Source organism: Halichoerus grypus, chromosome 4 (assembly GCF_964656455.1).
Source record: "Halichoerus grypus chromosome 4, mHalGry1.hap1.1, whole genome shotgun sequence".
Classification (NCBI taxonomy): Eukaryota; Metazoa; Chordata; class Mammalia; order Carnivora; family Phocidae; genus Halichoerus; species Halichoerus grypus.
Window position 1 is genome coordinate 94,358,254 of NC_135715.1, and position 72,089 is coordinate 94,430,342.

Consider the following 72,089-nt stretch of genomic DNA (forward strand, 5'->3'; position numbering starts at 1 on the left):
AAATCAAGAGCTGGTGACCCCAGGCTCTGCTGCTTCTGAACTGTACTTCCTTGAGATGGCTTTTGGATTTAGAAATAATATTCACCCTACTTCCGGCCACAGGGCTAGAGGGAGGTTGGTCCTTGATTGGGAGGCAGGGAAAAGATGGGATTAAGAGGTTACAGAAGCACTGGGGAGGGATGAGGGTCCAGGATGTGGGGCAGGCCTGCCCTGGAGAAGAGCAAAGTCCTGCGGTCTCCTGATGATGTGTAAAGCTGAGGGAGCATGGTCAGGGACAGAGCTGAGCCCAGAAAACTGACGGGGCGCATGGGAGAGGAGAATGCAGGTACCACCAGGCTGCCAGAGGCCCAGGGAGGAGGTGATGCTCTCCTGTCTGCCCCAGGGCCTCCGGTGGGCAGGAAGTGCCCCAGGGAGCAGGCCAAGGAGGGCTTGGGAAGCATCTGTCAGAAGCCTATTGAGTGCTCCTCCACCAGCCAGCTTGGCTTATGCAGTCCTGTCCTAGCTGGGCTGGGCCACTCAGTCACCAGCACGGAGTATCTGCTGTGTGCGAGGCCTGTGGGCTACGCACAGGGTGGGCAGAGAAAAGAACCCACATGATCTGAGCACTTGGCATGTACCAGGCCCGGTGCTGAGTGCTTTACGTGGATTATGTTATTTAATGCCCAACACAACCTGGTAAGGTAACTGTTACCTCATTCTACAGAGCATAAAGCTAATAAGGGCAGAGTGGGAGTTCAAATGCATGTCTTTCTTTCTCCTACTCCACAGAGAGGCTGGAGTCCCAGGGTCTGATGGAGCTGACAGTAGACCAAGGAGGCAGGTCCTGGGTACTCCTGTTAGGAAATCCCTCCAGGGCTGTATCTGCCACCCTTGAGTCAGCCAGTTCGGGTTCCCAGCACAGGGACTTAGAGAAACTTAAACCTGGCTGTGTGGGAGATGTTGACAGTTTTCACCAGGGCCACAGCGAAACTGCTTTGGGTGGGGGTGGGGAGAGGGATGGGGGGTCCCCCTGAGATAAAGGGAAAGGCCCAAGGTTAGTTATCAGGGGGCCTGGTGCTGTCATTAACTCTGTGGGGTGGAAGGGGGAGGGACTAGAGAGTTCTGGTCCAAGTCTTGGGTGGGAGTCCCTAGCCATGGAACTAGGGGGTGGGGATGGGGGGCAGCCTTGCCCCCATAGCCTCTGTAAAATGACAGTTGAACCAGGTCAGCTGGAAGGGCCCACCTGGCTCTGGCCGCCATGGTCCTGGGATTCTTTCTGAGGTCCTGGCCCGTGTGGTCACAGGGCAGAGCCAGGAGCTCCTCAATGGCAGAGGTCATGCCTGTCCTGTTCACCACTGCTTCCTCGGGGCTTGGCATCTCGCGGGAGGGAGTGAATGAATGAGTGCACCCTACAGGCTGGAGCTTCCAGGATCTGAACAGGAAGTGGGACGGTTGAGAGAAACTGGGGGTCACACGTGGGACCTTTGTGCCACTGTGTGGAGGACCAAGGCCAATGCCGACACTTGGCAGGAACAGAAAGGGAGGAGGAATGGTTTTACCTCTAAGTCTTAATCCTGTAAATCCAGGCAGAGAGGTTTTAATTACTTAGCTTTGAGTGGTTTTATTTTTCAATTAAAGTCATCAAATAAACATTCAGAAATTAGTGCCCTTGTTAGAAATTAGCAGCACAAGTGGACGCTCCTCAAGATGCTGAACTAGAGCTATCCAGGGAGGGAAGAACTTCACCCAGCCCATCACCTCCACCCATGGGCTCAGGTGGGATGAGACCTGGGGGCTTCTGGGGTAGGTGTGCCCTAAAACATTTGCCTCTTCTCATCTGCTTCCCCAGGAATAGTCACTCCAGGCTCAGATGGGGATGCATCAGCTCAAACCATGGCCGGGGACCAGGAATCATGGAGCCTGTGCCAGCCTGTGTATACAGCAGGTCATCGGCTGTCATTGGTGTTTGGAGTGCAAAGGGAGGCACACCCCAGGACCTGCGGAAAGGGCTGTGGTCTGGGTGCCGACCCAGGCAAGAGTGCTTGGGTGAGGGACTCTGGCTTGTCTCATGTTGCCCTGCCTGGGGACTAAGCTGGGAGGGAGGGTGGTGGGCAGAAGGCAACCGGCAGTGCCAGTCTGGGCCACCATGGGTGATCTTTGGCCATGAAGCAACCACTTCTGGGCAAATCCCAGCTGGAGAACTAATAGCTCCATCTGGCCCCATCAAGAAGAATTTGGGAGGCCACTGGCTGCCTCTGGAGAAAGATGCTGGTCCTCCCAGAGACTGAGGTGTCAGAAAAGTCCCCAGGATTCTTTCATCAGTGCTATGGACTGAATTGTGACCCCTCGAAATCCATAAGTTGAAGCCCTAATCCCTAGTGACTATTTTGGAGTAGGGCCTATATGAAGGCATTTAAGATTAAATGAGGCCGTGAGGGTGGGGACCTGATCCTATAGGATTAGTGTCCTTATAAGAAGAGACACAAAAGAGCTTGCTCTCCTGCTCTTTACCAGGTGAGCACTCAGCAAGGAGGCAGGCTTCTGCAAGCCAAGAAAGAGGGCCTCATCAGAAACAAGATCAGCTGGCACCTTCCTCTGGGACCTCCAGCCTCCGACACTGTGAGAGATGAATTTCTGTTGTTTAAGCCACCGTGTCTGTGGTATCCTGTTCTGGCAATCTGAGATGACTAATACAATCAGTGACATGTCTTATGGTGCTATGAGCTTCCAACAGCTCTGGGAGGAGGCTGAGGGGTAACAGGAGATGGTCATGACATAGCTAGGAAGTGGTGGTCGGGGCCAGAGCCAGGCAGGTCTAGCAGCTCCTAAAGGCCAGCATCTTTAAAGACCACGCTGCTGCTGAAGATGCTGATGATGGCAATGATGGTGGCAGAATTCTCATGGAATATCACAGAACAAAAGAAATGGAGCTGCTGACTTCCAATTAAGGAGGTAGCCAAAGGTCAAAACCAAAACAGGCTCAAAAGGCTCAGAAGCATTTGTTGATGGTTACATCTCAGAGGTTCTAAGGGGGACAGTCCACCCTTTCCAGCCAGGACTCACTTGGGGATCCACCTTATTTCTTTATACTCTCTCCTGGGCCTGATTCCAGGGTTTAGAATCAATGCTTGTGATTGGATCTGGAGGGAGAGGACCAGACCCAAAGTGGAGACCCAGGATACTATTCATTCTGGACTCTGCTTCAGCTGGGAATCAGAGGTGGCCTGGGACCTTCTATCCAACCAATCCACAAACACCCACACCAAGTGGGCTCAAAATGTTTTCCCAGGCTGGCTGCCTTCCTGTGCACAGAGGGGCCACAGGGATTCATTTCCAGTATCCCACAGACACCTAGTTGGGACCACAGGGTTCCATCCCTGTCCCAAAGATGGGCATCTCACCTGACTGAGGGAGGGGCTGTGAGGAGGTCAAAGTGAATAGAAACATGTCCAAATGGTTCTGGGTTTCATGCCAGCATATAAATAGCATAGCACCAGGATAATTCTTTTTTTTTTTAAGGAGATTATCTGAAAAAGTGTACATTAATTCAACATGTCAGCTTTTCTAGGAGCCATTTTCGAGATCAGAAGCCTTGGCTGGGCACCCGCTCCACACCACAAAAGTGATTAAGCAAAATGTCAAGAAATGAGATGATGTTATTAGGCAAGTGGGGACTCCCAACTTGGGCTAATGTGGGGAGATCTGGGTGAGGGAAAGGGGGCCCCTGATCACTCTGAGGCAGTCTAGCAGGGTGCAAGGATTCTCCAAGCAGTCTGGAGGCCTGGCTCCAGTGCTGGGTCAGCAACTCTCTTGCTGTGTGGTTTGGACTAAACAATTGCCCTCTTTGAGCCCAAAGAGGGGACGTCTCTTAGGTGGATGGAGGTGGATGTCCCTTAGGTGGCTTCGTGGTCTGTGTTTCTCTGGATAACTAATATTTAATGTGATTATGCTGTATGGCGCTTTGCAGTGTGCTTTTTCTTAAATTATATTTTTTGAAGTATGTATCTCTACTTTCCACACATGCTCATGACCAATTACTTGCTGGTCTTTGGGGAGAATTTGGGACTTTGTTCTTGTTCCTTTAATTATCGCATTGACAGCTGTGTTCCATCCACTGAGGGAGGGGGCAGCCCTGGTCTTCTAGGCTGTGTGCTGACCAGCTACTAGTTAAGGGTCACAGAATAATCTTTGTAAAGAGAATGGGCTCTGGCCTCCCACAGAGCTGGTTGGAATCCAGGTCCCTGTTCTTGATGGCTGTGAGACCAGGATGCTAGTATCCTGTGCGGGCAGGACACTAAACCCTACTGAGCCCCGATTTCTTCATGTACAAAACAGAATTAACAGTTGGGGCGCCTGGGTGGCTCAGTCGGGTAAGTGTCTGCCTTCGGCTCAGGTCATGATCTCAGGATCCTGGGATCGAGCCCCGCAGCGGGTTCCCTGCTCACTGGGGAGTCTGCTTCTCCCTCTCCCTTGCCTCTGTGTGTTCTCTCCCTCTCTCAAATAAATAAATCTTAAAAAAAAAAAAAAACCAGAATACCAGTTACCTTGTGGGATCGTTAGAGGGGTACACGAAGTGGTACGAGAGATGCACCTGTCTCAGGAGGGACTCTCAGTAAATGGTAACCAGGCGACTGGAGTGCACCTGCCATTCTTGGGCTTCTCTGTCTTCTATTAATGGGATTCCTTCCCTCATCGTGTCCTCCCAAATAGTCTCAGGTCCTTGCAGGCAGGAACTGTGCGTGACCCCCTGTAGCCTCCTACAGACCTAGTGCACAGCTTTCGGGTAGCGTTGATTGGCTCTTTGTCTGTGAAATGGCACAAAAGGACCCTCTTGGGAAACCGGCCTACCCCGGGGGCCATTATTCCCATCATTACCCATCCACGGGGCCCCTTCTCAGCAGCCACTTTTGTACTGACAAATACAATAGATCTTGAGTTCTAAGACATCCATTTTTAAAACATTAAACAATTGATGAGTGCCGACTTGTGCTTTTCCTTCCTTGTTCATTTGTTTATTGGAAGTAATACCTGGCCAATATCAAAAAACTCAAATACAGATGTACATAGAATAAAAGATGACAGACCTTCTTTACTCTTGGCCATTCCTAGCCCCAAGAGGTAACCGCAGTCAATAAATACGGCTTTAATTTTTCCTGACCTTTTCTCTTTATATTACAAATGATCTACACACCATATGCAAACTTACACCACATAGAAGTTTTCTAAAAACATAAATGGGTCATTTCCTCAGACTTACTTTGTTTTTTACCTAATGAAATCTTCCTCATGTCAGACATAGTGCTCTTTTTAAAATTAACTATATTTTTAAAAGTTATCATACAGTAACATTGACTTTTGGGTGGACAGTCTGCAAATTTTAGCACACGTATCCATGTGCGTAACCATCACAATCAGGATACAGAACAGCTCCATCACCCCCTAAAATTCCCTTGCACTTTCCATTCCTCATTATGCTCTACCCCCATCCCAAACCTCTGCGGCCACTGATCTGTTTCTCCATCGGCAGGCTCTTGTTTCATAAATGGACTCCTACTGCTTGTCATCTTTTGATACTTGTTTCTTTCACGTCTCGTTACGCCTCTGAGATCCATCCAAGTTGTTGTATCAGTTTTAGCTTTGAGTAGGATCTCACTGTATGGATCGATCACATTTTATTTATCCATTCATCAGTTGATGGGTTGACGGACACGGGTTGTTTCCAGTCGTTGGTGATTACGAACAATCGTGTACAGATCTTGGTATGGACACATGTTTTCATTTCCCTGGAATACATTTCCAGGGGTGAGATTATTGCTGAAGCTCATGGTAAATGTATGCCTAACTTCAGAAGAAACTGCTGAACTATTTTCCGGAGTGGCTGTAGCATTCCCTCCAGCAGTGTGTGAGAGTTCCTGTTGTTCCATCTCCTCCATCTCCTCGCCAGCACTTGGTACTGTTGGTATTTTTATCTTGCTCGTTCTGGTAGTTGTGTAGTGCTCTCCCACACACAACAGCTTTAATCTGAGTTCCCTGAATGGATAAGATGTACATTTTTAAATAAAACATTGGGGGGTGGCACCTTGGTAGCTCAGTCGGTTAAGCATCTGCCTTCTGCTCATGTCATGATCCCAGGGTCCTGGGATCGAGCCCCACACTGGGCTCCCTGCTCGGCAGGGAGCCTGCTTTTCTCTCTCCTCCCCGCTTCTACTCTCTCACTGTCTCTCCTTCTCTCTCTCTCAAATAAATAAATAAAATCTTTAAAAAAAGATAAACGAAACATTGGGATGTCTCTGTCATTGGGCTATGTAGTTGAATCAATGTGAACTTTGTTGTTAACTGAAGCTGAGCCTAGCACTCTGTGAGAGTAAGGAACCTAGGTGTTATTGACCTGCTCCAGCCCTTGGCTGGTCCCCCCTCCCAACAGTAGGTATTCCACATAGGATCATCATCGCTGTGAATTATGGGTAGAGTGTTTGGTGCATAGCAAATGCTCAGGAAATGGTAACAAAACTGCATTGAATGGAAGTAGCTGGAGTTCCTCCCGAAGTCGGAGTCCCGGGGTTACTGTGGGTCTTTGGAGGTAGGCGCCCTGGCTGATGCTTCCCAGAGAGCCTTGCACTTGGCTCTTCTTAACCAGCGGGCTCAGGTGCGGACAGGAGATGAGGCACTTAGGATAGCTGGAGTCAAGGACCCTTGGCTGCAGAGATTCTGGTATCTCTCCTTGCACACCTGGATGCCTTTGCCAGGGCTCAGGTGTTGGAATAGGAGACAGCCAGGACTTTCTCATCACAATGGATTGTGTCCTCGGGGGCCAGCTGAGCCGTTCACGCGTCCCCGCAGCCTGAGACCTCTGAGCAGCAGGTCGCCTTGCTTTGGAGCAGCGTGGCTGAAGGAGTGGCCTCTTAAATATTGTATCACCCCTCCCTGGCTCCACTCCTGCTGATTTGACTAAGGGCTCCAAGCCTTAAGTTTGTTTAATAACCTCCTGACACTAAACAAACAACCTTGCAGAAGGAGTAATTTGCGAGGCAGAAAGAAAACAAATAAGTTGCAAGGACACGGTACCGCGGCGGCCAGGCTGATTACATTCTGGGGGGCCGCCTGAGTCCGACAGCCACCGAGAGCATGGAGATCTTGGCTCCTCTCCACTCTGGGAAGTCTTCAGGAACACGGGCAGGGGAAGCTTTGCATTAGGCCCTATGGAGATGGCGTGTCATTAGAATTCTGGAGGCATATTAAATGCCATCTAGTTGCTAACACGATGCATCATTTTCTGCTAAATAATTGATCACGGTGCAGAGATTGTGTTTGTGGAGTTTAAAAAAGTGATTAGAGCAGGGAACATTTCTGGGCAGCAAGTGGCATCTGTAACCTGGAGCCTGCTCTGGGCACCTTCCTGGGGGGCCATCGGGCATTGGGGATTCTTGCCACAGCGGAGCTGGGGTGCAGCTCGGGAACGCTGACGCAGCAGGCTGAGGAGGGGTGGTGGCGGGCAGTGGGGGCGGCGTGGTGTAAGACGGCCGAGGATGGGGGTGGGAGCAGAGCCCTTGTAGTGGCCCAAGGGTCTGTGCCAACCTTCAACCCTGGTGGAGACATGAGAAAAAGGAGAAAGCCTGCCCAGGGAGGCTGCGTCCTTTCCAGAGCCCCACGCCCGACTGGTGTCTCCCAGGGCAGCGAAGGCAGGTTCTGGTCCCGAGAAAAGCTTGTCTCAGGACCCCCCTGTTTTTTCCTTTTTCTGCCCTACTCTCCCCCAAAGGTAATCTCTTTCTCCTTCCCCTTCTCCTGGGAAAGAATTTGGGACTCTCCTCTCTCATCCCTGAGTAAGGGCGTGCTGTTGGGTTTAGGATGTGTATGAAAACACTTTGGTTTTGGTAGATGGGAGGGCATTGCGGAAGATGTTTTGGGGAGAAGGATTTTAGGAGTGAGCTGTAGGTGCACTTTGGAGGGGGAGATGGGGCTTCAGCAGGTCATTAAACTAGCTGGAAAGTGGAAAGATCGGGTACGTGGTACAGCACAATAGTATTTTTCAAATGAATGACGCAGCCCTGAATATAGAGTCTGAGTTCACACATTACTGACTGTCTGTGGGCCCTGAGCAGATCTCTGAGCCTCAGTTTCCCTACTTGAAAAGCACATGCCTGTGTGGATGTGTGTGGGTGGTGGTCATTTTTAAGGGCCCTCTCACCCTGATTCTGTGCTTCTAAATCAGCTACTTTTTTCCCTGGCTGCACATTAGAATCTCCTGCGGACCTTTAAAAATACAAATGCTGGAGCCCAGCCTCCCCGGGGGTAGGTTGAGGGCACTGGGGAAGGGGAGACACCATTTCCCTGCCTCACACCCTGCAAGGTCTTAGAATGGTTCATTCTCTCTCCTAATGGCACAGAGCATGTGCAGAAGGCTTTAAGATGGTCCCACCAGTCACGTGTTTGTCCCTGGCCCTGTTTCCTCCTCCCTAAGGGACCCCTCCTCCCCCAAGCTGCCCAAGCCTGCCCCAGCCCTGGGGCCCCAAATACCCACTGTGCTGAGTTCTCAGCACACCCGTCCAGGGAAGGCCCCCTCTGCAATAGCTGGGGAGCTCCCCGGAGGCCCAGCCCAGTTCTCCCCGCTTCGGGGCATAACAAAGTGTTAGATGCTCTCAGGAGTTCATTCAGATGCACATCTCACTGTACTGGCCTCAGCCCAGGGAAGTTTCCTTCCCTGCTTCTAACCACTGTCTCCTCATGTGAAAACAGAGTAGGCCAGGCCCCTACAGACTGATTGTAGTGGCTTTTGCAGCTCTGAGGGGTAGACAGAGAGACCACTCCTAGTTCTATTTTATAGATGGGATAACTGAGGCTCAGAGATGACCCGATTTCATCAAGGGCATTCAGCCAGTAGGTGGGGGAGCCATGGCCCCCGAATCCCAGTCCAAGACAGTCTGCAACTGTAGAACGAAGCATGTAGTTCAAAATCATGGGGACCATCCCAATCCCCCATCTGAGGAGAAAATTAGTTTCTCCTAGAAGACAAGCACCTACTTTGAAATGAGCCTTCTCATTCTCTCTCTTGACACAATTTGATTCATTCCCTGCCACCGTCTGGATGTTTCTGGGCTTTGTCTGGGCCTTTGGCCTGTCAGCTGCCTCGTACCCCTGAGGGGCGATGACCTGAGCCCCACCTCCCATCCTGCTTTGCCCTGTCATACGTTGCCCTTGTCAGGGGGGCCGAGCCACCCACAGAGTGTCTGAGGGAGATTGGTTTTCAGCTAAAGGTCACAGCAAATTGCCTAGGGAATCCCTGGGGAGGTTCCTGTGGCTGCTCGTGCCCATCCTGGCCACGAGGGGGCGAGCGAGGCCCTGCGTCCTGGGCCACAGGGTCAGGACTGGGGGTGAGGGTTGGGGAGGGGGCAGGGTCAGAGTCCATGCCCAGGACTCCCAGGCACGGAGGGTGCCTATGACACCTTCCAGCTGCCACCCCAATTTGCTCCCATAGGGTGGGGTGTTGGATAAGCATCCAAGGTCGGGCCTGCCAAGCACAGCAGGGTGACTGGGAAAGTTCTTCTCTGAAGTGTATCAGTTTGACATGCAGAATCTTGGACTAGTCGAAGGGATGTGGGGACTCCCCTCATTTCCACCCTGCTGCCCACAGGAGCCAAAGTGCTTTAACCAGGTCTTCCCTATGTCTCGTACATTCTAGTCTCTTCCTCAAAGGCAAGGGGCTTCAACTCAGCACACCAACTTCTGTGAGCAGCAGAATCCCTGGGGACTTGCTGAAGCACAGATTCATGGGTGCCAGCCCCAGAGTTTTGGTACAGGATCTCTGGGGACCACACTTTAAGGACCGTGGGTCCAGTCTCTTCCCACCTCAGTTCCTAGCCTTGCTGGAGGGATTTCTTGGAAGTACATTAACTACAGAGGCAGACAGACCTAGGCTCCTGGCTCTGCTGTTGTCTAGCTGTGTGACTTTGGGCAAGTCTCTCGCCCTGTCTGAGCCAAGATTTCTTGAAATGTAGGGAAGGCAAAGCCCACCTGCCAGGCTCCGGGTGAAGTCTGAAGGGGTCGTCTGAACATCTGTGAAGCCTCTGGTGCGGGCAGGCACTCCAAAATATTCCTTTCTAGAAGGGAGTCATGGCAGAAGCGGGAAGGGCAGAGATGCAGTCCATCCTTGTGAAAATAGGGCGAGTGAGGGCAAGAGCCCAGCCCATGTCCCACTTTGGGGGCTGGCAGAGCTGGAGCCAGGATGGGCAAATCTGCCAGTGCTTGTCATCCCTCTGGCTGGGAGGCCACAGCCCACGGCCCAGCGGGCAGAAACAGCACTGCTCCTCAGCTGTCAGAGCAAATGCTGGTGTTAAAAGCAGCCTCACCGACCCCACCCCACCCCCACCCCACCCCCTCCAGCACCCTCTGCAGGCTGTCACTCACCAAGGCCGCTGAGTCACCACTTCACTGAGCGGCCACCCCCTCCCTACTCCCTCCTGACAACCTCCTGCCTTCACTGGCTCTGCTGGGGCTAGGAGCAGGCGAGATGTGGGGTGCAGGGCTTATACCCCACTGTCTGCAGGTGCACGGAGGCTGGGCAGAGAAGTGCGGCCAAGAACGTGCCCCCCGCCCCCCATATCTCTGTTCACACCTCTCTGTGGCTCTCTCTGGCTTCTGGCTACATTTCCTGTATGTCTTAGACATGGATCTTCCCCTCATGCCTCCTCTACGTGCAGCATCTAAAGGAGCTCTGTTTGAGCTCACCTCAAGGTGCCCCGGGAGCAGGCCACCGGCTGCTTCTCTGTAGTTCCCGCAGCTTCATGTCAGGCCCTCGTCTCTTAGAACGAGAAGTCCTTCTGTGTCCTCTAACCTCAATTTGCTCGTCTGTGAAATGGGAGCCCACAGGCGCACTCAAAGCCATCTCTCCTCCTCAGAAACCCTGTCCAGGGGCGCCTGGGTGGCTCAGATGGTTAAGAGTCTGCCTTCGGCTCAGGTCATGGTCCCAGGGTCCTGGGATCGAGCCCCACATTGGGCTCCCTGCTCCACGGGAACTCTGCTTCTCTCTCTCTCTCTGTCGCTCATGAATAAATAAATAAAATCTTAAAAAAAAAAAAAAAGAAACCTTGTCCTGATTCTACCCACATGAGCATGGGTTGGAGCTTAGGACCCCTGCTTGGAGAGAAGGGAAGTGGCCTCTTGAAGGGCCCTGCTTACGTCTTTGGGGGCTAATTTCTACCTGACTTCCTTCTCCTGATAGACATCGGAATAGCCTGACTAGAAAAACAATCCTCCCCATCCTTCCTCTGTACCTTTGCTCAGGGACCCCCTCTTCCTGGCTCCCGCTCACCTTGGAGGGTTCCTGCTCGTGTCCCCAGGCTGAGCGGGTCTCCTCTCTGAAGTGTTTCTCTGACCCTCCCACCTGGCATCGCTTGTCATTCATTTACTTATCTGTCTGTCTGTCTCTCTGCTAAACCGGGCACCCCGAGGGCAGGGCCTGTGGCTCGGGGCTCAGAATGTCCCCCAGAGCTCCATCATGGGTGGGGCCAGGGCCGGCGCCCTGCACAGGCGCTTAGCGAGCCTGGGCCCTGGGAGAGGATTTCTGCCCTTCTTCCCCCCAGAGCTTCCCACGGAAGAGGAGCTCAGCAGGCGTGTATCTGTGCTCCATGCAGGAGTCTCGGTCCCAGGGGCCTCTTACATTTTCCCTCTAGCATCATTGGTTAAGGGGGAGGGAGGTTGGGGGGCCAACAAACCCAGATATCTAACTTTTGGAGATGAGGATTTCTGTTTGAGGAGTGAGCCAAGGTGGAGAGAGGACATCTTACCCCCCACCCCAAGTGCTCAGCACTCACCCACTCACCCTCCTTGCCTTGCCCCAGGACACCTCCCAGCGGCACCCACCATCTACACACATACACGAGGGAGGGCTATTCCTCCCATGGGTGCATGCAGAGTCTTTCGAGGGTATCCCCCATTTGTCCCCTGTGGGGAAGGATCCTGGGTTATGCCTTTGCCAGTCACCGCCATCCCTATTCCTGGCATGTGGGGCTCCTTCAGCTCTTCCAATCCTCCAAAGACCCTCCAGTGTTTAGCTCAAAGGAACCCTTTGATGTCCTAAATGACAAAGCCAGGCATCATGGAGGCTGCGTGGGGACAGCTCCCTGCAGACTCCCGGGAGGGGCAGCCGCCCCCTGTCAGAGCTTCTGGCCGCTTCTGGCCGTCTGAAGTGTTTTGCTTTAGCTTCACTTGGGCGTCTTTGTTGTCAGAGCTGCCTCTGCCCTGCTCCTCTTGGGCTTCCTTGGGGAAGCCTCGAGCCTGCCTGGCCCGCCTAGCCCAGCTGTGCATGGGGGGAGCCAGGGCTTGGGTCTGCCCCTGGAAGTGGGAACCCTGCTTTGCCCAAGGCTGTGCAGGCTGCCTGACCCCTGTCTGCATTCTCTGCTACTCAGCCGTCTGCTTGCCGAGGTGGGTGGCAGGACCTCTGCACACCCTGGTTCTGATCCTATGCTTTGGGCAGATGTCAGTTTTCTCATCTGTGAAGTGGGGATAATGATGATGATAATAATGCCTACCCCAGAAGACTGGATGCCACAACACATCCTGGCAAAAAGCTCCTGGCACATGCAGGCTCTCAATAAATACTGGCCCCTCTCCCCTTTCTTCTCCCTTCTTTTTATAACTTAGTGGTTCTGCAAGCTATTCATTAAAATCCCGTGAGGGGCATTTACAATGTACCAATGCCCAAACTCCACCCAGACTAATGACAGGGGAGCTCTGAGGGTGAGGTTTGCTTCTTTACTTTTTAAAAACTTCCCAGATGATTCTAAGAATCAGCCAAGGGACGGAACTCCAGACCCCACTCTAACCAGATCCCCACCCTCCTGACGTGCATGTCCAAGAGGGTAGTCGCCAGACACATGCACCTACTTAAATGGAAATTCATTAAACTGAATCAAATTAAAACTTCATTTCCTCGATCACACTAACCACTTTTCGAGCACTCAGGCGCCACGTGTGGCCAGAGGCTGCCATATTGGACAGCACAGGTCTACACCGTTTCCAGCATTTCAGAGAGCTCTTTTGGAGAGAGCCGCAAGACCAGAGCCGTCCAGTGGAAATAGAGTGCAAGCCACATGTGTAATTTATGTATTTAAAATTCTTCTCATGGCCACATTAAGTAAAAGGAAACAGGTGAACTTAATTCAAATAGTATATTTTATTTAATCCTACGCATCCAAAAGGGTTTCCTTGCAGCATGTAATCCAAATGAAGAAATGTAATGGCTATTTTGCATCCGTTTTTGTATTTAATCTTCAAAACATGGTGTGCATCTCACACTTTTAGCACATCTCATCTCGGATGGGCACCTTTTGAGTGCTCAACACAACGTGTCCTGCACAACATGGGCACCCGTGAAGTGCCCAGTGATGTGTGAAACCATTTTGTGTGACCATCTTCTTCTTGACAGAGTGACATTGCTGTGACTACATGTAGTGCTTAGGACTTAGGAAGTACCTTGATACGTGTCTTCTGATGCCCCAGAGCCCTCTGACTGAGGACTACAACCTCAGGCTGGCCAGAGGCATTGCCTAGGCACGTGCTCCGAGGGCAAGGACACTGCGCGGGTGTGTACCGTGTATGCTATTGTTGTAATCCCCACATCAGTGAGTGTCTAGTCCTGGACGAGTACACTGTGTGCTGGTCAGATAGACTGGTCCTCAACTGGGGACATCCCTATTCTTGCTTTGCCCACCTTATCTATGGTGCTCCCTCCACCAGCCCACCTGTCCACGGAGAAGATGTAACTTTGAGTGGTGCTGGAAGGTCTCTCCCACTAGAAGACGCGGGGCCAGAGGTCTCCATCATCCTTCACTCCTTCCTGCTAAAGCATCTATCCACCATGGCTCCAAATATATGGTAATGTGTTTCCAGGGAAGATTTATGCAGCCACCTGCGTTGATTCGTCATGTTGGTTCATAGTAGAGCCTGGCCAGTCGTGAATGGAAGGACGACAGCTCAGCTGTGATAAAAGAATGTAGAATGAAGGACCCGTAGCACAGAGCTCTGTCTAGGATGAGAGAAGGAGTCTGCGGTGGGTCAGGCAAGGAAGTCAGGGGCCCATGAGGACACAGGGGTCCAGGCAGAGAGCTCAGGCAGCAGGAGATGGGCAGGGGCAGAAAGCCACGGCCACCTGGACATGGGGGTTGGGGGTCACCTCAGCTCCTGGTGCCGCCCTGATGGGTGGTGCTGAAGGGGACTGGGTGTACGTGACACTGGAGCCTCGAGAAGGTGTGCAAGGTGGAGTCTTGCTCTCTTCAGATTTTTCTCTCATAGGTTTCAGCTTCCTGTGGGAGCCAGGCAGACAGTGCAGCTTTCAGGGTTTTGGGGGTCCAGCTCCTGGCCTTGAGGGAGCCGATAGGCTGGGCTGGGGCATCAACTCTTGCTGGCTCCTGTAGGTGGTGAGGCCACCCCTGAGGTACACAGTTGGCACCACACAGGAGCAGTTCTCTGATACCCTCACTTTCCCTGGCTTTCCTCTGACCTGCTCTCCCAACCCCTCCCCCCCAACCTGCGCCCGATCAGCCCAGGTTCTGTGTGACTTGTTTCCAAATCACATCCCCACCCCAGGGACCCATACTAACCTTTGAAGAGGTGCACCCTGATATGTCTCTGGTCTCTAACCTTTTCTTCCTTTGTGAGTTACACTCAGGTCCCCCATCCCCCCACCATGACCCCCAGCTCTGGCTTCTCTGTGTCACCACCCTCTTAGTGCAGACCTTGGCCCAGCCCATGTGGATGTCAGCCCCTTCAGCTTCTCCCAGACCCCACTGGTGGGACAAGAAGACCGGACTGCAGGTCTCCTCCCTAATTACTTTAGCCAGAGTGATACCGGCAGGGAAAGTGATGTATTGTGGGCACACGGCAGCTATTCAAATCTAGAGACGGTTGGCCCGGGCTGAGCTGTTCTTTCTCATTCATCCGACAAACACTCGCTGCACACCAAATCCGGACCCCGTCCCACCCGAGGGCCTCCAATCTGACTGGCTGTTCCGGCACCACTTGGTTTTGGATAATGGACTAATGAATCAGGATCATCCAAATGGTTTTCTTTTGCACTGCTGTGTCAAAATGCCAGGCAGCTCTGTTCATGGACTCAGCGTGTAATGATCCCTCCCAGAAAATCATAATCCATCAATCTCTCCTCTCAAGACCATCAATCAATGTTCCAGAATCCATGGCTGCGTTCTCATTCCAGGAGTTTTCAATCACTTCCCTTTTCCCTCGTGTGCGCTGAACAATGCAGTGACACTAGGAAATTGTGTTTTGACATGAAATCATTATGTGTTTTAAAACCTCTCCTTCAATGTTGGTCTTTTCCTGCCTTCTGCTCTCCCCTGGCACATCTCTTGCTATGAACTGTAGCGTGAGCCCCATTCTTTTGTTCAGCTCTCAGGCACAGGTGAGGGATGCACAGTCCAAAAGGAAGGAACATGGAAAATATAAGCTGCCCATTTTATTCCAGCACAATCACACCGTAATTAATTTGTCTTCTCCAATCAGAGCCTTCCTAGTCTATTTCCTGCAGGAGTGTTTGAGGGGCTGAGGCGTGCATGTACTGGGGGGGGGGAGAGGTGGCCTGGGGCAGGTGTGTGTGCAGTGAAGTAACATCATAATCAGGTGCATTTCATGTGAAATTTAACTATATGCATGCAGCAGTCAGTCAATCAGTCAGGGGTGCAGTAGATGCAGGGATTCAGCTGATTGTTCATGGCATGGTGAGGAACATCTATCGAACCCCTCATACAGCCCAGAGTAAGGGTAAGACAGGAGGTGGGTGCTGGCTGCTCCCTAACTGTGTCCTCGTCCCTGCACACTTCCCGCCCGCAGTAGGAGCATCGCTCGTTGCTGATGCTGATTCTAGTGTTTAGAGACATGTACTTTTTGTACAATAAGCCCCTAAAGGCATGACAATTACCGATCTGGTGCTCAGCCAAAGATGAGCACTGGAGGAGAAATGGACAGAGTGGGACTTCCAGGAAAGTGCGGTGCGTCTATCCCGTCTTTTTCCCAATGCCTTCTCACGGGAAATGTTGATTCTAGGCAATTCTCAATAGACCTGCTGGCTCTAGATCTTAAGCCCCCTGACATCGGGTCTGAGCCATATGTGGGAGGCTCAGCACAGCAGAAAGACAGACGTCAGCCTGTGGGGACACAGGTTTAACATGGATCCTACTTAGCGATGTCTTCTCTGACAAGTTACTTAACCGGTCTGAGGCTCGGTTTTCTCATCTGGAAATGCGGGCCAGTCATACCTTCCCTGTAGGGTTTGACGTGAGAGTTAAAGATAAAATATGCTTCTCCGGGACCTAGTGGGTGTGTAGCAAGTGGTGGGTCTTGTTATCATTACGGATAAATGAGTTCTTGCTGAGGACCGCCGAGCTGCCAGTGTCACCGAGGTGCTCCATTTAAAAAAGAAACGACGTTGTTAAGTTAGTTTCTGCAGAACAATAACTTACACTGTAAATAATTGATGTTGTGAGCAGACTTCCAGTGTTCACATCCAGGTGAGGTTTAGGAATGATGGCTCCACATTCTAAATCGCCTCATCTTTCCTTTCTTGAATAAATGGAGTCTCAGTTGGAGGTCAGAATAAAAGTCACACAAGTGTGACTTCCAAAAAAAGTGCCACTGGGGAAGAGTGCAGTTTGCTCCCGCGTGGCTGGGCTGCCCCTCTGTGCAATTAGGAGGCCGGCCCAATTTGTATCCAGCACCCACCTTTCAAGGGCCCTCCCTTCCTCTTGGCATCTGCTACTGCAAGGGTGTTCACACTGTTTCTTGGTGTCGCTGAGAGGTTCTGTTCTAGCCTGCTCTTCTTTGAAGTGCTCTCCCTTAAAAGCTGCCCATCCTGGGTCCCCATCCCGCGGGGGCCTGACTTTGGCTAGGACCACCACAGTGGTCTCGCATCCATTTCAGGAGTATTTGGCCGTGCATGATGTTAGATCTGGAAGCTGGCTCCCTGAAGGCTAGCCCACCCCCATATTTCAGCCCAGCAAGTTGAGGCTCCCAGCCAGGAAGTGGCTTGTCAAGGCCTTACAACAAATTTGACCCTGATTCATCCATACTCAACTCTGAGATGGGCTAGGATAAGGCCAAGAGGGGGGGTGCAGAGAAGGCCCAGGCGTGCTAGATGAGGGGCCTTATGCAGGTGGGGGGAGGCTAGCTGGTTTCCCGTGCGTGTGTGCGTGCAGCCAGGTGAGCTCAGATGCCACGCCAGGTGCTTGCTTCCCAAAGTCAGGACCCGCGGCCCTGCACTTAAACAGGGGGCTCCAGGAGACTCGGAGAAGGAGGCTCACAGCACGTTCCAGGCACTGAGGCGGCTCCAGTGGTGGAGCGTTCTCTGTAGGGTCCTCTGACTTACACCTCCCCCCACTGGCTGACATGAAAGACCAGCGAGCAGGTGCCTGAGGGAGGCCTCACCGCCTCTCTGTTATAGGAACTGCCTGCTCCTGCATTTTAGTCAAACTGCCTGGAGGGCCACCTGCTTTCTAGTTCAATGAGGCCCCCTGGGGAAGGAACTTTAAAAAGATTTCAAATCATAACAATGCTCTCCTCGGCTCAAATCGACAAATGTTTTCCTCCCCTCCATCACAGCAAGGGCACACACAGAGAAGGATAACATTGAGAAAATGCTTTTTCTGGCTGTCAGACCAAGCCGGAACAATTAACCCTTACTTAGTCAATTTCTTCCTGGCAGAGGAGGCGTCCTTTGGTAAGTGCACCCTGGGGACGATTTCCATCTCCTCTTCACCGGCAACACCATGTCCACCATCACAGAGGCCTACTTATTTTCTGTCTCTCGTGTCTGTTATATCCACCCCTTGCTTGGTGATCCCAAGGCGATGACCTTGGAGGCTCCGCATCCTCCCTGCTGGATTTCCACAATGGCCTCGAAATGGGATTTCCCTTTCTACCCAATGTTTCCATCCAGTAAACTCCACTCTGCCTCTGAGTGATCTTCCTGAAGGTCAGGGTCATGCAGGCTGCAGTTTGCCTTCCCTGGGCACCCTTTCCCACCTGGTAGGGCTGTTAATCACCATGCCCTCCCTCAGGGTGGGCGCTAGGTCCCAGGCAATCACAGCACTTCATCCCTCGGGGCCATGGTGCTGGACCCAGGGAGCAGGCTGGTCACAGACTTCCCTTGGAATTGGAGCCGTGTGCAGGGACATGGGAGCTTCTAAGAAAGAAGGTGTTACAGGCAGCTGCTTTTCTGTGGCCGTGCTCTGGCCTCTGGGCCCAGTACCCCATGAGCCGAGTACAAACAGCCCTAGGAGTGTGGCCGCAGAACAGTCTTGTGGTGTGGCTGAGTGTTTACCCTGACCCCTCTTGCCTGAGCAGCGTCCCAGTTCTGTTCTGAGACTCTGTTGAAGATGCTGAGAGCCACCTGATGTATTTTATTTTCTTTTTGTAAAAGATTTTGTTTATTTATTTATTTGAGAGAGAGAGAGAGAGAGCACAAGGGAGGGGAAGGGGGAAGGGGGGCCGAAGCAGAGGGAGAAGTGGGCTCTCCACTGAGCAGGGAGCCTGATATGGGGTTCCATCCCAGGACCCTGAGATCACGACCTGAGCCAAAGGCAGATGCTTAAGCCACTGAGCCACCCAGGCGCCCCTGTATTTTAGCAAACTCTTTCTACTAAACCAGCTGGAGAGGATTCTACTGACTGCCACTTAGAATCCTGACAGAAGGTGACAAAGAGAAACCCCAGTGGCAGTGCTCAGGCTCTGGATGCAGCTGGGTTTGACGCCAGACAGCCCCCAATCCTTCCCGGCTACGTGAGCCAGTCAGCTCTGCCATTTCCTATGTGGTAGACCGAAGTATGTTTCTGACACTTGTAACCAAATGAGTCTTTAATAATCTCGCAGCCCTGCTCAAGCACGGTGTCGCAGCCCTACTCAAGCACGGTGACTCCCACAGCACCACTACCTGTCTGCTCCGGGTCCTGGCCAGTTCCCATGATGCTCTCTTCTACGGGGCACTCTCCTCACTGGTCCCCAAACCCTGGATTCATTCCCTCCTCTTGTCTCTGCTTCTGTGGTGCCCTCTGCTGGAAGGCATTCACTCCTGGCCCTCGGCCCAAAGCAAGCCTGTGCGTTATTCTAGGGGCTGCAGGAAGATCCCTGTTTTCTGAAACTCTAGAGTGTACGCAACATGAGCGTGCTCATTCATTCCCTTGTCAATATTCAGGGTCACATTCTAGCTGTGGGGGCATGACAAGGTGTAAGCGCTCGCGGGTGAATAGTCGTTGGGCCCTTACATGACAGGTGCCTGCCGGCTGAGTGCTTTGGGCACACCTCCTCATTCAATTCTTAGAACACACCAGGAAGAGGTATTAGTACTGTCGTTTTGTGACCGTGGATGCGGAGGTTCTGGGAAGTTAGGAAACTTCCCCCAAGGTCACAGAGCTCTTTCTGGGCTTCCTCCCTGGATGGCTCTGTCCCTGAGGCATGGTCCCTGTTCTTAAAGGGGCAGTGTTCAGGGCTGAGAGCCAGGGCACTCTCTTAAATAGGAAAAGGGTTGCTGTACTCAGCTTAGCAAATACCAATGAGTATCCACTATGTGCAACTGTTGGGCTGTTTCTGCTGGGGCGAGAGAACTGAAATAAGTTTCAGTCCCTGACCTCAGGCAGTGCCGTGTAGAAAGGAGAAAGGGCAAGCATTCAAGGTAATTCAGGTTGGAGAGAACAAACAGGAGCCAGAGGAGGAAAGGACAATGACTTTGAACTGGAGGGCCCTTTAGCTGGGCCCCGAAGACCACTCAAGGTCAGACAAACAGTGAAGACCATCCAAGCTACAGGAGCTCAGACAGGGAGCTACAATAGCCATGGGCTGGGTAATCCCTGAGAGCTTCCTGAGGGAGGTGGGCCTCACCTTGAGCCTCCAAAACTAGGGAAGATTGCATCATTATACATGTTGCCCCATTCCTTCTCCCTCATGTGTATAAAAACTTCTTGATAAGGACTTGATAAAGTTGAAAAAGTTCTGTATGAAAACTCACTCGCATTTAATGAGTCCCTCCCACATGCCAAGCACCGTGCCCGGGGTGGGGGTGGGGGTTCTTTGCAAGCCTCAATCTTCTTGTTTGTAAAATGAGAGTGATAACAGGATCCAGATTGTGTGTGTGTCAGGGGGGTTAACAGTAAGGCATGGAGACCACTTGGCAGGTGAGCAGCTGCTCAGGGGATGGTAGGTGCTGTGGCCCCACATGGAAGGAAGAGAAGAACTCTCAGCTACAGGTAAGAAAACGGAGGTGCAGGGAGGTGACATGACTTTCTGGGCCCCTTGCTTCTCACCTGCAGGAGGGCGTCCTCAGGCTGGAGCTCCCCACGCTCCTCTCTCCAGACCAGGCTCTCTGGCCTCAGCAGTCAGGCTCTATTTGAGCCAAGAAGATTCTGTTGAGGTCAGTGGCCTGGTGTCAGGGAACATGCTTTGTTGACCCTTTCCCTGAGAAGGTCCTCAGCCCAGTGGCCTGGCAACCTTGATGTGGGCCTAGCTGGCTGTGGCCTTGCTGGTGTCATCCCTCCAGAAACTCAAGCCTTGAGTCAGATGTCTGGGGCCAGTGCTCCTGGGGTGCAGATGCGGGTGGCAGGAGGCCTGGTGGGGGCGATGCGGAAGGCTGAGGGGACAGTAGTCCTTTGTCCCTTCCCTGGATGTGTGTCTGAATCCTGCAAACAGAATGACATGGTGGGGGGGGGGTGTCTGCACATTAGGGTCACAAAGGGGGATGATGGGTGTCCAAGGGTGGACAACATTCTTCTCGAATCAGAAGGGTCACTTCGCCCTGGTGCCCAGGGTGGGGGGCAGGAAGCAAGAGCAACAGTTAAAGTGACATCACTTTAATTTGGACCCCCGTCCCAAGAAAGCCAGATCTGGAAGGGAGACAAATGATGGGCACCACAGGGAAACTAAGAGACCTTGTCATGGGGACATTCCTGTGGACCTTCTGGTGACTTCCACCAGAGATAAATAGGATGACTCCAGGGGTAGATCGGAGATGTTGGAGCAGTGGCTAAGATCAGTTCAAGAAAACCTAATCACAAAGTCTGCCTAGCACGATGCTGGGCCCACGGTAGGCCCGCAACAGCACTTTCCGGTTCATGTGGTAAGTGGGGCTCTCTCGTTAGCTGCGACGCACATGCTGACTGTTCTCGGCATCCCAGTCAAATGGAAACCTGCTCGGAATGACGATCGGGCTTCCGAGGGGGTGATGCAGGTGACTGTGCGTCTGAGCCACCTGGAGGAGCTGCTGTGCCTGCTTCCTCGGCTACCTGAGGGTGGTAGCTGCCCCCGGCTTTCTGTGCATCCGGGGCTCCAGGGAGACACCCTCCCACCCCCAGCGAGAGCGCGCTCTGCGCCCAGAGGGGAGACCAAGGCTACGGGCATTGTCTGCGGGCTCTTTTAAGTGAATCTCTTGTTTAGTCTCTACGAATAAAAACTTAGAGCAAATCCTCGCCTGGCCTCCCCTCCCCAACGCACCTGGTCCCTCCCCAGATGGGGGGCGGAGGCGCGCAGGAGGACAAAGGGACAGAGAGGAGCCTTGGGCGCTGATGGGTGAGCAGGTCCGATCCCCCTGGCTGGGCGAAACTGCCTTTCCATCCACTCAATTCCGGTGCATTTGATTCTGAGCCACAAGTGGCTTGTTCCTCTCCAAAGAAGCATTTGAATTTTAAAAGAGAACCCCAGAGAGGAAACACTTAACCCAAAGGAATGAATATTTAATGCTGGCATTTCAGTTTCTGTGGAGGAGAGGTCTTGGAGGGGCCGGTCCCGTGTTCCGCAGAGCAGCCTCCAGCTGCTTGCCTCTTCTGCTCAGGCCTGGGGCCAGCCTGCCAGGAGACCCTCCGGAGAGGCTGGGGACGGGAGAAGGCACTGGGCTGGTCTCAGCTTCCAGCTAACTCCGTGTGTCTCTGAGCGGGCTGTGGTGGTGCTCGGCCGGGCGCGCTCCACGGTTGCGACTCTCAAAAGGGTGGCCCTTGGGTAATATCAGGCCTGCATTTTTTTTTAATGGGGCCCGCAGGGTGATTTTGGGGGTGGGGGCTGTGGCTCTCCAGCTCACCACAGTCCCTACCACTTCTCTCATCGTGTACCCGACCCCGCCTGACTCATTTCCTTTGCCTCCTGGCCTCTGGGCATATTTGAGTTTGAGACCCCAGTCCTATGTCCCCCTGCATTTATAAGTTTGTCATGAGGACTTGGGGCAAGAGGTAAAGTATTTTGAAAGCTGTGCACGAGGCATGGGTGAGAGAGATGCACAGGATGATGGCTCCATTTTGTTTTCCGTCTCCTGATCCTAAAACCGGGCCGGCTACCACCTGACACAGACCATCTCACTTCATCTATCCACAGCTAAGAGGACCCAGTGTCCTCCCATGAGGATGGAACCAGGGCCTGAATGTCACCCCTAAGCCCACGCTCTTCCTCTTCACATGCAGCTGCACCACCTTCCTTAAGACAAAGACTCAGGCCTTCTGGTGAGTCGTCTGACACAGGGTGGGGAGGTTTCCTGGGTGATGCTGCTGTGTGGGGACCACCATCGGATGTGCAGCATGGCCACACATGCTCTCCTCATGGGATGGAGAAGGGCAAGAGGGGCCTGGATTTTTCTTAGTCCTCAATATGGAATTCCAAGTTCTGGGAAGGAATGCTCCAAGGGTCTCTGGGGAAATGGGGCTACCATTCACTGTGCTCTTGGGGTCCTTCCTGATGGGGGCTTGGGAGGGGAATTCGGGGCCATTTTTGCCTGTTACTGTCTACTGGGGCAACAGGACCCTTTTACAAGTGGCCAGCTTGACCCCCATGTCACAGTACTGGCTGCAGCCACATGGGGTCCTCAGGCTTGCAGGAATGCCCCTTTGGGTAGAAACCCCTGACCCCACCTCCCCCGACCCCGAGGAAGTGGCAACTATAAGAGCAGTGGGCTATGGCCCTGTGGGGTCTCTTCCTTCTCACTGCCCAGCCTTGGTCCCCCTCTTTTCCCCAGGGGGGGGATTCTGGCTCTGCCCCTCAAACCCCCTCCCCCTGCCTCAGACCCTGATGCCCACAACTCCATCTGCTCTTCAGATAGTCCAATCAGGTGGAGCTCACGGCCAGCCTGGGCTTTGTAGTCAGACCCCGGGCAGGTTGAATCCTGGTTCTCTGCTTTACATTGTGAAATGGGGCAAATGACTTCATCTCTCTGAGATGTCGTTTTCTTTTCTTTTTTTTTTTTTAAAGATTTTATTTATTTTAGAGAGAGAGTGCAAGTGGGGACAGGGGCAGAGGGAGAGGGAGAGAGGGAACCTCAAGCAGACTCCCCCCTGAGCGTGGAGCAGAACTCAGGATTCAATCTCATGACCTTGAGATCATGATCTGAGCCGGAATCAAGAGCTGCATGTTCAACCGACTGAGCCACCCAGGTGCCCTGAGATGTTGTTTTCCTATCTGCAAAATGGGATGATGTGTCACAATGTGTTTAGGCAGATTAAGATATTTTAATATATTATATGTATTTATATATAAATATATTTCAATATATTACATATATGAAATATATGTAAAATATATAATATGTATATGTATATAGTCTCTCTACAATTGGCAATTGTTCTGCACCTTGTTTTTTCCTACCTCAACAGTGTATCTTGGACTATTCCATATTAGTCCATAAAGAACCTCGTCAGTATTTTTATGTTTGCCTGGTATTCCTTTGTAAGGATAGACCATAATTTATTTAACAGTTCTCTTCTGATGGACATTTAGGTTGTTTGCAATATTTTTCTATTATAAATAAGGTTGGGATAACAGTTTGTATATTCATCATTTTGTACATATGCCTCTGTGGTTATGAATAGGCTGTTCCTTTTCTTAGGCACTTCCTCTCCTTGTCCTGTCTCCCTGGTCAGGGCATTGCACTCGTCCTTGGGGCGTCAGCCCCAGTGCTGCCTCCCCGGGAAGTCCTCCTTGACTTCCTCCTGACAGTCACGCTGCCTTCCACCAGTGCCTGGCTGTCCCCTCTCACATCTCTATGACAGACTCCTGTTCCCCACATTGTAGTCATTTATTTGGATGTCTGTTTCCCCTAAATTGTGAACTTCTCGATGACAAGGACTGTCTCCCTCTGAAAGCAGAGTCTGCAAACGTACCCTTAATGCTCGGCCCACTGTTTTGCACACAGTAGGAGCTTGATGACTTCGTGTTGCATAAATGAATAAATGAACCAGTCTCTGCCCTCAGGGAACTTATGGTCCAATGAAGGAGAGAAAGTCATGCACAAAGATAATTATAATTGCAATGCAAGGCAGAAAGCATTAAATGCCACCAGAGGTACAGATGAGCTGTTCTATTCAGTGGTTCTCAGCCATGACTACAAATGAGAGTCACCTGGGAGCTTTTTAAAAGTACTATGCCTGGGCCCCATCCTCAGAGAGTCTGGTTTATTTGGTCTCATGTGGAGGCCAGCAACTGACAATTTAGAGAGCTCTCTGAGTGAGTCTACTGGTAGCCAGGGTGAAGACAACCACAATATTGCTCTAGCCAGTGAATCTCCTGGGGATCTTGCTAATGTGCAAATTCAGACTCAGCAGATCCAGGTGGGGCCTGAGGCTCTACGTTTCCAACAAGAGCCCAGGTGATGCCCGGGCTGCTGGTCCTAGGACCATAATCTGAGTAACAGTGTGCATTAGCATCCCCATTCCTGGGCTGGTCTCCAGACCACTTAAGTCAGTGTTCCGGTGAACTCAGGTACTGTAACAGAATACTACACACCGTGGGGCTTAAACAACAGACACTTATTTCTCACAGCTCTGGAGGCTGGAAGTTCAAGTTCAGGGTACCAGCATTGTGGAGTACTTGGTGAGGGACCTCTTCCTGGTTATGTCCTCACGTGGCTTTTCTTGAAGTACGTTTGTAGAAAGAGCTGAGAGAGACAGAGACAGAGAGGCAAGGAGGGAGGGAGAGTTCTAGTGTCTCTTCTTACCAGGGCACCAATCTTACCATGAGGGTTCCACCCTCATGACCTCATCTAAACTTAATTACCTCCCAAAGGCCCCACCTCCAAATACCATCACACGGGGGATTAGGCCTTCAACATATGAATTTGGGGGATAAAGGCATTCAGTCCACAGTAGTCAGAATCTCTGGGGTTTGGAACCTAGGCATTAGTATTTTTTTAAAGCTTCTAGGTGGTTCTAATGTGGATGACGCAGTTCTTTCTAGCTGCGTGGAAAGACACATTTCCTGGAAGAAATGTCACTTGAGGAAGTGGGGAAGAGGACATCTCAGGGGAGGGAACCTGCTGAAATGACCTCTAATTGCTCTTCTAGTTCGAATATCCTATGAAAACCATGGTTTGAGTAGAGGACAGGAGTCCTGGGATCCAGTTCCGGTTCTGACAGGAATCATCCCCATGCCCTCAGGGAATTCATTCCTTCATTCTTGCACTCACACAAATATTTGTTGAATGCCAAATGTTGTGCTAGGTTCTGGAGAAATAGCAATAAACTAGGTAGGACTGCTCCCGACTCTCATGGAGCTCAGTGGATAGCAGTGAATTCAAGCAATTAAACTAGTAATCATCACAGAGCATGATTAATGTTATGATAGGGAAAGCACAGGACAATGCTCCAGGTTCCTAGCTGATCAGATAGATGGCGATAATGAGGCCTTCCGTTTCTACTTCATGGGGTGTGATGTCAAATGGGACAATGGGTTTGGGAAAGCTGTGCAAACTTGTATAAGGTTTGAAGGAACATGACACATGGGAGCTCAGAGTGTGTGTCTAATGGGACAGAACTGATCCACTTGATAGGCAGACATACCAACAAGGCCTTAGCCAGCAGTATGTTTTTCTGGATTGCTTTGGGTTTTTGTCAGGCAACCTGGCTTTGACCCCAGTACTCTCCATGGCCACCAACACCCACACAGACACTTAGTGGAGTGTGGTTTTCAGTGGGGTTGGTTTTATATAGAATCTGCATTTATCACAGCCCTCGAGATGACATAGCTCTTCTGGAAGGGGTGTGCAGAGGGACCCTGGAGGATCAGCAGTGAGGGATGTGGGCCACCCACCAGCTGCTGGGACCCTCTACCCGTCTTCGGCACTGTCTCTGTGTCAGCTGTTGCTGTAGTCAGCTGGAAGTGCAGCTGAAATCCCAGGTGGTCCTAGGCCCAAGATGCTATGTGAAATGGCACACAGATGACAGCCTTAATGTGCAGGTGAAAGGGTGAGCTCTTTCATTTCTCTTCATCTTTCAAAGCATCTGACATCCCTCACAGCTAGAATGCCCTACTGGAGACTGTGGGAAATGGAATGAGAAAAATGTAGCCTTCCTCAGGGGGTCTTTTGGCTGCTTGGTCTCTGTTATTCTTGATTTGGACAACCTAACTGGACTATGGCATCGGTCTACCCACCGTGGATGTTTCTCATCTCTTCTCTGCTGCCACCTTCTGAAGCTAGGACCCCATCTCCTCAGCTCTGACTCCTACAAGGAGCCTTCTGACCTGTGCACCTGCCTCCAGGATCAACCTTCCCATCGGCCTTACCTGCTGCTGACAGATTGTTTCTAAAGCACACACTTTAATTCCACGCATCTTGGCAGTTCCCTACTTCCTATCATGTCAAACCCAGACTGCCCTGCGTGCTTCTGAAACTCTCCACCATCTCTTCTCCCTTAAACATTAGCTCCAAATGTCTGACAAAATACATCCGTGTTTTAGACTGTCAGCACCTTCATTTTCCTATTCACCCTCTCTACCTTCAGCCACACATGCACACACACAATCACCAACACAATCTGGCACACAATCACACATACCAAGCCTATACCTGGATTGGAGAATGCTATTGTCTTACTCAGAATGTTTTACTTTCCCATCTCCTTATCTAAATTTTATTCATTTTTCAACCATCATTTTCCTGTTGCCATACACACAATTACTGTACTTAGATTGCCCACATAAAGTATGGTATCACTTGTTTAGTATCTGTGTCACATGTCCTAATTAGTTCTTCCCAGAAGACCGTGCATGCTTTGAGTGCAGAAGGCATGCTAGTCATATTTGGGTCTGCTTCCATTTATCATAGTGCTGGACATATAGGAGGCTCAATGAATTGTCTGACTAGTAAATCCCTATTAACAAACCAATGAAATCAGCCAAAGGGGCCAGTACTCCAGGTGGCACACAGGGATGACCGAAACCCAGATGGGAGAAAAGGGAACACCTATTGAAGTCAAGCCATAGCAGGGTGAGACAAGCTCCTATGTTATTAAAGTAAAAAGAAAAACTAACCCATTTAGCAGGCATTTAATGAGCACCTACTACATAGTCAGCATAAATGAGAGCTATCTCCTGCTCCCAAGGAACTTAAGGCTTAGCTAGAGAGGAAAACCCACATGCAGCCAAGTATAACACACTGTGATACCCTCATAATAAGACCCAGGGCTATAGGGGCATCAAATAGCAAACACAATAAACAATCCTCACCTGGCTGGCCTTGGTTGTTGATTAGGTCAAACAGGTCACTAGCAGGAGCAGGTGGCCTATGTCAAAAATTAGGGAGTTGGAAGTAGGAGGAGGACACAAGGGACAACATGACATTATAAGAGATGACACAGTGTCACAGAAAGAGCATGAAAATCAGCAAGACTTGGGTTTAAACTCCAGCTCCAGCTCAGCAATCATCATTTCCCTCATATATACAAGGGAGATGATATCTATTTTCCAGATAGTAAGGAAAGGTGAGATGATGTAGGCAATGCACTTAGCACAGTTTTTGAAATACAGTGAAAGCTCTTGGATTTGGGCTTCCATTTCCAAAGACAAAGCCTAAAGACTCGGGCTGGAACGCTTGAGTCCAGGTTTTCAGCACCAGGGACAGCACCAAGGGAAACCACTCACCTGTTGGTTAAATTTGCGTCTCGTTTGGAAAAATAATAGTAGTTAACAATTACGTGCCATTTCTGTGCTAGAAACCTTACATATATTAATTCAATTAATCTTCACAACAAATATAGATAAAAATATTGTTTTTGTCCTCATTTTAACACACAAAGAAACCAAGGCACAGGAATTAGTCAATTGTCCAAAGTCCACAGGCAGTAAATGGTGGAGGCAAGACTTGATCTCAGACAGATTGGCTCCATAGCTCATGCTCTTTGCCACTAGGCTATGCTGTGTCAGGCCTTCAAGATGATGTGCTCTGAGATAGGCTGGGTGAGAGTGGAGGACTTTCATGACCTCACAGCTTATTCTCCAGAGCTCCTCTTTATTTGGTTTGGTCCCAGAAGCAGAACCTCAGACAAGTAGTATTCTTTTTTTTTTTTTTTAAAGATTTTATTTATTTATTTGACAGAGAGAGACACAGCGAGAGAGGGAACACAAGCAGGGGGAGTGGGAGAGGGAGAAGCAGGCTCCCCGCGGAGCAGGGAGCCCGATGCGGGGCTCGATCCCAGGACCCGGGATCATGACCTGAGCCGAAGGCAGACGCTTAACGACTGAGCCACCCAGGCGCCACCGACAAGTAGTATTCTGTTCCTATCACTACCATCCCAGAATATCTGTGTTTAGTTCTCCCCCCCACACCGTGCCCCCAGGTCTCTGTTCTTATGTATTCCTCCCCACCCCCACCCAGTCTCCCATTTCTCCCATCTCTTCCCTAAGGGTTAAGGTTAAAAGAGATAGGGGAGAGGGAGGGAGAGGAAGAGAGAGGGAAAGAGGGGGAGGGAGGGAGAAAGAGGAAGAGAGAGAGGGGGAGAGGGAGGGCTGGAGAGAAGAAAGAGAGAGACAGAAAGATAGAGAGAGAGAAAGATAGACAGAGACTAAGGAAGAGTGAGCAAGATGGTGAAGGTTCTGGTGATAGGAAAACAGTATGCTAGGAGTGATGAGGAAGTTGAAGAAAAGAGTAGGGGAGAGAATAGGTGGGAATGAAGAGGGAGAAATGAATTGGAAGGAAGCAAACATAGAAGGTGGAAGGAAAAAGATAGGAGGTGAGGTATCAGTGGAAAGAAATACGTGGGGAGAATATATAAGTAGAAGAAGAGAATATAAAAACTCTGGAAGAGACACATGGTGAAATGGAGAGAGGGGAGCTTGAGGAAGGGAAACTGGGGAACTGGGCAGGGAAAGGTGTCCAAGAAGTAGCAGCAGCAAGCTGACAACATTTCTCTTGAAGCAGCAAGCTGACAACATTTCTCTCCCAAATGAAGCTAAAATATTGCCCCTATGTTGCACTCTCCTTACCTCAGGTCTTGAGGTCCAGCAAGTTCAGGGAGAAGAGTGGGAAAAAGCCTACCACAGAATTATGAATTCCTGCAAGTTCAAAGGAGCCCCCAGTCCTCCTTTCTGTGGTTAGGTACGTTCTTCTCTTGCTCAGCCATACCCACTCTTTTTCACCCTCCATTTGGTCAGCTGATGACTTGGCATAGGCAGGACTGCCCTGTGGAGAAGGGAAATGTAAAACATTGATACCTCTTTATCTGAAGTTTGTCTTTGTGGGTCATGAAGTGAGGAGTGTGCATGGTATCATCCAAGTCCTCACTTCTTTTAAACTAGCTGCAACAAATCTGCTGTTATCAAGGATCCGGGAACATTTATGGGATGTTATATGTGCTTGACATTGTGCCAAGTGCTTTTACATGCAGTGTCTTGTGTAATTCTCACAAAGAACCTGAGAAGTAGGCATTATTCATCCCAACTTTGTGGATAAGAAGCAGTGGTTTGGAGAGGTTAAATAACTTATGCAAGACCATGCAGCTAGTAAGTGGTAGAGCAGGGAACCTATTTATTCAGTCTCCAAGGCCTGTATTCTTTCTATAATGAGCAAAAATCAAGTTATAATATTGTTTTCAAAAGGGAGGATACATTTTGCCATGAAATTGGAAGCTTGAATGTAAAGGGGCTGAAATTAGAAAGGCCTTGCCTATAAGAAATGCCTCATTGCCTTAATGGAGGCAGAAATATCTCTGGCCCTGGTTTCTTCTATGACACTTTGGGGCCCTGGAAAAGTGCCTCTGTTCTGTGCCTTAGTTCCCTCCCTTCCCCCACCGCACCCCAATAAGCAACGTTCAACAGGTTTATAGAACATAGATGTCTAATCTATGCTGAGCTCAATAGGGTTTAATTTCCCAGATTAACATTCAGATTTGCCCCTACCCTCATGCTCTCTTTTATAACTCATTCTTTGGGGGCCCTCCCTAAGTACGCTAGAATAATATTTTAAATTTGGCAATGCACATGCACTATACACTCATAACTTATAAGTAACAATGGTCTGTCACCAAGAGAAAAAGTCAAAGTGAAGTGTACTTTGATAGACCACCTGCCTCAGGCAAAGCACAACAGTCAGGAATGGTCTTTCCTTGAGAGCTGCTAATTACTCTTGTGCAGGTTGTAAACTACACAAAATTATCAGACCCAGAAGGTCTGAGTGAGTTTTGAGACCCAGCCTGGACTCTCTTCTCCAATCTATGTATTCTGGCATGGAGTGTCAGCCCTGAGGAAGAGGAATCTGTTGTTAATTGCTCTGCCCAGAGGAGGATCCCTTTTGTATTCCACTATGCAGGAGAGAAAAATTTTCTATTTTTCACAAAGGCCCCCAACAATGTTTTAACTCTAGTCCTGTCCTTTCTCTCTTCCTCTTCATTTTCAAAGTTCATTTCACAGACTTTAATTTCCAGAAATAGTTCTAGCCATGACAAAGCAACTGGCTTTGGATTTACCTTACCACAAAAAGCAACTATAGAACAGGACAAAATGTACGAGGCAACTCTTCAGACATTGGACAAATCAAACAGGATTATGAATTTTGAGAAAAGAAAACACATAAAGTGTGCCCCATGGTTTGCCTTGATTTTCTGCCTTGCATCACTTTTCTGACTTTGGTACAGGGAGGTGGAGCCCATGAGAAGAGTGAAAGTGTTGGTCTCACCGAGCTGAGACGGCAGAGATTGAAGGTTGGGGTCACTGAAATATCTGAAATTTGCTGTGAAGGCTATCAGAGGAGAGGAAGCTGAATGAGAATATGTGTGGCAGAAGTCTACCTCAGGGTTTCCCTCAGCATTTTGACTGAGGTCTGTGTTGCATATGCAAGATGAGATGCTACAGCATAGGCCTATTAGGGAGTTGCTGCTAAAGAAAGTTGAATGGAGGTACCTGGGTTTATGCAGTGCTGGGAGATATTGAAAGTGCATTTTCAATATCGGAATCACTGAAATCTCAGTGAGACAACTCACTGAGAACGTTGAGTCATGCTTTTGGAGGAAGGAACATGCTCTTTAGTAAGGTCCATACCCTAAGACTAAGGTCAAAATAGAAATAGATCTATTTGAAAAGCATAATAAGCCTGAAAATATCAAGAGGATTCACCAGTTTAACTGACTCTGGGATCCCTTAGAAGAAGACAACATAATCCAAGATGCCCTATAATATAGTATCATAATGTCCAGCATACAATAAAAATCACTAAACATTCAAAGAAGCAAAAAAAATGTGACCCATAATTAAAAGAAAAAAGTCAATAAAAACATACCTTCAAGTGACCCAGATTTTGTAATTACCAGACAACTCTTTAAAATAGCTATAATCAATTAGGTCAAGGATTTAACAGAAAATTGGATATAATAAGCAAACAAATTGGGAATTATCAATAGGGCAAAAAAATTCTTTTCAAAGAACAAATGGAAACTCTATAACTGTAAAGAACAATATCTGGAATAAAATATTCACTTGAGATTAAATATTGCAAATAGAAAAATTTCAGTGAAATTGAAGATGAGTGAATAGCAATTAGCTTAATTGGTAAAAGATAAGAAAAAGAACCTCAGTGGCCTATGGGATGATATTAAGGGATCTAAAATAAATGTCATTGGAATTCCAGAAGGACAAAAGAGAGAATGAAGAAGAAAACATATTTGAACACTAATTGAAAATTCCTCAATTTAGTAAAAACATCCATCTAGGAAGCTCAAAGACCCACAAATGACAAAAATTAAAAAAAAAAACAAAACACCCATACCTAAGCCCATCATAATCAAACTGCTGAAAATCAAAGATAAAGAAAAAACATTGAAAGCAGCCATAGAAAAAAAGACATATTACATATAAGGCAACAATGAAAACAATTAGATCTGTCTTCATAGCAGAAAGGCAATGGAAGCCAGAAGATAATGGAATATCTCTAAAGAATTGAAAGAAAAGAAGCTGAACAAACACTGGACAATAGGCCTTATGTAATTTTTTAATTTAACTTTTTTTACTGTAGTAAAATATATATATATAACATAAAATTTACCATTTAGCCATTCTACCTAAGTGTGTAGTTCAGCAACATTAAGTACATACACATTGTTGTGCAACCATCACTATTCATCTCTAGAAATTTTTCATCATTCCACACTGAAACTGGACCCATTAAAAAGTAGCTCTCTATCTCCCCTCCCATAATTGCAATTTTTTTCTCATTCCATGGATTGCCTTTTTTCTCTGTTGATAGTGTCCTTTGATGCACAAAAGTTTTTAGTTTTGATGAAGTGCACTTTACCTATTTTTGTTGTTATTGTCTGTACATTTGGTGTTGTATCCAAGGAATCATTGCCAAATCAAATTTCATGAAGCTTTTCTCTACATTTTCTTTCTTTTTTTTTTTAAAGATTTTATTTATTTATTTATATATATATATATATATATTTATTTATTAGAGAGCAAGAGAGAGAGAAACAGCACGAGAGGGGAGAGGGTCAGAGGGAGAAGCAGGCTCCCCGCTGAGCCGGGAGCCCGATGTGGGACTCAATCCCAGGACTCCGGGATGACCTGAGCCGAAGGCAGTTGCTTAACCAACTGAGCCACCCAGGCACCCTCTACATTTTCTTTTAAGCGTTTTATAGTTTTGTCTTACATTAGATCTTTGATTCATTTTGAGTTAATTTGTATATATATTATCAGGTAAGGGTCTTTATTCCTTTGCATGTGAAGTTTTCCAGCACTGTTTGTTAAAAACACTGTCTAGTTTTCCAGCACGATTTGTTAAAAAGACTGTCCTTTCCCCCACTGAGAGGTCATGGCACACTTGTCAAAAAATGTTTGATCATATATATGAGGGTTTATTTCTGGGCTCTCTGTTCCATTCTTTATGCCAACACCACACTGTTTTCATTACTATAACTTTGTAGTAAAATTTGAATCAGGAAGTGTGAGTTCTCAAAGTTTTTCTTCTTTTTCAAGATTGTTTCAGCTATTTGTACATTAGCTGTGGGGTTTTTGTATATGTCCTTTATTAAGTTGAGATACTTTCCTTTTATTCATAGTTTGTTGAGTGTTTTTATCATAAAGTGGTGTTGAATTTTGTCAAATGCTTTTTCTGCATCAATTGAGATAATCATGTGTTTTCTTTACCCTTATTCTGCTAATGGGGCATGTTGCATTGATTGATGTTCAGATGTCAAACCATCCTTGCATCTCAGGAATAAACTCCAATTGGTCATAGTGTATAATCCTTTGAATACACTGCTGAATTCAATTTCTTAGCATTTTATTGAGAATTTTTGCATCAGTTTTTATAAGGGATATTGATCTGTAGTTTTCTTATAGTGTCTTCAGACAAGGATCCTTATATTCAAGGAAAATACCCTTTAAAAATTAAAATGAGATAAACAAATGGTAAGATAATCCATTGCCAAAATACTTGCACTACATCAAATTTTAAAGTAAATTCTTTAGATTGAAGGGAAGTAATGTCAGATGAAAACTAAAAGCTACAGGAAGAAATAAAAGCATTGGAAATGGTAAAAATGTAAATAAATACAAAAGCCTATCATCTTATTTTTCTTAATGTCTTTAAGCAAGTTGAAAGCAAAAATAATAACTGTACTGTGGGATTTTTACCACATGTAATAATAAATATATGACAACAAAAGCATAAAAATAAGGTATAAATGGAAATACATATCTGTAAGAGTTATATATTTTGCCTGAAATGGTACTCAGAAGACTGTAATAAGTTAAAGATATACACTATAATCCTTAGAGAAATCACTGAAAGCAATGTAAAGAGGTATAGCTTAAAAGGCTATGTAGGAAATAAGATGAAATACTAAAAACTATTTGATTAGCATAAAAGAAGGCAAGAAAGAAGTAGCAGAGGAACAAAAAAGGAAAACAAATAGGGAGACAGCAGACTTAAACTCAACTATATTAGTAATTACATTAAATATAAGTAGTTTTAACTCCACTAGCAATGCAGAGATTTTTAGACCAGATTTTAAAAAGACCTAATTATAGAATATCTACAAAAGCCTCTATATTTTACTTTATTTTTTAAAGATTTCATTGATTTATTTGACAGAGACACAGCGAGAGAGGGAACACAAGCAGGGGGAGTGGGAGAGGGAGAAGCAGGCTCCCCACTGAGCAGGGAGCCCCATGTAGGGCTCAATCCCAGGACTCTGGGATCATGACCTGAGCTGAAGGCAGACGCTTAATGACTGAGCCACCCAGGTGTCCCAAAGCCTCTATTTTTTAAATATAAAGACACAGATATATTGAAAGCAGAAGGTTGTAAAATTATATAATCAAAATGTAAGCAAAAGAAAGCTGGTGTGTGGCTATTTTAATATCAAAGTAAATTATAAGATAAGAAGAGCTAGCTACAGATGAAGAGAGACTTTCCTAATGATTAAAAATAGTCTACTCCAGCAGTCAAACACGGTGTCTGCACTTAATAATAGAACTGTAATATATTTGAAGCAAAAGCCAATGGAAATAAAAGGAGAAATATTCAAACCAACAATCATATTAGGAGATTTTAACAGCCTCCCCTCAGTAATTGACAGAACAGGTAGACAAATGAATCAACAAGAAAATAAGATTTGAACACTAGTAACCAACTTGACCAAATTGACATTGATGAAGCACTCACCCCAACAATGATAAAATACTCATTCTTTTCATGTGCATGGAGAACACTGACCAAGACAGATCTCACCCTGACCATAAAATGAGTAGCAATAAATTTCAGAATGTCGAAGTTTTACATGTTTTCTCATACTGAAAAAGGAATTATATCTGAAATCACTAGAAATAAGATCTCTAGCAATGTTCTAGCAAGGCATTTGAAAATCAAACCACATATTTCTAATAATCCATGGGTGAAAGAGGAAATCACAAAAAAAGTAGAAAACATTTCAAATGGAACAGTAACAAAGATCCCAGCATTTCAAAATGTGTGGGATATAGCTAAAGAGGTGGTTAGAGGAAAATTTACACCTTTAAATACTTTATTGGAAAAGAAAGAAAAATCAAGAATGAATTTTCTACCTTAAGGACAAAAAAAAAAAAAAGAAATAAAAGAAAGTAAATAAATATAAGAACAGAAAACAATGAAATACAAAACAAACAATAGAGAACAGTAATAAACCCTGAAGTCGGTTCTTTGAGAAGATTAATAAAATTGATAAGCCCTAGGGCGCCTGGGTGGCTCAGTCCTTAAGCGTCTGCCTTCGGCTCAGGTCATGATCCTGGGGTCCTGGGATCGAGCCCCACATCGGGCTCCCTGCTCAGTGGGGAGCCTGCTTCTCCCTCTGCCACTCCCCCTGCTTATGTTCCCTCTCTCGCTGTCTCTTTCTCTGTCAAATGAATAAATAAAATCTTTAAAAAAAAATTGATAAGCCCTCAGAAAGATTGATCAAGAGAAAGGAGAAAACATAAGGTACCAACATCAGGAATGAAAAAGGAGATATCACCACAGATCTGACAAATATTAAAAGAGTAATGAGAAAATATTATTGGCAAGTTTATGCCAATAAATTAAACAACTTAGGTGGAAAAGATGAGTTGCTTAGAAAAGGCAACTTAAAATAAATGACACAAGATGGAATAGTGTGTCTGAGAAGCCCTGTATCTATCAAATAAATGGAATTTGTTTTCAAAATCCTTTCCAAGGAAAAAAACCTCCGGACTCAGGTAAATTCACAGGTCACTTCAAGCAAACACTTAGGAAATAGTGTCAATCTTACACAAACTCTTTCAGAAAGTAGAGGAATAGGCGTCACTTTCCAATTTATTTTCTGAGGCCAGTATTACTCTGCATTACCAAAACTAGACAGAGCTATTGGAAGAAAAGAAAACTGCAGATCAGCATCCCTCATGAACATACATTCGGAAATCCTTAACAATAGTTTAACGAGTTGAATCTGGCTGTATGTGTAAAATAGTATACCAATACCAAGTGGAACTGAAACTCAAGAATTACAAAAATTATTTAATCATCAATGTCATTTGTTACTTCAACAGGAGTAAAAGGAAAAAAATTTGATTATCTCAAATGCAGAAAAAAATGGATAATATTCAACATCCATTCAGGTTAAAACCTCGCAACAAACTAGGAATAAAAAGGAACTTTCCCATCTGATGAAGAGTTTTTCAAAAATCCTACAGCTAACATTGTCCTTAATGGGGAAAAACTGAAGACATTCTCCCCAAAACTGGGAACAAAACAAGCATGTCTGCTCTCAGTATACATATTCAATATTTTACTGGAGGTCATAACCAGTACAATAGGCAAGATAATGATATGAAAAGATATAATGATTGAAAGGAAGAAGTAAATTGGTCTTTATTAGCAGACAACATTACTATGTTCTTTGTTCATGGATCAAGAGAACACTTTTGTTAAGGTATCAGTTCTCCTCAAATTAATATGTGGATTCAAAGCTATCTAATCAAATTCCCATCAAGTTCTCCTGCAGAAATTGACAAGCTGGTTAAAAAACTTATAAGGAAATGCAAAGAACCTAGTATAGCCAAAAGAATCTTGAAAATAAAGCTGAAGAGTACAGGTGGAAGACTTACACTAATCAGTTTCAAGACTTACCATAAAACTACAGTATCAAGACAATGTAGTAGTGGCATTAGAATATACTAAAAAAGATAAAAATCAGTGAAAGAGAAAGAAGTATCCAGAATCAAACATACCTACATAAACTCAATTGATTTTCAGTAAAGACACCAAGCAATTTAATGAATGGAAAGAAAAGTTTTTTTGACAAATAACGTTGGGGTAAGACACCAGTATAAAATTATTTTTAAAAAATCTTATCCTTCCTTTTTCACACTATATTTTAAAATAATGAAGTTGATTATAGACTGAGACATCAAAACGGACATTAAAAAGTTTCTAGGAAAAAACCCAACGAAACAACAACAAACAACAAAAGCAAAATTTTGACATCTGGAGGTAGACAGTGAGTTTTTAGAGAGGACACAAGAAGCATTATCCATAAAAGAATAAAGTTGATAAAATCAGATTTCATCAAAATTAGTAACTCCTGGTGATCAAGAGATACTGCTAAGAAAAGGTAGAGCAAACTGTGGACTGGGAGAACCATGTCACCGCACATTATATGACAATTGTCTTGTATCCAGAATATATGAATAACTCCTATATATCAAGATTAAAGACACAAGTATTTCAATTAAAATGGAAAATACTTGGATAGACACTTTATGAAAGTATAGGATATACAGGGTTCAAATCTAGGTCTCCCCCCCCGCCCAGCGCCCATGTCCTTAAACACTTCATTCTATGTTCGGAACTGGGCAGGACTTTGAACAAAGTTGGCACCTGAAGGCAGAGCTGAAGCATCTGCCTTCAGCTCAGGTAATGATCCCGGAGTCCTGGGATCGAGCCCCGTGTGGGCTCCCTGCTCAGCAGAAAGCCTGCTTCTCCCTCTCCCTCTGCCCTTCCCCCTGCTCGTGCTCGCTCTCGCTCTCTCTCTGGCAAAAATAAAAATAAATAAAATCTTCAAAAAAAAAAAAAGAACTTTGAACAAAGTCTAGCACCCATCATTCTATCCATCCACTCACCTGCACATCTGTCCATATCCAATCAACATTCAAACACGACTGGTGAGGTCCATTTTCTGCCCTCAAGTTGGAAGCAGGAGTGGAGGGGTCAGCAAGTGGAATCCCAGTGATGTCTGCTAGAATAAAGGCAGGCCGGGGAGGGGGCTCCAAGGGCACAGGGGAGGGCCCCACCTGGTTGGTCATTCCTGGGAAGCTTTCAGAGGAGGTGTTCCCCCTTGAGATTGTTCCCCTCCATCGTCTTGGGTCCCCATCACTTCAGGGCTAGGCACAGTCATCACCCCAGAAAAGGGAACTGTTACACAATTTCTGGGTGTGAAGGTGGACCAGACAGGACAAACCTGGGCTGCTATCCTCCTTCTCCCTCTACCTCCCATTCCCTCATCCTGGACCAGCCAGTGCGTATTCACCAGAGGACCTTGCCCTTCCTTTCCACTAAACTATGAGGGGAAGAACCGAGAAAATGATCCCAGAGAGATACCTCAAGAACAACCTGTCAGTCTCTCTACCTCTCCTGCCTGCTCAGTGCGCAGCTGAGCTGTGTGGGGAGGTACAGAGGAAAGCCCAGGGGCCCACCCGAGATCCTCTGCTCCAGCCAGCCACTAAGGCATATACTCCCGAATGCTATTTAGGAGGAACAGGGTTGGATGAGAATCAATCAAAGCAAACAGAGAGGAAGGGGGGTTTGAGGGAGGCAGATGCAGTTTGCAGGGTGTCCTGGAGGAGGTGGGGCTTGAAAAGAAGAATGGGGAGGACGTGGATGAGAGGAGGGGCATGGGGACATTCTGGGTAATAGTGATGGCACAGATTGCTGCACATACTTACTGATAACAAATTATTACTAACATTTGTGGAGCACTTCTGATTTTCTTTTCCTAGTCATTGATGGAGGTAGGTGCCTTACACGATGCCCATATTATCATGCCCAGAGTCCAAGGCCAAGGCCAGGTCGCCCGCAGCTCCTTAGCGCTGGTCTTGTTCGTCAGTGTAATTGGTAAATATGCTGGCCCGTTGGGCAGCCTCCATTTATTTGAACCTACACAGGAAAGGGTGCAGGCTGGACAGGCTGGTGGAGAAGGACGGCCACCTCCCTGGCGTCTGCTGGCACCATGCTTGCCAAATACCTAGAAGGGCTGACCCGCTGCCCGTAACCTTGCTGGGAGGCAAAGCTCACCCGGAGGAAGGACTTGAACAGCTGGCTTAGGTCCCCGTGTGATGTGAAACAATGCTAAACACATGGCGTGGGCCTCGTGTTCCTCGGGCTGTGTGCTGGGAGCCCTGGGCTGCCGCGGGGGGCGGGAGGGGGCACCTCGGGGGTGTGGCGGGATAGCAGAATGGGTGGGGCTCCGGCCCTCTGCCCTGCTTCAACCAGATCTATTTCACACATAACGGACTTCAGGTAAGATCTCATTCACACTTACCCTATTGTTTAAGAAAATATTGCAGGTAGAGTCCATTTGAAGCGCTGGTGTAGATCGATATTGCCGGCTGTGGGGCTCCAGCAGGTGCTGCAGGAACTGGGGGGACTGAGAACACGGCACAGAGGGGAGCTGTCATTGCAGATGATGCCGTAGAGGACAGGGGCCCCGGTTAGGTGAGCCAGCCACTCCCCTCATGTCCAGCTCATGGAGTTCTTTTTTTTTTTATTGTTTTTATTTATTTATTTGACAGAGAGAGAGAGCACAAGCAGGGGGAGTGGCAGGCAGAGGCAGAGGGAGAAGCAGGCTCCCCGCAGAGCAGGGGGAGCCTGATGTGGGACTCGATCCCAGGACCCTGGGATCATGACCTGAGCCTAACCAACTGAGCCACCCAGGCGCCCCAGCTCATGGAGTTCTAACTCCCATCAGAAATGCTGCACACTCAACCCCAGAATAAGAGTCCTAACTGAATGGTCACCTGCAGGCTCCTTCCATTGTGACGGTCCTGGGGGCCGGGTGCCGAGGCTTTGGGGAAAGCCTGGAAATGTTCACAGAACCATAGGTCTCACCTTTTTCTCAAGAATGGAGCCAAGATAACAGGGCCTGGACGGAGGCCCAACCTCGATCAAGACAGAAATCCCCCTGCTCTGTGAGGCGAGGGCTCCTTAGTCAGGAACCCCCCTGCCCAAACGGAGCCCTGGTCCCTGCTTCCCCCAAGGGGGCTGTTGGAAGCACCTGCTGCCTCACTCCCTGTCACTTGTCAACTTCAGAGCAATCAGTCTGCTACTTAACACTTAACAGGCAAAGCACTCCAGTGGCTGCCTCCGATTTGTCTTTGTTAGTGCTAACAGGAGGCGGGTGTGGAGGTCTCATTGTGCTAGGCTCCCCCACTGCTGCCGCACCTGGGGCCACGGCGCAATCACTCAGGCCCTCGGCAATCACCAGGCAGATTCTCACCTGGCAACGGCAGTCAGCTCCAAGGAACCTCTGGGGAGAAACCCCCCTGTTGCTGGCTCCCCACGTGCGGGTCATGGGCACACGTAGAGATCAGTGAGTTCGCTTAATAGACACTGGCTGTGCTCAGAGCTAGGGATGCAGCGGGCAAGAGACTGTGACCCTGCTCTCACCGCCCAGCAGACAAGAGGCAGACCTGTCCGCAGATAATTCCCAGCAATGTTGGAGGTGCTGGAATAGAGGTGGGCACTCAGGCTTGTTACAGAGGAGGTCTCATCTCATCCTGCCTGGGGTGGTCAGAAAAGTCCTCCAGGATTGGGGTGTGTGGGGGTAACCCAGGCCATCAAAGGGCAGGAGGTGGGGCATGAAGGCTGCAGAGGGACGCTAACTAAGGAAGCAGACTGTGCAAAGGCACAGGGGTGAGCAAGAGCAGGCTGAGCTGTGGTAACTGTGGGTGGATTGGCCTGGCTGGAATATCACTGAATGTATCCTGTAGCCATTATTTAGCTCATTACCTACTTCCCTGGTTCTCTCTTATGGATCACCCACACTTCCTTTGCCATCCATCCAGTGATCTGTTATTTATGTATCATCCATCCATCCATCTCTAGAAGTCTTCATGTCGTGTTGCAAAGCAGAGCTGCCTCCATAGAACTCTCTTAGCTCACACAGTGCCTGATGCTTCTCTATTAGGGATGTGCTCCTGCCTTGGGGACTAATGTCTCAGCATTTTTCTTTAAGAGAGAGCATGGCAGCAGGGAGGGGCAGAGGGAGAAGGAGAGAAAGAATCTCAAGCAGACTCCACACTCAGCGCAGAGCCAGACGTGGGGTTCGATCTCATGACCTTGAGATTATGACCTGAGCTGAAATCAAGAGTCGGGGGCCTAACTGACTGAGCCACCCAGGCACCCCACTCTCAGCATTTTAACAAGCACACAGCACAGGGTGAGGCAACAGAGATGACAAACATTGCAGCCTGTGTGGTTTTTATTAAATCACAGATCTGTTTCATATTCAGGTCCTGGGACTGGACATGGAAAGGGCAGGGGAGGCCCTGGGACCAATTTCAGAGGGCCGCGCCTACTACTGAGGATTTGCTGTTGATATGACCATGACCTTGGGATTAGCCTTCTCCTAACTGTAAGCTCCATGGAGGCAGGAGGGGGTCTGTCTATCTATTACAGTTATGGTCCATATTACAAGCTCAGTAAATGCTTTAGGATGAATGAATGTATGGGGAGCCTTGGGCAAGCTAGTGAGCTCCTTTGTGCCAGGCTTGCCACCTGCCTGGGACATTGGTGCTGCCCTTAGAAACCATGCAGGGCCTGGGCCTCACTGACAGGTCACGTGCATTCATATAGGTCCTGCCTTGAAGAAGAGTTTAGCCACTTACAGGCTGCATGATGTGGGCAGGATCTGTAACCTCTCTGGGGCTCGGTTTTTTTCAACTGTAAAATGGGTCCAATGGTATGTGTCTGTGGGATTGAATGTTATTGCGGTGCTTTGGGAGCTACAAAGCACCACCTTAACCATAGTGATTGTTAGTATATTTTTTTAATGTGGATACAAGGTGAGACAAACAGGAGGACCTTTGGCTTTTCTCAAGGAGGAGGAAAAATGTCAGAAAACACCAGACCCTTTTAGGCTTTTGACCTAGCTCCTTTCGGAGTCGCCCCCTTTGCATACTGGAAAAATCTATGTTTTCTATTTAAAGAGCATTTCCTTAATAGCCCTCAGTGCAAAATATTTCCAAGATAGTGCCTAGAATCTCACCATTAGAGATTCACTTTTTAGGCAAAACCCTTAAGAAAGGTGATACAGTATCCTTCCTGGAGGTCTGTATGTTGGGGTTTGGAAGCTAACAACCAGGTGTGTGTATGTGTTGTAAGAGGTGGGAGGTGTGAGGGAAATATACCCAAAAGTCAGCTAAAAGAACAGTGTCCTATGAGAATGGGTTCATTCCACCACCAAAAGGCATCGTCTTGATGAGCAAAGCAGATCAAGTAGTTAAAAACCTTCAGTGGATTCTTCATCACCCCTGCCCCACGTCCCACTTTGGGATCTAAAGAATTCCCATAAGGAAACTCAAGGAGACAGAGGCCTTCAAAGGAGCTGGTATGTGTGATTCTAGGTCTGGGGCACTTGGATTAAATCAGGTGGGATGTGGGTGTGGCCACTGCTCCTTGAAGTTTGGAGGAGGTACCTGCATTAACTCCTTGGAGAAGCAGCCAGAAGTGGGATGGACAGAGCTGGCCCTCACCCCTGGTGTGGCAGGACCCCATTCAAATTGCAGGATCCCCAGTGAGGGCCAGGCCTGTATGCCAGAGGCCATCCGAACCCCCTCCCCCATGGGGTCTTCCAACACGCTCTGGCACCCCCAAGAATGAAGCAAAAACATTCCCTGTGCAGCCTCTCAGAAGCTGTCCTTCTACCTCTGGTTCCTCTTTGATGCCCTGGCTTCTCCATCTCAGTGGTATGGAGAATGACATTGTTGGTAACTGTCATCGATGGGGCCACGCTCACCCCCAACATAATGGCCATTGTCTCAATAAAACCCAGTGATCCCAACCTTCTTAAACAAATGGGACGAACCATGTCCTTTTTTTTACTCCTTATTCACTTAGTCTGGTGGTCTGAAATCCAATCCGCTTACTAGAATCCTGGTGAAGGGGCATCAGAATTAGGATGCTTGGAACTCCCCAGTCCCCCACACAGAGATTCTGACTTAATGCCCCGAGAGTAGCCAGAAGCTTCAAAAAGCTTCCCAGATAATTCTTTTTGTTTTTTGTTTTTTTTGCTTCCCAGATAATTCTTATGTGCTGCCTGGGCTGAGAACCACTGAGTTAGCCCAACACCTAATTTGATTGTCTTATTTCCCAGCCTCCTTGTCAACACACACACCACACGCACACACAGTTCTCCTTACAAAGCTTCAGACACACATGCTGTTTGGCTGGAATGGCTGTTCCTTTCTCTTTATTGTTTTCCTCTTTCTTGACTCCTTAAATCTGAAAAGTATTAAATTCTTTTTTTACATCCATTATCTTATTTGACCCCCACAAGTGAGCTAGGATGTAGATGCATGTTAGCGGTGGAATGGACCCATCCTCGTAGGACCTTGGATTTTCAGGATCATCTTTGAGACTGACCCCCTTGGCCTCGCTCAGTGGGAAAAGCAGGGTAAGCCCAGGAGCCCCTGTGCCCCCCACTCGACCTCCCGCCCCACCACCGACAATTCAAACTGGGCGACTCATACCACTGTCAAACTTCAAGATATCTTTGTGCCCAGCTCATCAAAAACCAAACACTCAGGCACTTGAATAAGATAAGCAATTTGTGGCTTTGTAAAAAGTCAATGCAATTCAATTTAGACCTCTTTAGGAGTGCGCCTGCCTCTCACATTTATTGTTTCCTTGTATAACCTGCTGCAGCAAAGGGACTGCAGATTCGTCTTCTGTTTGCGAAGTGGGACGAAGTCCCTGGAATGAGTGACCTTCAAGAGCCACACAAAACTTACAAATGAAGCTGTCTCCGAGAAACCTCATTCTTGCCTCAGCTCACAGCTTTCTTGCTTTATATAGATTTGATTTTCCAAATGGCAGATTATAAAACTAGCTATTTTTTTCCTGCTAAACGCAAATGCTTTAATTTTGTCTTTTTTTCCCCCTTCTTAACCAAGAGTGATGTTTTTAAAATGCAGTCCCCACTCTAATCTTTACCACTCCTGAAAGGGTCCATTTTTTTTAACCCACGAAAGCATCTTTGTGCCAAAAGTGGGGTCCCTGGAATGTGCTTCTGTCTTCTCGGGCCAGAGGTGGATTTCTTTTTCTGTTTGTTTTTTTTTCACTTTGTCACAGAACAAATTGCTCTTAGCTTCTCTTTATTTGCTCCTTTGTTGGTTTATTTAGAAAACAGGACCAATTTAGAAAACAGGACCTTGTCAAACAAATTCAAACGAAGTGTAAATAATAATAATAATAATAATAATAATAATAATAATGTTAATGATGGGGTATCTATCTATCTATCTATCTATCTATCTATCTATCTATCACTTATCTATCCATCTACAGCCAAGCACTGTACTTGGCATTCTGTATATGCTTTTTGATTTAACCCTTGCAACAACCCTATGATGTAGGTATTACCAGCCTCATTTTATTGATGAGGCTCAGAGAGATTATGTAACTTTCCCAAGGTTGCATAGCTAGTAAATGCCAAAGAGGTCAAAGCTATGCCTGGCTGAATCCTAAGCAACACCCCATGGCTTCCAGGCCCCCAGTGTTTCACATTACTTCCTGCTTCAGTTACTCATGCCTCAACTGTGAGAGCTTCTCAGGCAGGACTTTCTCATATTAGAGTCTCTTTCTGGCGCATATCCTGGGGTCTTCAAAGCCACCCTGTCTTGAAGGACCCATGGTAGCAGAAGGTGACAGTTCTGAAGCCTTCCCTTTGTTTTTTTGTTTGTTTGTTTTATTTTTTTATTAACACATAATGTATTATTTGTTTCAGGGGTACAGGTCTGTGATTCATCAGTCTTACACAATTCACAGTGCTCACCATAGCACATACCCGCGCCAGTGTCCATCACCCAGCCACCCCATCCCTCCCACCCCCTCCACTCCAGCAACCCTCAGTTTGTTTCCTGAGATTGAGTCTCTTATGGTTTGTCTCCCTCCCCGGTTTCATTTTCTTTCATTTTTCCCTCCCTTCCCCTATGATCCTCTGTCTTGTTTCTCTTTCTCAAGTTCCTCATGTCAGTGAGATCATATGATACTTGTCTTTCTCTGACTGACTTATTTCGCTTAGCATAATACCCTCTAGGTCCATCCATGTCATTGCAAATGGCAAGATTTCATTTTTTGATGGCTGTATAATATTCCATTGTATATATATACCACATCTTCTTTATCCATTCATCTGTTAAACTGATAAGAACAGATACTACACTTGATCTTAGCCAAAAAGCCGAGAAGCAATATCCATTCATCTGTTGATGGACATCTAGAAGCCTTCCCTTTGATTGCATTGTCACGTCTATCTTAATTCTAGGCTTCTGCAGGATTCTTAGTATCAGAACTTAACTGACATGTTTTCACCCATGTTGGAAGCTTCCTTTCCTCTCTTTCATCACCTAGGTGGAAACCCATCAACTGCCCCCTTACCCTCAGGCCCCCCTGGCTCACTCTCACTCTTGGCCCTAGGGAAACCACAGGGCTTGCAGTCACACTCAATTGCAGCCCCTGGGGACCAGATGAGGTTGTGGCCATACATTTCTTCCTCTCCTTTTCGACCCAAGCATCCTGGAATTGGCTGCGAAGTGATCAAGGACAGACACTTCCTACCAGAGTCAAAATGGTCCCCCCATCTTTCCAGAAGACCAGAATATTCAAAGACGGAGGCACCAGGCATCACAAGGAATCCAGTGCATTAGAATAGAATGCCAGTGCAAATGGTGGGTATTCATCCTTTCTGATGGCTGAGTAATATTCCGTTGTATATATGGACCACATCTTCTTTATCCATTCGTCTGTTGAAGGGCATCTCGGCCCCTTCCACGGTTTGGCTATTATGGACATTGCTGCTATGAACATCAGGGCGCATGTACCCCTTCTTTTCACTACATATGTGTCTTTGTGGATGGAACTGGAGGATATTATGCTAAGTGAAATGAGTCAAGCAGAGAAAGTCAATTATCATATGGTTTCACTTATTTGTGGAACATAAGGAATAGCATAGAGGACATTAGGAGAAGGAAGGGAAAAATGAAGGGGGGGAAATCAGAGGGGGAGATGAACCATGAGAGACTATGGACTCTGGGAACCAAACTGAGGGTTTTAGAGGGGAGGGGGGTGGGGGGATGGGTTAGCCTGATGGGTATTAAGGAGGCCATGTATTGCATGGAGCACTGGTGTTATAGGCAAACAATGAATCATGGAACACTATATCAAAAACTAATGAAGTATTGTATGGTGACTAACATAACATAATAGAAAATAAATAAATTTAAAAAAATTAAAAAAAAAAAGAGTAGAATGTCAGCGAGGAGAAGTACCAGAAATGCTGGATTGTGACTTTTTATCTGATCTTTCTTCTAGTATCTTTTGTTTGGACCAAACAGAGACCCAGGCACCTCTACCTGAGCTGCACAACTGAGCCTCAGTCTTTCTCCACATCCTCACTCATGGGTGCCATTGCTCCCCACCCCGTCAGGGGGCTGATGTCTCCTTCCATTTTCTTCGCAGCTTTCCCCCTTCCTTCCCCAAATCCCGTTTATCATGCAGCATCAGGTTGCCATTGTTTTGTTTTCATTACATTTATCTTCAAGGTTACTTTCTGCTTAGGGAAGATAATGTTTGTTCTCCATAGAGGATAGTGATCTAAAGTTTGAATTTTTAAAAATTGTATTTAAGAAAGAATAAGCAGTCCTATTAACACCATGAAGATATGCAGGCACGAGGAGGAAATGAAAAAAGTCGTGCAGATGGTACAAAAATGACTGAAGGTGGGGGATAGTCACTTGTGTAATCCTGATGGGTGAAATTGAGGAGAGCAGAAACAGTTTGAATCAAAATGGTACGCGGTTACGGAAGTAAAGGTGATGGCAACAGCGGCTGGGTGGCCGTGCTTGGGAGCAGGGAGTTATGGGGAGGAATCCTGGGGATAAATTCTTTCCCTGGGAGCCTGGCTGCCTCGCATGTGACTCCAGCCCAGCCCTGAGCACAGATGTGGGAAACTTTCATGCATAAGGCACCTCTGAATTCTGGAACCAAATGGCTCCGCCATTTGGACAGCTCCTCCTCATGACAGTCGTCAGACTCGGTGCTTTCCCTGGTGTTTACAATGACTGGAGCCGTGGGGCGCCTGGGTGGCTTAGTCAGTTAAGTGTCTGACTTTGGCTCAGGTCATGATCCCAGGGTCCTGGGACCGAGTGCCCCGTCCGGCTCCCTGCTCAGTGGGGAGTCTGCTTGTCCGTCTTCCTCTCTGCCCCTCTCTCCACTCGTGCTCCCTCTCTCTCAAATAAATAAATAAAATAAAAAACAAAACAACAACAACAAAACAATGACTGGAGCCCTGACTAGGAGTCGAATGGAGCTCTATGAAGCCTGAGCAACCTCTGCCCTGCTGCCTTTCCGAGCCCACGACTGAACTGCTAGGGGGCTCATGGATGTGGGGTCTGTGATGACTGTCCCACAGGGGAACCGGGCATGGGAAGAAGGAAGGCAAGGCTAGGCTGTCTTCCTGCACCTCACACTTGAAAGGCTCACATGTTCAGCTGATGAACTGGAAGGAGAAATCTCAAGAAGGACAAGTAAATAAATGTCAGAAGAGCCTTCAAAGCAGAGCCAGGATACAAACAGAGGGGCGTTCAGGGGCTGCGTTTATCACATGCGGCTTCCTAGCAATATGTCAGTTTTTGCCCAATCAACATACTAGTCACCCTGGGAAAATCAGTTTGCCTGATGTTGATAAAGTAGTTGTTTTCTGCATGTGCCAAGTGGGGAAGGAAGAGGCGTCGCCAGCAAGTGGGTGACAGGACAACGGAGCAGAGTAGCTGGAGGAGGTGGGAAGGGGCAGTGCAGGGATGAGAGCTCATAGACTGTGGGCATCAGGAGGGGCCTTGTCCCACTTCCTGGCTCAGACACCATAAACGGTCTTCCTAACACCTGTTGCTCCCTCTTCCTGGCTAACAGAATTCTAATTTAATTGTGATCAGCAATTTGCTCAGGCAATGGAGCATGATTGGTCTAAGCCAGTCATGACGATTCTGTGTGCCACTTTCTGTTTTTTTTTTTTCATTTTTTTTTAAGATTTTATTTATTTATTTGACAGTGAGAGACACAGCGAGAGAGGGAACACAAGCAGGGGGAGTGGGAGAGGGAGAAGCAGGCCTCCTGCCGAGCAGGGAGCCCGATGCGGGGCTCGATCCCAGGACCCTGGGATCATGACCTGAACCGAAGGCAGACACTTTAACGACTGAGCCACCCAGGCGCCCCTGTGTGCCACTTTCTTAGCTGCTCCTCTAGCTGGGTGAGGGACACACGACTCCATTGTGGTCAGGGAAACATAACGGGTATGTCCCGGAAGACTCTGAGGAAGCTTCACTCTCCTGGTAAAAAGTTCAGATGGGGCTGGTATTCTTCTAACCTTCTGCCTGTTTTCTGCCTTGAGCACAGATATGGTTCTTAGAGCCACAACAGACACTGTGTGGCCCTGAGGTGGCAAGGTGACACATCAGTGATGGCAGGACAGAACGGTAGAGAGATTGGAATCTCTGAATGATGTTTCTGGGCAGTTGCACCAAACCCAGAGCAGCCTACCTCTGGATTTCTTCCTATGTGAGATAGTTAATATCTTTACTGCTGGAGCCACTGCTTGTCAAGTGTTTTATTACTTGCAGAAGAGGATGTCAGGGGCCCACGGAGGGGCCAGAACCTGCCCAAGGTCACAAAGTTGATTATAGGTCTCCCTCCACAGATTTCAGGCTGTTTCTTGAAATCTCCCACCCCTCACTTCAACCACCCTGGTCTAGGCCCATCCCACCAACCCCCTTCTCTCTCTCTCTCTCTTTTTAAATTTTATTTATTTTTTGACAGAGAGACAGCGAGAGAAGGAACACAAGCAGGGGGAGTGGGAGAGGGAGAGGGAGAAGCAGGCTTCCCGCCGAGCAGGGAGCCTGATGCAGGGTTCGATCCCAGGACCCCAGGATCATGACCTGAGCCAAAGGCAGATGCTTAACCAACTGAGCCACCCAGGCACCCCCCAAAACCCCCTTCTCAATTTCAGTGCTCTCCCCCCATGGGCTCTGTCTTAGTGTATCTTTCTCAAATCCAACTTTCTGCATGTCAGCTCCCCACCCTGATCCTATCATGGATGACAGTGGAGGCAGATTTAAATGCAAGGTCCTCTGCTTGGCACCACCGTCCTCTCCCTGACTGGGTGTACCCAGCTCGTCTCCTCACTGCACCAACCCCCGTAATGATTATCCTTCTATCAGGTTTGGGCACCTCTGTCCTTCTACCTTATTCTTCCCTGCCTCTTCTGTTCCCCCTGCTACTCATTCTACAAGGTCCGCCTCCTCCATGAGGCCCACTCTGATGGCCTGTGGTATTAACTGTCAGGATTATACTTCTGGGCACGAATTCTTTCTGTCTCAGCACTTCATCTTATGTTGTCTCCTAAATGTCTTATTAGCACTTCTTTGGGAAGAAGGACTGGTCTTCTGCATCTTTTGACTACTTCACAGTTTCTAAGTCATGGCATGTAGTTGGTGCTCAAAAATACTTGGAGATTATACAATTTTATGGCATGTTTTTAAAGTAACATGTTAACATTAAAATAACACATTAGTTAATTTGTAAAATTTGGAAAAGTTAAAAAAAAAACCTGTAATATCAACACCCATGGAAATCTATGATGGCATTTGGCCTTATTTCCTCTTGGTTGTTAATCTTCCAAAAATTGAAATAATATTAACACAATGATTTATTGATAAATCTCTATTGTGGGAAGAAGTAAAACTATGTGCAGATGACACGATCTTGTACATAGAAAATACTAAGGAATCCACAAAATGACTGTGAGAACTGATAAACAAGTCCAGGAAGGTTGCAGGATATGAGATCGATATACAAAAATCAATTATAATTCTATACACCAGCAATAAACAATCTGCAAATGAAATTAAGAAATAATTCCATGTATAAAAGCATCAAGAATAAAATACTTAGGAATAAATTTAACAAAGTGTAAGACTTGTACTCTGAAAACTACAAAATACTTTGTAAAGAAATTAAATAAATGGAAAGACATCCCATGTTTATGGATAGGAAGACTTCGTATTTCTTAGATGGCTATATTCTCCAATCTGCTCTGTAGATTGAATGTAACTCTGATCAGAATCCTGGCTGGCTTTTTTTTTTTTTTTTAGCAGAAACTAAAATGTTGATTCTAAAATTCGTATGTGAATATAAGAAAGCCAGACTCGCTAAAACCATCTTGAAAAAGGACTCAAAACTTCATTATTTCAAAACCTATGACAAAGATACATAATCAAGAGAATGTGGTATTGGCATAAATACAGACATATAGAGCAGTGGAATAAAATGGAGATACCAAAGCAAACCTTCTTCTTCTTTTTTTTAAAGATTTTATTTATTTATTTGACACAGAGAGAGAGCACAAGCAGGGGGAGAGGCAGGCAGAGGGAGAGGGAGAAGCAGACTCTCTGCTGAGCAGGGAGCCCGACATAGGGCTTGATCCCAGGGCCCCAGGATCATGACCTGAGCCCAAGGCAGACATTTAACTGACTGAACCACCCAGGTGCCCCCAAAACAAACTTCACACTTATGGTCATTTGCTTTTCAACATGGGCACCAAGATAATTCAATGGGAAAAGAATTTTCAACAAATGGTACTGGAACAACTGGAAAGCTATGCGCAAAAGAAAGAATGAAGTCAGGTTCCTTCCTTATACCAAAAACTCAGTATGGACCAGATATCTCAATTTATGAGCTAAAAGTATAAAACTCGTCAAAGAAAAAGCATAGGAGTAAGTCTTCATGACCTGAAATTAGAGAAAGCCTTCTTAGATACAACCTGAAAAGCACAAACAAGAAAAAGAAAAAGATAATTTGACCTAATCAAAGTTAAGGACTTTTGTGCTGCAAATGATATCATTAAAAAAGAAAAGGCAACCCATAGATGGGAGATTTGCATGTCACATATCTGATAAGTGGCTTGTATCCAGAATATACAAAGAACTCTTGTAACTCAATAATGTAAAGATAATAAACCAATTTAAAAATGGACAAAGGATCTGAATAGACATTCCTCCAAAGAAAACATACAAATGGCCAACAAGCACATGAAAACATGTTTGATATCATTAACCGTCAGGAAAAAGCAAATCAAAACCACAATGAGATACCACTTCATACCCACTAGGATGGCTATAATAAAAAACACAAATAGTAACACGTGTTGACAAGGGTGTGGAGAAACTGGAGCCCTCCGGTACTGCTGGTGGGAATGTCAAATAATTTACCTGTGTTAGAAAACATTGTGGCAGTTTTTCAAACAGCTAAGCATAGAGTTACCATATGATCTAACAATTCTACTTCTACTTTAATGCATAAGAGAAATGAACACTTAGGTCACACTAAAATGTTAATATCAACATTATTCACGATAACAGAAGAGTAGAAACAATTGAAGGGTCCATTAACAGATGAATGAATGAATAAAATGTGGCATATCTGTATGATAGAATAGTATTCAACAGTAAAAACGTCCTGATGCATGCTATAACATGCATGAACCTTGAAAACATCATGCTAATTGTAAGATACTGGTTGTTAAAAGACTGTATCTTGTATGATTCCACTGATAGGGAATGTTTAGGATAGACAAAACTGTAGAGACAGAAAATATGTCAACGGTGGCTCAGAGCTGGGGGTTAAGAGAGGTAATGAGAGGTGACTCCTGATGAGTTCAGGGTTTCTCTTTGAGGTTATAAAAATGTTCCAAAATTGATGGTTGCATATCTCTGTCAATGTGTTAAAAAAAAAATCTTTGAATTGTAGATTTCAAATGGGTGAATTAGATCGTATGTGAATTATATCTCAGTACACTGCTAAAAGCGTATTGTGGGTAAGTCTCTTTGGTCCATAAACATTCGTTCAAAATGTACTTATTGTGGCCACATAATATTTCATTATGCAAGTAAACCATACTTTGTTTAGTCAGAACTATATTGACAGACATTTAAATTGTTTTTACTCCAGTGGTCAAGACAAAGATGAACATTCTTTCATATAAACACCCTGTGCATTGATGATTATTTCCTTAGGATAGATTCCTAACAGAGTTAAAACTCTTCTTATAAATTGCCAAATAATCCCAGAAATGGTTTGCCAACCAGAGTGCCTCATTCATCAGACCTCCTTCAACACGCAGTATTACCAGACAGACATGCCTGTGATGGTCCCGTTCAAGGAAATGGTAAGTTACTGACGTTGCGGTTTTGGTGTGTTCGCTCGCTTACTCATTAGTGAGGTTAACCATTTTCTCAAACATATACTGGATAAATTTTTCTATCTTTTCCTTTGCAAATTGACTGATCATGTCCTCTGCTTGCTTGCTTATTTATTTAGTTATTTATTTAAGGAGGGCACTTGATGTGATGAGCACTGGGTGTTATATGCAACTGATGAATCTCTAAATTCTACTCCTAAATTATTAATACTCCTGAAATTATTAATACACAGTATTGAATTTAAATAAAATCTAAAAAAAATAAAATAAATATTTCTTGTTAGTTTATAAGGACATTTTATGGTTAAAGTATTAAAACTTGTCACCATCATGGACGTATTCTCAATTTGTCTATTTCCCTCTTAATTCTGTTCTTCTGTTTCTTTTAAAGTGCAGAGGTTCTTCATTTTATGTAGTCAAATGTACTGATTTTATTTTGAGATTTCTTGTTTTCTTTTATCCTTGGGAAGTCCTCACATCCTCTATATTGTCTTCTATTTCTGTGGGTTTGTGTTTATAATTAACCTTTTATTGATCTGGAATTTGTGTTGATTTCTGATATTCAGTTAAGATCCATCTTCTCTCCCTGATTGTTACTAAATTATCCCAACTTTTTAAAAAATTAAATTCTCCTTTTTTTGCCTCTATGAGTTTGCAACAATACTTATATTACAAATATATATGTATGTTTCTGGCCTTTGCAGGCATTTGGGTAATTTATAAATACAGCCCCCAATTGGAATGCTTTACTAGTCTCTTGCTGTATTAGTATTAATCTGTTACACTTTTTATAGCTTTACAATGTGTTTAATAAACTGTGAGGCAAATTCATCCCCATGTACTTCTTTATCAAATTTGTTTGGCTATCCTTACCCATTTAGTCTCCTCAGTGAGATTTAGAGGGACTTTTCCAGTTCCCTGATCCCCATCCTCTAACCTACCAACTCCCTAAAGCCTCCTTTGTGACTAAGTGAAATATTTCACGTATGGTCTACATAATATGAAAAAAAATGTGATCTTTTTCATCACATCTTGAATAGACACATTTTGGGGTGTCTTAGCAGCCTATGCATTATTTCTCTGGTAACTGCACCCCCCACAGAATAGTCATGACAATCATGTCATAATATGAGACCCCCAACTGTCCCTCCTCACAGCCAATTGAGCCGGGGTGGACACCTGACCCAAGCTAGGCAAATAAAATCCATCTTTTCTGGGAACTTACCTTTGGAATCCTGGAATAGGGGGATTGGGTGGCCATTTCTGCCAGGACCTGGAGTGAGCAGAAGCTGGTCTGCAGGAAGAGAGAATGTCGAAGCAGCATAAGGGGCAGCCCTCTAGACAGACGGATGTGCCAGCTTTGTTATGAAGGTTCTCAGTTCCTGCTGCCACAACCCCCCCAGATTTTCTGAGATATCTCTGCTTCTTTCTGATAAGATTACCTTCTTTGCTGAACACTAATTTAAACTGTGGAGTTATAGTTAGGAAACTACAGATCTCAGATCAATGCACTAGTTGATGGCCCCCTTGGGATCAGGACAGAATGAATTCTTTGCAGGAGCTGTGCTCTATGCTAAGCACACTAAGGTGTGTTGATGCCTTTAATCCTCAAAGTCCTACAAAGTGGTTACTATCTTGCCTCAGGAGCAGGTGGATAAAGAAGCTTCCAGAACCATCCTGGGCCATATAGGTACAGAGTCCTCTCATCACCAAGATAAAGCAAAGCTCTGAATTTACTCCTAAGGAGGCTAATAGAACATCTCTCCTGGTCTTCCACTTCTTGACCAAAGATAATTGCTTTTCTCTGTCTCCCTAGAAACCTTCCAAGACCTGGTACAACCAGCAACTACTGTCATCCTCCAGTGGTTCATGAACAACTAGAGTCAAAGCTGTTATCACTGTTGGCTAGCACTTGTTTCTGAGTAACACACCCTGGCATAGCCAACTGATCCTATTCCATTTTGGAGATTATGACCTGCGTGTAGTTCCGAGGGAATGCTACTGACCGCTGGCTCTTAAAATTGTGTGGGTCAATTCTTTTGAGAACCAGAAGAAATCTGAAGAAATTTGAGAGTCTGAAAAAAAAATCAGTGAACAAATATGCACACATATGTACATAATACATATTTGCATACAATTTTGTGAGGGAAGTTCACAAACTTCCTAACGTCCGGATATGTGGACCCCAAATTAAGGGCCCCTTCCCCAGATAAAGTTGGATTTTATCCGGTCATGCAACAAATCTCTAATTTCATTTTCTTTCTTCTTTTTTTTTTTTTAATTTATTTGACAGAGAGAGACACAGCGAGAGAGGGAACACAAGCAGGGGGAGTGGGAGAGGGAGAAGCAGGCTTCCCGTGGAGCAGGGAGCCTGATGCAGGGCTCAATCCCAGGACCCTGGGATCACGACCTGAGCCGAAGGCAGACGCTTAACGACTGAGCCACCCAGGTGCCCCCCTAATTTCATTTTCTGAAGGCAGGACCTGGATGGGTTTGGAGCTGTTGGAAAAACCATTTTCAATCCAAAATTGGATTAACAAGTGGCTGTTGTTATGGAGGGAAGTCTAAGTGGGGAATACAAACTTCTGCTCTTGGCCCTGTCCTACACAACATATTTTTTATATCAGTGATTTAATATGAGGCAGGTTTAGTCAACCTGAAATTGACACAAAATTTGTAGGGACAGCTAATACTCTATATGACAAGATCAAGATTCAAAATCTCTCAGCAGATTGGATGACAAGAAACTAAAGCAAAGTGAAAATTATAGCAAATATGTCACAGAACATAGGTTTTAAGTCGATCGCCTAAGTACAAATTGGGGAAATCTTGTTTTTCTGGAAAAGGTGAAGGAAGTTGTGTGGACTGTGATCTCAGTGTGAGCTGTCTGAGACAGAAGTCCACAGCTGCAGGGACCTCAGACTGTGTGGGTGATTGGAGTGTGGTCTTCATTATCCCATAGGGGAGCACAGCCCCCCGCACACTGGGCAACCATCTCAAGTATTCTCATTAGGTCTCAGAGCTGCATATGGCAATGGGGGCTGAGGAATGGGATTGTAGGCATACCTTGTTTTACTGGGCTTTGCAGATATGGGTTTTTTTTTTCTTTAACAAATTGAAGGTTTTTAACAAATTGAAGGTTTGAAGACCTGTATCGAACAAGTCTATTGGCACCATTTTACCAAAAGCAGTTTATCAATTCATGTCTCTGCCACATTTTGGTGATTCTAACAATATCTAAATTTTTTCACCATTGTTCCATTTGATAGGGTGGTCTGTGATCAGTGATCCAAAGATCACTGCAGGATGACAGTAGTCGTTGGCTGTACCAGGTCTTGGAAGCCCACTGTTACTATTGTCATTGTTTTGGGGGTGTCACGAACCGTGCCCGAGTAAGATGGCAAACTCACTGGCTCACGTGTGTGTTCTGATTTTTCCACTGACCAGTCGTTCTCTGTCTCTCCCTCTCCCCAGTCTCTCTATTCCCTGAGACACAATATTGGAATTAGGCCAACGGATAACCCACCACGGCCTCTAAGTGTTCAATGAAAGGAAGAGTCGCACGTCTCTCCCTTTAAATCCAAAGCTAGAAATGATTAAGGAAGGCATGTCAAAAGCCAAGATAGGCTGAAAGCTCTTGCACCTGTTAGCCAAGTTGTGAATGCAGACAAAAAGTTCTTTTTGTTTGTTTGTTTGTTTGTTTTTACTAAAGTATAGTTGAGACACAATGTTACATTAGTTTCAGGTGTGCAACATAGTGATTCAAGAAGTGTATATGTTATGCTATGCTCACCATAAGGGGAGCTACTGTCTGTCACCATACAAGGCTATTACAATACCATTGACTGTATTCCCTATGCTGGCCTTTTATTCCCATGGCTTATTCATTCCATAACTAGAATCCTGTGCCTCCCAGTCCCCGGGAAAAGTTCTTGAAGGAAATTAAAAGTGCTACTCCAGTGAACACACAAATGATAAGAAAGTGAAATAGCCTTATTTTTAATAAATTTTTTATATATTTAGTGTAATAGCCTTATTGTTGATATGGAGAGAATTTGAGTGGTCTGGACAGAAGATCAAACCAGCCATGATATTCCCTTAACCAAAGCCTAATTCAGAGCAGGGTCCTAACCTTCCTCAATTCTGTGAAGGCTGAGAGAGGTAAGGAAGCTACAGAAGAAGAGTTTGAAGCTAGCAGAGATGGATTCATGAGGTTTAAGAAAAAAAGCCATCTCCATAACATAAAAGTGCAAGGTGAAGCAGCCAGCGCTGATGTAGAAACTGCAAAGTTATCCAGAAGATCTAGCAAGATAATTAATGCAGGTGGCTCCACTAAATGAAAGATTTTTGATGTAGATGGAAAAGCCTTCTATTAGAAGCAGATGTCATCTAGAACTTTCATAGCTAGAGAGGAGAAGTCAATGCCCGGCTTCAAAGGTTCAAAGGACCGGCTGACTCTCTTAGGGGAGAATGCAGCTGGTCACTTTCAGTTGAAGCCAATGCTCATTTACCATTCTGAAAATCCTAGGGCCCTTATGAATTATGCTCAATGTGCTCTGCCTGTGTTCTATAAATAAAACAACAAAGTCTGGATGAGAGCACATGGTTTACTGAATATTTTAAGCCCACTGTTGAGACTTACTGCTCAGAAAAGAAAGGATTCCTTTCAAAACATCACTGCTCATTAACAATGCACTTGGTCACCCAAGAGCTCTGATGAAAATGGACAATGAGATGAATGTTGTTTTCATGTCTGCTAACACAACATCCATTCTGCAGCCCACAGATCAAAGAGTCATTTTGACTTTCAAGTCTTATGATTAAGAAATACGTTTTGAAAGACAATAGTTGCCATAGATAATGATTCCTCTGATGGATCTGGGCAAAGGAAATTGAAAACATTCTGGCTAGGATTTACTATTCTAGAGGCCATTAAGAACATTTGTGATTCATGGAACGAGGTCAAAATGTCAGCATTCATAGGAGTTTGAAAGAAGTTGATTCCAAGCCCAATGGATGACTTTGAGGGTTCCCGACTTCAGTGAAGGAAGTAAGTGCAGCTGTGGTGGAAATAGCAAGAGAATTAGAATTAGAAGTGAAGCCTGAAGATGTCACTGAATTGCTACAGTCTCACGATAAAACAGATGAAGAGTTGCTTCTCATAGATGAACAAAGTAAGGAAGTAGTTTCTTGAGACAGAATCTAGTCGGTAAACATGCCAGGAAGACGGTTGAAATGACAAAAAAGGATAGCAAATATCACATAAACTTAGTTGATAAAGCAGTGGCAGGGTTTGAGAGGATGGACTCCAATTTTGAAAGAAGTTCTACTGTGGGTAAAATGCTATCAAACAGCATCACACACTACAGAGAATTCATTTGTGAAAAGAAGAGTCAGTCAATGTGGCAAACTTCACTGTTGTCTTATTTTAAGAAATGGCCACAGCCACCCCAGCCATCAGCAACCACCACTCAGTCAGCAGCCATCAACATCAAGGCAAGACCCTCCACCAACAGAAGGATTACAACTCACTGAAAGCTCAGATGATGGTTAGCACATTTTTAGCAAAGTGGTTTTGTTTTTTTTTTAAGATTTTATTTATTTATTTGACAGAGAGAGACACAGAGAGAGAAGGAACACAAGCAAGGGGAGTGGGAGAGGGAGAAGTAGACTTCCTGTGGAACAGGGAGCCTGATGAGGGGCTCGATCCCAGGATCCTGGAATCATGACCTGAGCCGAAGGCAGCCACTTAACGACTGAGCCACCCAGGTGCCCCGCAAAGTGTTTTGTTTTATTTTTTGTTTTTTGTTTTTTGTTTTTTGCTTGAACTCACGACCCTGAGATCAAGACTTCAGCTGAGATCAAGAGTCAGACTTTTTTTTTTTTTTTTTTTTAATTTTTTTTTTATTGTTATGTTAATCCCCATACATTACATCATTAGTTTTAGATATAGTGTTCCATGATTCATTGTTTGTGCATAACACCCAGTGCTCCATGCAGAACGTGCCCTCCTCAATACCCATCACCAGGCTAACCCATCCCCCCAACCCCCTCCCCTCTAGAACCCTCAGTTTGTTTTCAGAGTCCATCGTCTCTCATGGTTCTTCTCCCCCTCCGATTTCCCCCCCTTCATTCTTCCCCTCCTGCTACATTCTTCTTCTTCTTTTTTTCTTTCTTAACATATATTGCATTATTTGTTTCAGAGGTACAGAGGACACTGGGGAGGGTATGTGTTCTGGTAAGCGCTGTGAACTGTGCAAGAGTCAGACTTTTAACCAACTGAGCCACTCAGGTGCCCTGCAAAGTATTTTTTAATTAAGGTATGCACACTGGTTTTTTTTTTTTAGACATAATGCTATTGCACACTTAATAGACTACAGCATAATATAAACATAAATTTTATAGTTCAGGGAAACCAAAAAAAATTCATTTGACTTGTTTTATTGTGATACTCGCTTTACTGTGGTGGTCTGGAACCAAACCAACAATAACTCTGAGGTATGCTTGTATATCCCCTAGGAGGTCTAGGGAACATGGATCCATATGGTGTGAGGAATGTTGAAAAGAACCAGGATTCTTTACCCTGGAGAAGAGTGCATGGGGAGAAGGGTAGGGGCAGATAACAGCCATCAATTATCTACTAAGCTTCATATGGAAGAATGACTAGATCATTTAGTGGCTCTAGGAATTGCTCACCAACAGCATGGGTTGTCTTATGGAGGGGTGAGCTGCTAATCACTGGAAATATTTGAGGAAAGGCTTCCTGGTCACCTATTGGGAGATGTAACTCTGGAAACACGGGTCTCCACCCTGAATCGAGGTGGAATTTGATCTGGGAAGACAACTCTAGTAGACTGGTAGTGGCCATCTAGACATGGTGATGAGTAAGTTTAGGAGGCCACCTTTGGGTTCAGCAAGTCAGTGAGTGATATCTGTGGGTACAGGGGTGAGAGGCAATGGTACTCATATAGTTTACTGGTCAACCCTTCACCAAGATTCCTTACTGCTCTAAAACTCTATAATTCTCCTTTCTATATCTTGGCAAACTTCTTTTGATGCACCTGTCTGTGCATCCACACATAATTTGTGTGCATTTCTTATAGATGTGTGTTTGTCTTCCTCACAGCGACTTGGTCAGCTGTTAATGTGGGATTAGCGCCCATAGCAAGCCCTCCATGGTTGGCTCTCATTCCTCTGCCTAAACTTACCCTCCATTCTGGACAATTCTGGCCCCCACTCCAGCCTAGGGGCTCCTCATGGCCCTATGCACAGGCAGCACTCATTCCTACCTCTGCAACTTCACTCAAGGTTCTCTCTCCTGAAATGGTCCTCCTTTTCCCTGTTTGGTCCTCCTTTTCCCTCTTTAGTCCTCCACACAAGTCCAGGCCCAGGCAAGCACCTGTCCCTCCATGAGGGTTCCCTAATGGTCCCCCCCCGACCCGGCTGGTCCAGCTGCTGTGAGAACCGCAAGCACTCCAGGCTGTGCTCAGCAGTGCATCACTTAGTTATGAGTTGTGCCTCTAAGGAAATGAGGACACACTTCCTGAATGGTTTATGGAAATTAGCTTCTTTAGGGGTCTAGATTGGTTGTCCCCAAATTATAGCCAAAGACAAGACTCGGGTGCAGGCAGTTTATTTGGGAGGTGATCCCAGAGGAAACTGGAGTAAGGGAGTTGGGGAATAGGGAGGGAGGAAAAGCCAATGGAAAGGTGGGTCATTGAGGCACCAGGGGCTTGGTTCGCTGGGGCCTCTGTGAACTATACAAAGCACCTCCCAGAACTCTCCATTGAGGATAGAGATTGGGGCACTTATCCATTTGCTTCTCACCCCACCTGTTGGGAGTTGCCATGGGAGCTTTAACTCCCTGCATTTCTGAGCTGCACTTGTTTGCAGGCTGTGTAGACTCCCCTGTAGAGCAGGCCGTGAGGCAAGAAGAGGGAGAACAGAGCCTTTGGCATGAGCCTTGTCTGCTTGAGCCCGGTCTGCTGTGACCAGCCCCCCAGCTACAGCAGAAATCAGAGAGGAAAGACACAGGACACTGAAACCATGTGCTGCTGCAGTAGGTCCAGCTGGTCCTGTGCCACCTCAAATTTTCCACTCTACATTTACTTAGCGGTCATTTATTGAGCACCACTGTATACCCAGTTTCAGGCACCAAAAGGTACAAAAAGTTCCAAGTCTGTCTCTTGTCTTCTAGACTGAAAGCTGCTTGGTGCAGGGAACGTGATACCCCAGACACACACAGTGGGCACCCGAACAGGTCAGTTGATGGATTGATTAATTAGTTGACTGAACAATTTACTAAACTAAACCCTCATAGTTTCTATATTAAAAGTCATTCCTTATCGTAGGAGAAATCAAAAGTTTACTTCCATTCCTCTGGGGCATTGTAACCTGCGGTGTATGCAGTACACATTCCAATGATAAAGTCCTTAATAACTACAGGATGAGTTGGCAGAATGATTTAGATCTAAAGTCCAGAGCAAGGCAATTACATCTGGCTCCCAGCTTTAAAAAATTGAAATAATCTTTATCTGAATTTTTTAAAGTATGTTAAAATTATGGCATCAAATGTCAAATGTGGTGACAACTTACCCTGCCCATGTGAGAGGTGACACAGGGGAGGCAGAACCTTAATATGCACGTTGCCACCACCTAAAGGTTAAAAACATCTGATGCGATCTGGTGCACTAATTGTACTTTTATCGATCACATTGGGAATCTGAATAGCATAAGGGAAATGAAATTCTTGAGGCCAGCCTTTCTGCCGTAGACTTTCCTCATCTCCTCTGGACAAATGAGACGTTTGGAGAAGGAATTTGTCTCCAGGGGCTTGCTGTCCTGCTAAATTATTTTCTATTTCTCATTAATTCTTGTCTTGCTCTTGTCCACACCACCTACCCCCTCCTGCCCTCCCTTGCCCGTCCAAGCCGCATCAGGCTGTCAGACTCACCCACTCGGGGCTCTCCCTCGCTGCTCCACGGGGCTCCCTTCCCTCAGAACCAGAGGCGATCAGGGCTTAATGATGTCCTCCCCGTGTTACTTGCTAGTTGCCTCATCTAGGACCCTCTTGGTTCTGTGGGAGATACTGCCTTTTGGTATAAAGGGCATGTTTTAAGTAAAGGTAAGAAAATATAAGGTGATGCCTGCTAGAACTGCTTTGAAATTGCCAAAGGAACATTAAGAAGGTCAATTCAAAAACCTGGAGCCCAGGTAGAGAATCTCGGCTCCTTTCTCTGAGGGCAGGCAGGCCAGGCACTAATGTGGGTATTCCAGATGGGGGTCAAGGTGCAGCAGAGCAGGGCAGGAAAAGTCACAGAAACACATCACAACCTACACAGTCACACAGATGAGTCTCACAGACCTAATGTGAGCAAAAGAAACCAGACACAGGGGAACACACACTTCATGATTCCGTTACGTGAAGTTCAAGAAGAGGCCAAGCTAATCTCAGTACAGGAAATCAGGACAGGGGCTACCTCTCGGTATGTGAGTTGGGGGGATGGTCTATACCTTGATGTAGGTGGTGTGCACATAGGTAAGAATCCACCAAACTGTACACTTTACCAAATGTACACAATCTTAATAAAAATAGCAACAACAACAATAATAATAAAAGTCATCGTATGACAGTGGACATTTATGGATTCTCTCCTATGGCCCCCAGGCCCAGCACTGTTCTCACTACTTCACATGGGTGCTATTTCACTCCTCACAGACACTCCTCAAGGCAGGCATCTCCAGCTTCATTTTCCAGGTGGGGAAACCAGGGTTCAGTGGGGTTTAACATGTCCATGCACACCTGAGTTACAAACTCTCCATTTGTGAACCCAGCCAAAATGGCGGAATTATGAAAAGTCAAAGGCCCTACATGTAGTCAATCCCAGGACTGGACGAGGGTTGGTTATCTACAAGCTACAAACATGCCCCCTCCCATGCCTGCTGCTTTTCCATTTGGAGGTCTGGGAAATGTCTGTGGAGGATTGGGAGAAGACAGGGTTCAGAGGTCACAGCGCAGAGGCACTTTGGGGGGTGGCAGTGAGCAGGGGAGAAGCCACTATCCAGGGAAGAAGGCTGGGTGCCCAGAGCTCAGACCGCTTAGACTCTGAACTCCTTATATCTCTCCAGTTGACAGTGAGAGGGACCACACCTGATTCCCCTTGGGTCCCCACACACTACAAATGCTTGTTGATTATTTACTGGGGGCAGGGTTGTTGCCCTCACATTTGGTGTAGAAGGAGATTCTTTCTTTGTCCTTCCCTCCCTCCCTCTTTCCTTTCTTTCAAAACATATTCATGGAGCATTAACCATGTGCCAGGCACTAGGGATCCTGCAGTGAATACAGCAGGGAGTGCCTGCCATCAAGGAGCTTACAGTCTGTAGGAGAGACTGACAATGAGAAACCAAACAAATAAGCACAAAAGGGGATACGGTAAGTCACAAGATGTCAAGTTCAAGAGGGGAAAATACAGTAGCTAAAAGCAGTGGATGCAGGAGTGGGGATAGTACAGAGTGGGTAGGATGTGGAATGACCTCTCTGAGGGGGCCTGAAGTGGGTAGGCTGTCTATGCATCAGGGGAACAGTGTGCCAGGAAGGGGTCCAGCAGGTGCAAAGGCCCTGAGGTGGGAAGGAAGCACTTGTGCTTGAGGAGCAACAGAAGGCCAGCTTGGTTGGGTGAGGGAAAGAAAGTTGTAGGTGAAATCAGAGAGTCACCTATGGTGGGAAGTTTCATTTCTATCTGGAAAACTTTTGAAAGTTTTTGAATAGGGGCATGGCTCAATCTGAATTTCCTTGGAAAGATCACTCTTGCTGTGAGTGGAGAACTGATTTGTCCCGGCCAGACAGGGAGGCAGGGAGACCACGAGGAAGCTCCTGCAGAATCAAGGCAAGAGACTGGGACCAGGGAAGCCTGGACCACAGGGGAGTGTGTGCTGAGCCTGTCAGTGAAGCGGCCACCCAGTGAGGTATCACACACACAGCACCCCAAGTGCCCCCAGAAATGCTGTTTATGGGACTGACTCAGGCCCTTCAGGACCCCTGGCTAAGGGCCCCACTGGTGAAATGACAGTCGGTTCAGGGACATGATATTAATAAACACTGAATCAAATACAAAACTTTTCTTTTTCAGTTTTCTTTTCATCCTTCCCTGGAGGGAACCAGATTTCCCAAAACTTGTAACAGGGGTTCCCCAAAGTGGGATGGATTTGTCCCAAGAATGTGCAAGCGATGATGAAAGTGTTCAAACTTGTATTTATAGCTATTTCTTATCTCCTTGATCTCTAGATTATTCCATCAATGCTTATTTTTTTTTTTTTTAAAGATTTTATTTATTTATTTGAGAGAGAGAGAATGAGAGAGAGAGCACATGAGAGGGGGGAGGGTCAGAGGGAGGAGCAGACTCCCTGCAGAGCAGGGAGCCCGATGCGGGACTCGATCCCGGGACTCCAGGATCATGACCTGAGCCGAAGGCAGTCGCTTAACCAACTGAGCCACCCAGGCGCCCTCCATCAATGCTTATAACGTGCATAGTACATTAGTAAGACTGTACATGTACTCAGTTTATAAATATGTATATTGGAGAATGTTGATAAAATATTTTGGGAGGGAGAGGGCAACAAGAAAATATTTGGCCTGCAGGGTAAGTCCCAAACTCCACAACAGGGCTTATGACTGCCCCAGATGGCTTCCTGTTTTCCTCTTTTCCCTTATCCCCACATCCTCATGTCACAGAATTGTCTTCCCATCCCCTGTTGTTCACTGGTAGAGATGAATGAGAAATTGTTCATCGCCTTTCAAAACTCAGTCTTTCCTGAACAGTCTCCCTGGCACCACGTGCTCCATCAGGCCCTGACCATATTTTTAGCACAGCACCTGAAATGCTTTATTGCTCCTATTTATTTCCAGCTTGTATGTCTTTTTTGGCTGTGAACACCTTGGGATGGGGTGGTGACTTATTGGTCTTCAGATCTCAGGGTTGCCAGAATTAGCAAATAAAAATACAAGGTGCCCAACTAATATATTTTTTAGTTTAAGTATGTCCCCTAGGACATACTTATTTGGGACATAGTTACACTATGAAATTATTTGTTGTGTATATGAAATTCAAATTTAACTGGGATTCTGTATTTTAATTGGCAACTCTATTGCATCCCCCAGGTGCTCAGGTGCTGTCATGGTGGGGTGTTTAATAATTATCTTTAGAATGAACATCTGAATAAATAGGCCAGGTAGCAGCTATAAAGCTCCCCGCCCCCTACAAAGCAGAGAAATGTAAGGACTGGTCTTTAAATATGATCTTATTAAGGGGAAATTTGGCACCATTGTGTGTGTTTGTGTTTCCAGCTCTGTCCACTGACTGGGCCTAGAAGCAATCAGCAATGACTCCCTAGTAACCATGAACACCCTAGCGCCCATATCTTGGTTTCTAAATACCATTCCTCTCTAAAAGTTCTATGGAGAAATAGCTGGAAAGCACAAAGGCAGCCTGGAACATCTTGCTTTGTCAGAAAAACAAAGGAGAACTTAAAGATTAATTGGGTCATATTTAAGGGCACAGGACTGATCTAGAAGGGGCTTCAATGCACCAATGTGACAATTTGAACATCAAAAAGGATGTCAGAAGTAAATATTAACACATTGAAAAAAATGAATGCATTTATAGGGATGTCTGTGTGTGTGTGTGTGTGTGAGAGAGAGAGAGAGAGAGAGAGAGAGAGATTGAGAGTCGCTGGTACCCTCTGTTTCCAGGAGAATGCAAGCTAATAAATATGGAAGGAATAGTAGAATGAGAAAATCACCATTTTGTAACCAGAAATATAGTAACTGATTCAGGTGAATATAATCCAGGATGATAAAAGAATTTGATTAAAAATCATCAGACAACAGGAGATTCACCTAAGCCTAAATGATCACCCCGCAGACTGTTTATAATTCCAAGGGGAGTGTGAATGGTTACAATGGCAGGGTCTTGCAGCCCTCCTCTAACCAAGCAATCAAACATCATCCGGAGGATCCTGAAAGTATGTATCTTCTGATGTGAGACAATCAGAAATACCAGTACTTAGGTAATATTCTTGGCAAAGATGCCTAACTAGAACCTAATCATGAGAAACAATCAGGCAAATCCAGATGTGGGAAATGTTAGAATAACTGGCTTGAAATCTTTACAGATATCAGTGCCATAAAAGACAAAGACCAGTGGAAGAGATGTTCCAGAGTAAATGACGTTAAAGGGGCATAGCTGCAAAAGGATGTGGCGCAGAGTGGATGGGGGGGGGGGGGTTGGGCAGAGAAAAGCTATAAAGACTTTTTGGGAATGCTAGGAAAAAATTGAAACCGACGTTATTGAATTAATGTGCATTTTCTTACGTGTGAGTGCTGTGTGGTGGTTCTGGAGAAGAATATTCTTACTCATGCCTAAGGACTAGGGCTGCATGTGGTGATGTCTGCGACTTAATTCCAAATGGGTTCAGAGAGAGAGAATGAATGTAGGTGAAGGGTTTTTAAAACATTAAAGATCAACAAGGCCCACAAAAAATGTGGGGCATGGGGATATTTGGAGAAGAAAAGATCCGGGAACTGAAGAAAGGCAGGGATGGAGAAAGGGAGGGCAGAGCATTTATGAACTGGCAAACAGTCTATGGGGAGGGAATGGTCCTACACTCTCTCTCCCTCCTTCTGCAGAACATTCCCCCGCCCCCATTCCGGCAAAGCCCTCACTTCTGGCTTTGAGGCATGCTATGACCTATCCCTGGCTAGGGTGGAGCTGAACAACTGATTGATGAAGATAAAGTTCCTGTGATAAATGTGGCCCTTCTGAGCAGACCTCAGTCTCTCCAAGCATCACATTGCCCTTTAATATCTTTATTAAAACATGTATAACACACACAAATATGCAAGCATAATCCAACATCCCCCCGCACACCTCCCCTTATAGCAACTGCCAGGCCCATCAGATTATGGAATGCACCATCTGAGCAATGATTTCTTTCAAGACAATAATTACAAAACACTTAGTGGTATTTCCAAATGATTATACATTTTACTTAAATATTTATCTTTTTGAAATTTGACTTATAATCTATATGTAATTAGTTATCAGCCCAGCTACCAGGGTGACAGGTGGGTTCCTTAATTTTCTATGCAGTCGACAGGTTTTAACTCTGAAATTATTCTAGTCACAGCACACTTCAAAGGTCTAAATGAAAAAAAAAAAGTTAAATGCCTTAATATCTTTGAGATTTGCAAAGATATTTGAGGATTTGCTGAGGGATTCGGTGTAGGATGAAGAAAGTGTTTTGTTAGCAGGGAGACTAACTTTCATCTCCAATTTGAAAGAAAATGTGAAAGCCAAATGCACAAAGATTATTTAGATGAGAGCACACTGAACAATCATTGTTCTCGCTCCACATCCTGAGTGGCTGAGTCCTACATTACACTGGTTTGGGGGAAAGAGGGGTGGGCATGCTTTCCCACTTCTGCAAGGGTAACCACGTTTCCACAAGTATAAAATGCAAACTGGCAAACCCTCATTATAAGGTGTGTAAACTATAATTGAAGCTCAAACTCCCTCCTGGACAAACACACCCTCCAGGTACATTTGCAAGCCCGCTGGTATGCTGGGCTGGGTCACCCTTCAACCTTCCTGCTCGGCCTGGCCCACGTGAGGCTTCCAGGGTCTGTCTCCTCTCCCACCCCACCAGTGCTTTCCCCTATCACACCCAGCACATCTTCTGTGCTCCTCTGTCCCACAGTTCAACTCCTCTTGGCACAAAGCTCACGTTTCTCCCCCGTGCCCCATGACACTGTCCCCGAAGGCCTGGCCCAATGCCAGAGGCACAGGAAGTCCTGAATGCAGATTTAACTTGTTGACTGCATTCAACTTGGCTGATGTTCTTTGGAAATTACCTTTTGGCCAATATCCAATTGTTCGCTGCCATTGGTCACCCATCTTATAAAAGCCAAATATAGTTGACCCTTGAATAACACTGGTTTCAACTGCATGGATCCGCTTATAAGCAGATTTTTTAAATAAATACAGTATGGTACTGTCGATGTATTTTCTCTTATGATTTTTTTTTTAAAGATTTTATTTATTTATTTGAGAGAGAGCGAGTGAGAGAGAGCATGGGGGGGGGGGGTCAAAGGGAGAAGCAGACTCCCTGCTGAGCAGAGAGCCCGATGTGGGACTCGATCCTGAGACTCCAGGATCATGACCTGAGCCAAAGGTAGTCACTTAGCCAACTAAGCCACCCAGGCACCCTCTCTTACAATTTCCTTAGTAACATTTTGTTTTCTCCAGCTTACTTTATTGTAAGAATACAGCATATAATACACATAACACACAAAATATGTGTTAATTAACTATTCATTGGTAAGGCTTCTGGTCAATAGTAGGCTATTCATAGTCAAGTTTTGGAGAGCCAAAGTTATACAGGGATTTTTGACTGCATAGGGGGGCGGTGCCCCTAACCCCTGTGTTGTTTTTGGAATGACGGTCAGCCGGCCCTGTCACCCTCCCAAGCACTTGCCAGGGCACCTGGATGCAGCAGGGACTCTGTTCTCCCCTACAGACAGGTGGTGCCTGGAGGGAGCTGGGGCCTCATGTGAGCTGACTCTCCTGGTCAACCCTGGCTTCACCGTTCTGTTCCACAACAAGGACGTGGGGATAGGATTTTCTGGCTGTTAACTCACCTCCAGCCCACAGCAGGCACATTACAATTCTAACAGGCGCTTTAGGAGAAAGCTCCCATGGGGCTTCCTATGACTCCAACCACCACAAGAGGATTCTTTTAAAGTCCCAGTTCAGGTGGGAGCAGGAAACGGCTTCATGGGCCCAGGATTCATTGCCTTTCATCACCATGCCTTTCCTTCAATACGCACCCCAACCTTTCCTCCACTCCTCCTACTAAAATGACAAGTCCAAATGCCTCTGAGAAATGCACTTGGTTTTCTGTTATTTCAGCCAGGAGCCCAGGTCCTTGACGTCAAAGAGTGGGAGGAAATGAAGGGACTCAAGTTGTGTGGTTTGGTGTACGTGAATCAGAGGGTGCAAAGGGCCCCTGAACCTATCCAGGGATGTAGAGACAGAAGTTTCATCCCCCTGAGCCCTTTTTGCTTCCTGGCTTGGTTGAGCACAGCCCCATCACTCAGGATGCTCAGGGTGAGCACTGAACAGTCCTCTCCCCCCTCCTTTCCAGAGTGGGCCTGCTGCAGCCACCCAATAACATCAGCCCTTCACCCTCAGCCTACCAACCTCTTCCTCCTGCTTTTGAACATACTGGCAATTCTCAACGTGCAGCATCAGCTCCCTGTGACCTGGCCTCCTGCTTTCATCTCAGCTTTGTGGTCCTGGTCACTGTTCCTCAGGACATGAGTTCACATCTATGTTTTCCAGACTGGGTAGGATGAGCACTCGATACCTCAGACTAGTCCAGGCCTCAGTAAAGCTGTGACCTCAGGGGGGTGCTTCTCCCTTCAATCAGATCTTCCTTTTCTGCCCAGAGCTCTTCCCTGACCCTACTCCACCTTCCTATCCCACTGAACTCAAACCTTCCTCATCTCTCTACCAGAACAGCTCTCTGGAGAGATCCAGATACCCTCATCTATATTCTGATGCAAGCCAGTGTCACCTGTCCCAGGGATTGACTCTAAATCTTGTCCCTAGCTTCAGAATAGTCCTAAGGAGCGGGAGGGGGCTGGCTGTGCTATGGCCCGGTCACCTTCTGGTTGGGTGGGCCTCAGGCAGTCAACGCAGGAGTGAAATTAAAAGCACTTAACAGCTAAGCACATGCTTGGCCTTCCCGAGAATCAGCAGGCAGATTAGAGACAGGGCTCCCTAGTGTCTGCCATTAGCTGTCTGATTTGCAAGGTTGACTGAGCTATGATATTTGTTAATCCATTTAACAAATATCTGTAGAGAACCAACTACATGCCATACAGGGTCTAGCCTAAGGGAATGCAGCAGTGAACAAGCATATGAAATCCCTGCCATCATAGAGCTTGTATTCTAGCGAGGTAGACAGTCAATAAATGAGGAAAACAATTAAAAATATGGCTCATGACAAAGAGATGAAGGGGAAAGAGCAGTTAGGAGGCTACTGCCATGATGCAGGGGGAAGATAATGATACCTTGGGCTAAGGTGGGCGGCGGCAAAGGTGACAAGTGCTTATATCCTGGATACGTGGTAAAGGTAGAACACATGAGATTTGCTGGTAGACCAGATACAGGGTATGAGCGAAAGAAAGGAATCAAGAACCAGAACAATGGAGTCCTACTGACTGAGATGAGGAAGGCTGCAGGAGGAGTAGATTTGGGGGTGGCTGTGGATGAGCAGGGGGCGATATTCAATTACGTATTCATCCATTTGTCCACTACTTATCGGGCTTGGCAGTGTGCTAAGTCTGGTGGTAGAAGGTGAGTGATGAGTGACATGGTCCTTCAACTCATGACCCTAACAACCCAGTTGTGATGAGGAGCCTTAATCCAATAATCATACAACAAATGCATAAATATCAGCTACTGAGAGGTCAACACAGGAGAAGAATGCAGGAAATCTAACTTAGTCGGGAGGGGGATGCTGGTTAGGGGAGATGGAGATCAAGGGGTGATATGAAGGATGAGTATGAGTTAACCTGGTGATAGGGCTGATGTGAGAAGAATACTCCAGTAAGAACAGTGTGTACAAAGGCCCTGTGATTAAAGGAAGTGTGGGGCACAGGAGTTTTGAGGAAGAGTAGGATGTACATAGTGTCTGGAGCATAGCAGTAAGAGAGAACATGGTGGGAGAAGGTACTGGAGAATTTGATGGGCCAGGTCATGCAGGAGTTTGCAGGCCACATGCAGGTAATTTGTCATTCTTTTAAAAGTACTGAGAGGTCATTAAAGTGCTTTAAACAGAGTGAGAAGCTGGTCCAATTTGCATTTTGGAAGATCACTCTGGCTGCAGAGTAGAGACTAGATCAGGGAGGACCTCGAAATGGAGAGCCAGGAGGAAGGGATCATGAAACCCAGGAGAGGGGTGGTGGAAGAGTGGAGGGAAATGGACAGATTGGCAAGATATTTAGAAGTTATGAAAATCCACAGTACTTTTCAATAGCCTGGTATAGGGGATGAAGACAGAAAATAGAAGAGCTGTAATTTTTGATTATGAATATAAAAAGAATGCAGGAGATGACATTCAGGGTCCTTTACTATTATTTTTTTTATTTTTATTATTTATTTATTTTTTTTTTTTAAAGATTTTATTTATTTATTTGACAGAGAGAGACACAGCGAGAGAGGGAACACAAGCAGGGGGAGTGGGAAAGGGAGAAGCAGGCTCCCCGCAGAGCAGGGAGCCCGATGTGGGACTTGATCCCAGGACCCTGGGATCATGACCTAAGCCAAAGGCAGTCGCTTAACCGACTGAGCCACCCAGGCGCCCTCCTTTACTATTATTAAACAAATAGTTGCCTGTTCTTAGTGAGAAATGGAGTGCATTTCCTTATCTGTGTTGCCTGATACTGGTTCCTAGAATAAAATCACTAGGCCTAAATTTCTGTATATCATGCTTGGGATATCTTGGGTAGAGTCATCTAAATCCAGTGTCAGAGCCAGGAAAGGGGTGGGATGGAGGGAGAAGGTATGAAAAGTACAACATGTAGAGGCAGACATGCCTGGGCCTGCATTTCAGTACCACCACCTGCTAATTGTATGATGTTGGCAATATTCATCCAGTCTGAGCCTCAGTGCCCTTGCCTATAAAATGACAATAATAGTATAGCACTAATCTTATAAGACTGTTGGTGATGATTACATGAACTAGCACATGCAAAGTGAATACCCAGGACTTGACACATAATAAATAAATAAAGGGGTATACGTTATTATTATTCATAAATAGGCTACTGTTTATGAGAGCACTTTAGCACCTTGGTTTACAATCTACTTATATCAGTTAGCTAATGCTGTACAACAAACTGCCCCCAAACTCAGTGGCTTAAAACAACAATCATTCACTCTCACTCTTGCTTCTGTGGAATAGCTGGGATTCTGCTGATCCAAGTTGGGCTCAACGGGGTGACTATAAGATCTGGGTCCAACTCTGCTCCAGAGGGCCTGGGCCTGTGATTATCACTGCAGCTGCAGAAGCGCAGGAAGACAAGCCCAAATGTGCAAACATATTTTAAGCCCCTGCATGCATCATGCTCACTAATTAATGTCTCTTTGGAGAAGCAAGTCACATGGCCAAACCCAAATCCCGGGAGTAGAGAAATCTACCTCACCTCTAATGGGAGCAAAACCACATGACAAAAGGTATGGATATAGGGAAGATGAAGAATTAGACACACCAATTACTCAATGTGTCACGTCACTCTTCAGTGCCTCCTGCCTTTCCATGAAGAATCATTTGGGATTATCAAGGCGTAGAAAAATGGCTGCTGAGACCCAACTCCCTTTTCCATTCCAGTTTCTTCCATCTCTTTCTTCCTCCTCCTTAATCTTTTTCAAGGCTGTGCCTTCGTATTCCTTTGAAGAAGTATCAGTCAAGCTTCTTTGATGGTGAGCTACAGAAAACAACTCTGGCCAGTTGTATCAAAAAGGAAATTGAATGACAGGTTGTCATGCAGCTCACAAAAGCTGGCAGGTAGTTGGAGAACCAGGTTGGGAACAGGATAGATCACAGGACAGCTCTGGGAGCCCAGGCAGTAGAACCTGATCAATTCCCTTTTCTAGGCACTGATGCTGGGGTGAGGGAGCTCTAGGGGGGGTTCTTTCCATCACAGTCTCTTTGTGCTTAGAAGTCAAAGTCCTGGCAGAGAGAGGCCCATCTCTTGGTTAGGGCAGGGAGGGCAACACAGTTTACAGCTGGTCAAGACTGACC

The 72,089-nt window shown here is 46.3% G+C and overlaps 1 pseudogene; it reads right to left on the reverse strand.

Annotated features, from left to right (window-relative positions):
- Positions 1 to 45,051: 45,051 nt before the first annotated feature.
- Positions 45,052 to 45,167, reverse strand: LOC118527714 (U2 spliceosomal RNA; annotated as a pseudogene).
- Between the last annotated feature and the right edge of the window lie 26,922 nt (positions 45,168 to 72,089).